Source organism: Elephas maximus, chromosome 5, assembly GCF_024166365.1.
Source record: "Elephas maximus indicus isolate mEleMax1 chromosome 5, mEleMax1 primary haplotype, whole genome shotgun sequence".
NCBI lineage: Eukaryota > Metazoa > Chordata > Mammalia > Proboscidea > Elephantidae > Elephas > Elephas maximus.
The window spans coordinates 104,369,887-104,441,975 of record NC_064823.1 but is presented as its reverse complement, the minus strand read 5'-3'; the positions used below and the strand labels follow the sequence as shown (position 1 = coordinate 104,441,975).

General features: G+C 42.4%; 1 protein-coding gene across 3 annotated transcripts; it reads right to left on the bottom strand.

Annotated features, from left to right (window-relative positions):
- Positions 1-13,436: 13,436 nt before the first annotated feature.
- Positions 13,437-56,284, bottom strand: HOPX (HOP homeobox). Of its 3 annotated transcripts, none has more exons than XM_049886219.1 (3): positions 56,175-56,284; positions 23,809-23,965; positions 13,437-14,067 (listed from the first exon to the last, which is right to left on the bottom strand). In XM_049886219.1, the coding sequence occupies exons 2-3, from the start codon at positions 23,950-23,952 to the stop codon at positions 13,990-13,992; spliced, it is 222 nt and encodes a 73-aa protein (XP_049742176.1). In that variant the 5' UTR covers positions 23,953-23,965; positions 56,175-56,284; the 3' UTR covers positions 13,437-13,989. The 3 variants fall into 3 exon arrangements, with proteins under 3 accessions (XP_049742176.1, XP_049742177.1, XP_049742175.1); XM_049886220.1 differs by lacking the exon at positions 56,175-56,284 and adding an exon at positions 24,520-24,650; XM_049886218.1 differs by lacking the exon at positions 56,175-56,284 and adding an exon at positions 24,199-24,487.
- Between the last annotated feature and the right edge of the window lie 15,805 nt (positions 56,285-72,089).

Here is a 72,089-nt window from a genome sequence, read left to right as displayed (position 1 = left end):
GAACTGTGAGAAAATAAATTTCTGTTCTTTAAAGCCACCCACTTGTGGTATTTCTGTTACAGCAGCACTAGGAAACAAAGGCAAACCGTAATACAAACAAAATAGGGTAGGTAACAGGGTTTCTCACACTTTACTGAGCATCAGAATGTCTTGGAAAGGGTTAAAAATAGAGATTCCCAACCTTTACCTGCAGAGATTCTAATTCAATGGAGCTAAAAGTGAGACCCAGGAATTTGCTTTTTTAAAAGGGACACCTTAGGTCGTTACATTTGGTGTCTCAGAAACCACCCATTAAGAAACATGTTTAGGGTCACATAAACCAGAGACTACATCAGACGGAGGCTGAAAGAGCTAGATGGTGACTGGCTACCACTGATGACTGCCCCGAAAGGGAACACAGCAGTGAACCCCTGATGGAGCAGGAGAACAGTGGTATGCGGATCTCAAATTCTCGTAAAAAGACCAGACTTAATGGTCTGAATGAGATTGGAGGGACCCCGGAGGTCATGGTCCCTGGACCCTCTGTTAGCCCAAGACTGGAACCATTCCTCAAGCCAATTCTTCAGACAGGGATTGAACTGGACTATAAGACAGGAAATGATACTGGTGAGGAGTGAGCTTCTTGGTTCTAGCTGACACATGAGACTATGTGGCCAGCTTCTATCTGGAAGTGAGATGTGAAGGCAGACGGGGACAGGAGCTGGTTGAATGGACACAGGGAATACAGAGTGGAGAGGAGGAGTGTGCTGTCTCATTAGGGGGAGAGCAGCTAGAAGAACATAGTGAGGTGTGTATAAGTTTTTGTATGAGAGACTGACTTGATTTGTAAACTTTCACTTAAAGCACAATAAAAAAGAAAGAAACACATTTAGAGGTTCAGTAATGCTTGCACATAATGTGCTAGAGATAATAAGAAGCTTACTTTTTTCTCACTTGATTTTACATCATAGCACATTGTTGACATAGTCCTTTTTGACCTTTAAATATTTTGTTGAGTGTCCTTTTAAACATACAAAAATTGGGGAAGCTTGCCACTATTCACTCTGTCCCCTGAGGTTCTTCTTCCCACTTATACTGGTTAAAATGTAAGGTGCAGCTTTTTTTTCTTCCTTTCTTGTTGCCAAGAAGGACAGTCATAATAGGCAACCCTCCAGTCCCTTTTTAGGAGATTTATTTTTAGTTGTCAGGTTAAGATATGCCTGTACTAGTTGCCTTCAAGTAGTGACTCATGGCAACCCAATGTGTGTCAGAGTACAACTGTGCTCCATAGGGGTTTTTTTTTCCCTAATAATTTATTTTTTGGTTGTTGTCGAGAATATACACAGCAGAGCATACACCAGTTCAGCAGTTTCTACACATATAAGTCATTGACGTTGATTACATTGTGCAACCATTTCTCACCCTCCTTTCCTGAGTTGTTCCTCCCTATTAACAAAAACTCACAGCACCCCAAGGTTCCTGTCTAATCTTTTGAGTTGCTGTTGTCACTTTCATCCCATATAGGTAGATCTTAAAAGAGCACAGTGCTCAGGCAACATTCTTTACTAGTTAAGCTGAACAGTTGTTTGGCTTTAAGAAGGCATCAGGTGATATTTTTGGTTTAAGGTTTAAAGATTATGTCAGGGCAATAGTTTCAGGGGTTCATCCAGCCTCCACAGCTCCAGAAAGGCTGGATTCCATGAGAATTTTATATTCTGTTCTGCATTTTTCCACTTTTGATCAGGATTCTTCTACAGAATCTTTGATCAAAATTTTTAGTAATGGTAGCCAGGAACCATTCAATTTTTCGGGTCTCATGGCAAAGGAGTCAGTTGTTCTTGGAGGCAATTAATTACACATTCCATTTCCAACTCCTATTCCCGATTCTCCTTCTTCTTCTGTTGCTTCAGTTGAATAGAGACCAATTGTTGTACCTTGGATGACCATTTGCAAGCTTTTAAGACCCAAGCATTTTGCAATGAATTAGGGGTTAGAACAGATGTACTAAATGCATTATTAGGCTAAATAGCTGGGATGTCCCATTCCACAGGGTTTTTAATAGCTGAATTTTGGAAGTAGGTCACCAGACCTTTTTTCCCAGGCACTTTGGAGTGAACTCAAACTTTCAGCCTTTTGGTTAGTAGCCAAGTGTGTTAACCATTCAAAAATAACCAATATGATGTTACAAAGTTAAGGCTATTTTTGCAGATAGTGTTATTTGATACGTGTTGATAGAATTGCATTTACTTCACCCAATAAAAGTGTATTAAGTGCCTAGTATATACTAGGCACTGCGCTAGGGCAAAGGATATCACGGTGAACAAGAAAGAGGGGACTTCTACCTTTAAGGAGCTTTCATTTTAAAGGGGGACTATATTAATCAAGGTGGGCTAACTGCTGTAACAAAAACCCAATTCTCAGAGGTTTAGCACAATAAAAAATAACTCTCCATTCGTTTCATCTCAGCCCAATTCAGGGTGGTGAGAGGACAGGGATTCTGGTGCATTTGGTCATTTACAGGCCCAGGCTCCTTCCACATTCTCCTATGTCTGCAGAGTCTTCTCCATTCAGCCAGCAGATTGGGAAAGAGAGAGCTAGGAGATTGCATGGGTAGTTTTTAAGGCCAGGCCTGGAAGTGGCATACCTCACTTTACCACATCCCATTGACCAGATTCAGTCACATGGCCACACCTAACTGCAAAGGAGCCTGGGAAACGTAACTTGGAGCACAGAAGTAAAAGGAAACAGGGTTTGCTGAACACAGAATAGCTTCTTCAGAGGTGAAGAATTAATAGGCCAGTATAATCTAGCGTGGTAAGTGCTATATAATACAGGGAGATAAAGAGGGCTTGACAATATACAGGGAAGACACCTAATGCAGACTGGGCTTGGGCAAGAAAAATTTCATGAAGGGACTGAAGTTTAAGCTGGGGTAGATAAAAAAAAGTTCATTTCTTTTTAGAATATGGTAACTTGTTTGCTAATGAGATCCCCTCTCAGGAACAATTTGTTTAAATCCAAAACCTTTTTTTTTTAAAGTTACTGTTATGGATTGAATTGTGTCCTTCTAAAATATGTGTTGGAGTCCTGGCTCTTATACCTGTGGATGTAAGCCTATTTGGAAATACAGTTTTCTTTGTTACGTTAATGTCAGGCATGTCCTAAACCTAATCACTTCCAAGTTATAAGGAACAGCATAAAAAACACAGAGACAAGAAGCACAAATGGGGAAGATTGATGCCCAGTGAAAATCGTCAAGCAATCAAGGAGCACCAGGGCTACAGAAGCTGAGGCAAAGATGTTCCCCCAGAGCCAACACAGAGAGAAAGCTTTCCGTACAGCCCATGCCCTGAATTCATACTTCTAGCCTGCTTTAGGAACAGTGAACGTAATGTGGTAGACACTAGTGACTGACTGCCCCTTAGCCATTCCTCCCTCCTTCCTTGGTATTACAAGGCCAGTTTCCCTAAACCACAAAGTAACAACGTATTCTGGACAAGTGCCTTCAATCCCCTGCTTTAGGAAATGGGCTGTCATTGGTCTAAGCCAACTATGATAATCCAGTTGATTCAACAAATAGTAAGTTCCTACTATGTGCCAGTCTGTTCTAAGCGCTATCTCTACCAGTTGTAGATGTGGGGTGGGCATGTGGCCCAGTTCTGGCCAGTATGAGAGGTAAGGGGAAGACCGTTGGAGGACTTCTGGGAAGAGGATTTTCTTCCCTGGTAAGATAAGAATGTAAGAGGCCCGGTGAGATAGCCCGGGGTTTTCCTTTCTGTGTCTGGATGATGCCATGTAGAATGTTGTCTTAGTTACCTAGTACTGCCATAACAAAGGATACCACAAGTGGTTGGCTTTAAAGAGCAGAGATTTATTTTCTGACAGTTCAAGAGGCTAGAAGTCTGAATGCAGGAATTGACTCTAGGAGAAGTTTCTTTCAGCTTCTAGTAGCTGCCTAAAATCCATGGCATTCCTGGGCTTGTAGATGGATCCGTCTCCGTAGTCTGATTTCCCCTGTGTGTACTGTCTGTGTCTCTTCTGCTCTTTTTATAAGACACCACTTAGAAGTGATTACATTTAGGACCCACCCTACTCTGGTATAAACCCATTGCTGTGGAATCGTTTCCGATTCATAGCGACCCTATAGGACAGAGTAGAACTCCTCCACAGAGTTTCCAAGGAGTGCTTGGGAGATTCGAACTGCCAACTTTTTGGTTAGCAGCCATAGCTCTTAACCACTCTGCCACCAGGGTTTCCTACTCATTAAAATAGCAAAAGAAAAGTCCTATTTCTGAACAGGGTCATGTTTACATGTGCAAGGGTTAGAACTTCAACACATATTTTGGGGGGACACAATTCATTTCATAATAGATGTGATGCTTGGATCTGGAGCAGTCTTCTTGAGACAAGAGAAGGGAATCCCAGAGGCAAACACACAGAACTCTGGCCCAGTTAGGCTGTTGAGTTAACCAGACCTGAAATCATTTACCTTGGTTGTATGAATAATAGAAAACTTGACAAGCCACTTTCATTTGCATGTTCAGTCACTTGGAGCCAAAAGCATCCTAATAAATATGTATGATTTTGTTGGCATTGTTTGTTTTGGCTTAGAATGGGTGAATGTTTCAATAAATGGATGAAGAGTCTGATATTTTAAATTCTCTTCCCATCTCTGCTGTTTGAGCATAGAGGAATTTCTATCCCAGACTTCTTTGTGGGCAAAAATCATTTTCCATGAGCTTATTGGCTCCCTTTTTGGTAGCTGCAGATCTGCCTCTGGGAGCTGGCATGTTTAGAAGCATAGAAGCTATGCTCCGAGCAAGGTTATTTGTCCCTCAGTGCCCTAACCTGTGTGCCCCTTGGGGAGCACTCTCAAATGAGGTTTTGTCTTTTTTTTTTTTTTTTAATGTAGGAGAGGAAATCTTCATATAACCCTTTCAATACCCAATTATTTTCTGCTTTGAACTTTTTGTTGACATCATGTGTTTTAATTAATGGAAGCATGCTGAATCATTGACTGTGTCTGAATTTTTGGCTGGTACTATATTTTTTACTACAGATTTTTTTTCTCTCGCCCCTTTCCACAATCCTACCCTCAGAATATAGTGGTACATATGTGTACCCCTAATTTTACCCCAGAGCCCAGAGGTACATATGTGTACCATTTTAAAAAATCTCAAAATCCCTATTTTACCTTAAAAAAAACAACATTGATTTGGCATCATCTCATACAATACCCTGTAAAAACAGTAATTTGTGGCACACGTTAATTTCTTTGGTTTCAAACAGTCATAAAGGCCCCGTCTTGCAGGATCATGCACTGTCAGTGGGAAAGCCACTTCCCAATAAACCCCAGAGGCTGAAAAAGTAAGTGGTTGATACATCAACCATGGTAATGAAAGAGTTAAAGAATCATCTTTTTTTCTGCTTGGTAGGCAGGCTTTTCCCTTCCTTTCATCTTTTCTTCCACCATGGAATAAATTAGTCTGTGAGCTATACTTTTTGAGGCCTTTGAGATTTTTGGAGATGTCCTTGAACCTTGTTCAAACATACACTTGGCAAAATCCACGCTGTAATTCAGAGCTTCCTGGCTGAACTCAGTGGAACTCTAGCAAAAGAATTAAGCTGGTAAACCAGTGATATTTGAAATGAGTGATGGAGATATTTGGGAATAAGCTTTAATTTTGGAATAAGTAGGTCAAATAGCTTTTTACTGCAATTATTTGTCCTAGAGTCACATATATTCCAGATGCCACTTGGCTTTTCCCAGTGACAGTGATGCCAGTAAAAGGGGCCTACCTTTCCCAAGCACTGTGAAATTTGAGTGCCAATCCATGTTTGGTCTGATTCGTTATAGTATTGATCTAAAAGATCATTCTTCTGGAATTTACATGTCTGCCCATTTCTTATGTCATTGGTTGTTTTGACTAACAGCTGTAATTTGAAGGAGAAGAATTGGCCAAGGTACTGGCAGGAAATAGATGACAGAGGTAATTAAAGAACATTTAATGAAGGGACTTTACAAAGGTGTGAAGAGTATTAAAGGAAACCAACACAGGATAGTGAAGCACTGGGGATAACAACAGTTACCACTCCTAGGCTTAGAGAGGGTCAGTGGAAGGGAGAGGTTACTAGAGGCTGGTAAGACTTGTAGCTGAGAAGAGGGCCTCCTGACAGGAAGTATAGCCTGAGGTAGAAAAAATATAGCCACTGACAAATTACAATTCTAGACAGACAGACACAGGGAATAAATACTCTAACATTTCTCTCCTCTTATCTTTTGATCTCCTGCTAGAGCCCCTCACTGGCTAAACTCAACCAGAAGTCAGAAAACAAGGGTGCCTCGTTGATGTGATGTATAAATATGACCCTCCCTGGCCACGAATGGGGTACAAAAGGATGGAGAGTGGATCTGGAAGGGCAGATAGAGACTACCTCTTTGTGTGCCTTTGATTCTCTTTGTCAATGACTTTAGAACTGATTAGTAGATAGGCAGGTCCTAGCTCCATTCTTCAATAGCTATATGTAAGCCTTTATTGCTTAGGATACGAGCCAAGCTCTATAATAGGAAACTCCCAAACCCTGCAACTTAACCATGATAGAAGTTTATTTTTCTATCAGGTAACTGCCTGGGTAGAAGCCCAGGGTTGGTGAGATAACTTGATGGCATTGAATACTTTGATAGATATCAATTTTGCTGAAAAAATATTTCTGGTGTTCCTTCCTCTGGTAGTAAGGAAGGATTGTACTTCTCTGTCCCCTTGAGGTTAGATATGATCATATAACTTACTTTGGCCAACAATATGTGAGTGAATGTGATGTGTGTCACAGAAGTATTTAGTTGTCAATGCAGGACTCTCTTGTGCTCTCCTTTCCTCTCACTGAGATTAATGGAAGCACTGTTGATATGGATGTATACTGAACATTCTATGAAGGATAAATATCCTGAAAAATTACCCAGAACTGCAGTAGATTTGTGGGAGTGAGAAATAAACCATTGCTTTTAAGCCACTGAGATTGGAGGTTGTTTGTTGGTACAGCTAAACCTCGTATTTCCTGACTAATACAGAGACTCAGGCTCCTTCTGTATTTTTGCTCTCCAAACCCTGAAGTGTTTCTGTCATCCAAATGATCTTAAAATGGCTCATTCCCATGGTTGCATTCTAGCTCGTGGCAAGTGGGAAGGAGGAAAAAAGAAGACGTGCTTACTTCTTTTGGGGGTATGACTTGGAAATGGCACATGCCACTTCCTCTCACATCCTATTGGCCAGAACTTATGTGGCCACATTGTATGTTTAGTTATCTATTGTTGCATAAAAAATTACCCCAAAGCTTTTAAACTTAAATAAGTTAAAAAAAAAATTTTTTTTCTCTCACAGGTTCAGGAGCAGCTTACTTAGCTGGGTGGTTCTGGCTCAGAGGATGTAATAATCTGAAGACTCAGTAGAGGCTGGGGAACGCGCTTCCAAGCTCACTCACATGGTTGTTGGCAGAGCTCAGTTCCTTGCCGCATAAAACTCTCCACAGGGCTGCTTGGTATGGAACTGCTTCCCCCAGAAATAGATGGGGGGGTGGGGGGGTGGGAGCAGAGGGAGCATGCCCAACCAAGGTGGAAGCTGCAATGCCTTTTAGAATCCAGCCTCAGATATAACACACCATCATTTCTGCTGTATTTTATTGGCAACACAGACCAACCCTGGTAAAATGTGGGAGGGGACTAGGTAAAGGTGTGAACACTAGGAGGCAGGGATTGTTGGAGGCATCTTGGAGGTTGGCTAATAAATCTAGGTATAAGAGAGATGAGAAAGTTTCGTCTTTAGGTGGGCAGACATCTCCCCAGTTAAAACTTGGGAGGTTCCATTACTACAGGAAGAAGGGGAGAATGGCTAAAAAGACACCCAAAATTCTCTACCCTAACTCCCCTTCTGGTTACGTCAATATCTGCGGGAACTCTCCTTCCCATACATGAACACACTTTCTTTATCTTGCAAAGATTCTCTGCTTCTGGATTATAGTTCCTATGACCCTGAGAATTCTTATCTTTAGGGGTCACTATCTCCAGAAACTTGCCTTCTTCATTCCCACAGAATGTCAAATTCCCATACAAGAGGCATTCTGAAAAAGGAACGGGGAGAGGGACCTTTCTTTGGCTTCCATCTGGGAGAAAGAGAAAGAAAATCCTTCTGCATTGCTAATCTGGATCTCGAAGAATGGTTCACATGAACTATGAGTCAGTTTGTCATTGCCTTAAAGTAGTTGGATGAATCATATAGGTTAAGATTCCATTCCAATGTTTCTTATGTCTTTCTCAGCTTAGGTGTTTAACTCATAAAATCTATATTGAAATTTATGTTTAGTGCAGCATTTAACTATTTGTAATAGAACAACTGGGATGGTGAAGGTGAAGGGAGAGGGTCTCTAGGAACCTTCACTTCTTCATTCCTATAATTGTTTATGTAGAATACACCACCACGGTATCAAGCTTCATAAAACCAAAAAATCTTATTCTCCTGCCTTGCCAATATAAGCAGTGGCTGATGTCCCAGACCCTTGCCTGACTGTGTCCACTTCACTACCTCTTAGTCCTTCCATCATGAGAAAAGAATGCGAAGCTTCAAGTTATTTGAATTATTACCATTATTATCGCTAGCCACTTTGGCATTGAGTTTGGGCAGGGATACATTTGAAATAGTTGTTATGAGGTTTTTTAATGACCTGGTAATGGACAGTGGAATACGTGGATTAAGATTCATACCTAAAGAGGGCAAGGGTTGGAAGAGAGTAGCAAAATGTCCCCAAGAAGGTAACGAAATCATATCTACCATACATTTGTATTTATTTAAACAAAAATGTAATCCTGACATCCATAAATTATTTGTCAGTGGTCACTTTTTCCTTTAATATGCAAAATGTACATTTTTTCAAGTCCCCGTTGACAGAGCATTGACTGAGAAAGTCAGGTACATGCCCAATATTTCCAAGGTTTCTTGGACTATATACTCCTGGTTACCTCTTGCTCTGAATTCCTGCTTCTCCTGGATTCTTAATTACCCTGGTGTCTGACTTTTCTTCTGCCATGCACTTTTCCTTTCTTCACACTGCCAATAGTCAAGGCTCTTTTGTTGCATATGACAGATAGATATCAAAAAAGGAATTCGCCAGTTCACAGAGCCAGGAAGGCTGGGGTAGCTTAAGAGAAATGAGGGGACCAGGCTTTCAGAACCTGGAACCGGGATTCAAGGCTCTCAAGAATCTCTAGTTCTATCTCCCACCTCTGCCTGGCTTTATTCTCTCCCATCACAGAGGGGCTGGGTGGATGATTGCCTATAACCCCAGGCCACTGTCCTCATAACTCTCAAGTAAGAGGATGAAAAGAGAACTATACACCCCCATGTCCAATTGAGGGAATTCTGGCAAAGGACCCAGCTGAAGTCAAGAGCCCATATGCTGGTTCAGTCCCTGTGAGCAAAGGGATGTGGTATTGTGATTGGCTAGCCTAGGCCATATATCTAACTCTGTGGTTGTTACCGTCAGCTGTCATTGGGTCAGCCCCTGACTCACAGCAACTCCGTGCATAATGGAATGGCCCAGCACCATTCCCATGATTGGTTACGCATGAATGTTGTAATCTATAGGGTTTCCATTAGCTGATTTTTGGAAGTAAATCACTAGGCTTTTCTTCCTAGTCTGTCTTAGTCTGGAGGCTCCATCAAAACCTGCTCAGTTTCATAGCAGCACATAAGCCTCCACTGATAGAAGGTGTTGACTGTACATGAGGTATATTGGCCGGGAATTGAACCTGGGTCTCCCACATGGAAGGTGACAATTTCTACCACTGAACCACTATTGGGGTGGAGAATATGGAGCACTGTGATGAACTGTTCTCCAAGGCCTCATGAAGTGGGAGTTCCCCAAATGTAAAAGATGCTGCTACCAGAAGAGGGCAGACAAAAGCAAGCCCTCCCTCAGTCCACTGCCTGCCACAAGCAAGGCTCAAGCCACTCCTTCTCCATTCCCCGAAGCATCACCAGAACAAGGCTATGTTGAGTTACAGAACTTTCCCGAAGTTTGGAGGGTAACAAAGGGCAATTACAGCGTAACAAAAAAACCCAGTATTGTATAAATATTAATTCAAAAAAGAATATTTGATACTTGAAAGTTCCTAAGCCAACCCCACCAGCCTTGCTGACTCTCTTCTAGATCAGCTGACACGTTGCGGGGCCTGCTTCCCCCACCAGATCATTCTGCTCCATTCTTCCCCTTCTCTAAGGGCCCAAGGATCCCAAATGTCATCCTACCTGAGTTTCCCTGGGACAGAGTCCTAAATTCCAGCTACTTTACTGTGCACAGCCACCGAGTTATTTCTTTCTCCTTCTAGTCCTACTTCCCACAACCCCCTTCCCCCCCCCAAAAAAAACAAAAGCAAAATTCATCAAGGTGTTTTCCTAAACAAAAGAGCAAATTTTCTACTTAGGAGAAATCCTTCCATCCTTTTAGAACAATGATTCAAACTGCAGCTAGCTTCTAAAATGGTAAGTTTCTTCTTGTGGTCCATATGTATATATGCACACAGAAAACATGCCCCTCCTCCAATATGGTAGGCCAGAATATTAAGATTAAGAAGGGGTTACCTCTGGGTGGTGGAATCGTGGGTGATTTTTACGGGTTTTGTTGGTTTTATTGTATCTTTTTGTTGTTTATTTCTATAATTAACAGGTGAAACTGGTTCAAGGCAAGAAAGGAGGAAGGGACAGGGCCTGTGGCATCTGTACCTTTTATCAAGAACTACAAAAACCTTCCCAGGAGCCTCCCTCCCATATCTAGTCTTCGACCTAAGTCTCATTGGCCAGACTATGTCACATGACCACCATCACTTCAAGGGAGGATGGAAAAGGGGGTATTTAGTTTTCTCAGTCTGTGCAGCCTCTATAGCGAAAGAAGGCAACAGAGAAGGGCACTGGGGATGATTATTGGTCCAGTCAACCCACAATGTTTACAACAACAGAAATAGGACACAAGGTGAAGGGGGGAAAGGGGTTGTGCAGAGTTTTCCTCAGTCTGGGGTGGGTATTATTGCTTTGTGGTGTGATCCAGGGCATCCAGACTAGACTCTTGAAAATAAAACTTAGAGCTCTGGGTCTTCATTAAGACTTCACCCTGGCATCAAAATGAACCTTGCTCTGTCCTCTTCAGTACTTTGTAGCAACAGTAATCGTTATTGCTATTTACAAAGTGCTTTCTTTTAGTATTGTTACCCTTGTTTTACAATTGAAAAAAAAAGTAAACTCAAGATTAGTATTTGTAACAAATTTGCCTTTAAAAGGACATTGAGTCCTCCTTCTCTCCCAGCACCTACCATTCAAGGACTCTAGACTCCTGGGCTCAGATAGGCATAGGAAATGATCCTTCTGCCATAAATGGTGCTTCTGGCCCCAAGCTGAAGGTACACTGGTTAACTCTTCTGGTCCTGGGTTATTCTTGGGTCATGTCTTTAGAGGAGGTAGTGTGCTGGAAAGACCTCTGACCCGAATCTTAGACCTGGCTAAGCATCTCTCACATTGCCTGATATGAATCGAATCATGTCCCCCAAAATATGTATTGGAATTCTAACCCCTATACCTGTAATCCAATTTGGGAATAAGGTTCTCTTTGTTATGTTAATGAGGCCATATCAATATAGGGTGTGTTCTAAACCAAATCACTTCTGAGTTATGAAAGGGGCGAATTGGACACAGAAACAAGCACAGACAGGGAGAAGGTAGATGCCACATGAAGACTGCCAAGGACTCAAGCACCACCAGGGCTATGGAAGCTGAGACAAGGATCTTCCCCTGAGCCAACAGAGGAAGAGAATTCCCCTAAAGCTGGTGTCCTGAATTTGGACTTCTAGACTCCTGAATTGTGAGAAAGTAAATTTCTATTCTTTAAAGCCACCTACTTGTGGTATTTCTGTTACAGCAGCACTAGGTTACTAAGACACCTGACGTGGGAAAATCACTGTGTTCCGTCTGTGTCTGCTTTGTCCACAGCACTTGCTTCTCCCTACCTATTAGCCAGTATCTCCCAGTGGCACAGTGGTTAAGTGCTATGGCTGTTAACCAAGAGGTCGGCAGTTCAAATCCACCAGGCGCTCCTTGGAAACTCTATGGGGCAGTTCTACTCTGTCCTATGGACTCGCTATGAGTCAGACTCGACGGCAGTGGGTTTGATTTGGTTTTTTTATGAAAGGACTCTGAATAGTTAAAAAAAAAAAAAAAAGCTCTCTATATGCCAGCTATTTATTATATGTTCATATTTCTTGTCCCACACTCACCCTTTTTTTTCTCCAGAAAGTGCAGGGAAATATGCCAGACTTGAGTCTGTCACACCCTAGTTCGCTGTGTATTTGTGGACAGAAGAAATGCTTTAAGGTAGAGGAAGAGGAAGCTTGCCAAGGTTGTTTAATAAGATCATGTAAACATTTGTATTCAGAATAACTGTTAGTCTTTCTTTTTTTAGGTTCTGTACTTTAAATAACTAAAAAGATTGCACCTACATTGTAAGCACAACTTCAGAAGCCTATACTAAATGATTCCAAGCTGGGTTGGCAGACACTTGCCATTTCAATGGTTGGTGGCCATTGCAAAACTGGTTTTTAAGTCCTTAACAACATTAGGAAGGCACCCTTGACAGCCCTGGACTACTATCTTCTAAAGTTTTATGCAAAAACAATCCATCAATGGATCAATCAAACAAACAATGAAGCCTATTTGGTTATTCCACTGTAATCTGGCTTCTGTTTCATGCAGTCAAACACGAGCTTGACTGATAGACTATGTATTAAGACTTTTAATGTCCTGTGATAGAGTTATTTGGTGCCATCAAGCTGGTTCCAACTCATAGTGACCCCATGTACTACAGAACAAAACACTGCCTGGTCCTGGACTGTCCTCACAATCGTTGCTATACTTGAGCCCATTGTTACAGCCACTGTGTCAATCCATCTTGTCGAAGGTCTTACTCTTTGTTGATGACCCTCTACTTTACCCAGCATGATGTTTTTCCCCAGGGACTGGTTTCTTCTGACAACATGTCCAAAATATGTGAGACAAACTCTCACCATCCTCACTTTAAGGAGTGTTCTGGCTATACTTCTTCCAGATTTGTTTGTTCTTCTGGCAGTATATTCAATATTCTTCACCAACACCATACTTCAAAGGCATTTATTTCTTTTAGATACATGCATATATATATACACACATACACTCACCACAATAAAAAAAAAAAAAAAACTGCAGAAAACTCAACACATTTTCAACAAAAAGTTAAGGTTTTATTAAGGATATCATTTCCGGAGACAAAAAGCAGTTCATTTTATTTAGCAAAATAAATTTAATAAATGCATTTAAATAAGGTAAATTCAGGACTGTTTGTGGATTTTCTTTCTTAGTTACTTGCTTTTCTGCCAGTTGTTGGAGTTCCTGTCTTCTAGCCTATCTGATTTCTTTCCAAGCAAATGCAGCTATAATCCAAGAAACTGCTCTATGAAAATTGAATGACTCAAAGGCTTCTCTGAATTCTCACTCAATCATCGATGTATTTAAACGAAACATAAGGAAAACAACTTAGGGAAGCGGATTCAGAAGAAAATATTTCCCCCTCTCAGTTATGCTATCTTTTCAACAGAGTTCTTGCTTGCTTGATGTGGATGGGACAGTAAAATCCTACTGGGAGGTGAAGGTCAAAAGCAAACTGAAATGGCTTTCACCCGTCTGTCATCATGACTGGAAGGGAGCTGCAAACCACACCACTGTCCCAGCCATTGCTTTACGTGGAAGTTGTAATGTTCGCCTCCCAATGTTATTTTCTTTTCTATTTATGTACATTAAAAAATATAACATTGTGTTAAATAGCAGGACAGTTAATAGTGGAACACACAACACTACACTGAAAAACCAAAACAGTTTGGTTAAGCAGAGGAGAGAAACAGCACATGGTCTTCATGGAGGGAAGGTGCCAATGCCCACTGCCTTAGTCCGTAACGGATCTGCACTCTGAGGGCAGGCCTTCTGATTGCCGCCACTGGGCCAGGCGTTGCTTGAACCATTTCTGAAGAAGAAAAATGTGCAAAATTACCTGTCTCATGCTGAAAAACTGAAATACATATTCCCTTTCCAAAAGGTAGCTTTTGTGGCCCAACTGGAAAGGAGAGGAGCAAGGGATTTGTCTGTGAGGATGGTGACACCTACTTTTCCTGCTTCAGGACCTTTGCACATGCTGTCTCCTTTGCCTAGGAAGTTCTACCTTTATTTTTAATCTAATGATCTCCCTCTTATCCCGAAGTCTCAGTTTAAATGTAAATTTTCTCAACAAAGTTTCCCCTGAACACGCTATCTAAAATGGGTTCCCCACCATTTCCTTATTCTCTGTTAAAGTAACTTATTATTCTCAGAAGAATAGTCAGTATTTGTAGCTACTTTATTTACTTGTGTACTCACTTGTTTTTAGTCTACCTTCCTTTCTAGACTGTAAGATCTGTGTAAGCAAAGGCCACATTCATCTTATCACCATTGTACCAAGGGTTTAATAATTAGGAATTCATCTTTGTTAACTGAATGAATAAAAGAAACTGAAGCATTTCCTTGATGCCCCAGATAGATCTCTATGGCTGCTATATCTCGTCTATGTGTGCTGATCTCACCAAGGGCTCATCAGAAGCACTCAGTAAGTGTTTGCTGAATAAAACAGATGGTTAGCTGAGCACTGGACAATCTCAGAGCACTCCTTGGGAATACATGGAGTAGGCCAGCCCAGTCTCTCCTGCTCCAGGGCCACTGAGCAGTGGAAGAAGACAGAGCGGGTCCACCAAGTTTTGTCAGAATCTTCCAGCTCTGTGTGATCTAAATATTCACACCTCACAAAAGTGAACATGTAGTTAAGGAGGGTCCCAGATGGGAGCTTCTGCACATGGTGTGATGTGAGGGCCAAAACATGTTTATGTTGTAAGGCAATGTGGTATATTCTTGATAAGTCAGTGGCTGCTGTTATTATGCTCTTAAGGGAGTGGGGACTCCTAAAAGAGGGGGTGAGGAGACCCATGCTGGGGAAGAGGGCTTGGGTATGGACTAGGCTGGTCAAGGGGTGTTATGGATTGAATTGTGTCCCCCCAAATTGTGTGTCAATTTGGCTAGCCCACTTGTGTGATTGTCCACCATTTTGTCATCTGATGTGATTATCCTATGTGTTGTAAACCCTACCTCTATGATGTTAATGAGGCAGGATTAGAGACAGTTATGTTAATGAGGCAGTACTCAATCTACAAGATTAGGTTCTGTCTTAAGTCAATCTCTTTTGAAATATAAAAGAGAGAGGCAAGTAGAGAGACATGGGGACCTCATACCACCAAGAAACAAGAGCCAGGAGAATAGCATGTCCTTTGGACCTGGGATCCCTGTGCTGAGCAGCTCCTAGTCCAGGGGAAGATTGATGACAAGGACCTCCCCCACAACTGACACAGAGAGAAAGGCTTCCCCAGGAGCTGACGCCTTGAATCTGGACTTCTAGTCTCCTAAACTGTGAGAGAATAAACTTGTTTGTGGAAGCCATCCACCTGCGGTATTTCTGTTATAGCAGCACTAGATAACTAAGACAAATGGGAACTGGGATTTTTAAAAAACAGCTTTGAGGAAGGATTAAAGAGGAAGTAGAAGCAGCAAGCACTGATTCACAATGGAGAGACTGGGTTAGAAAGTTCGACAGGAAGTCATGACCCCCAAGCTCTATTCCCTTTTTGTGCACCCCAATCTTTAACACATCACAATGTACATAGAGAATGATGATATTTGCATGTCACATTGCTGTAAACAGGCAAGCTGCTTGGGTAGGTGACCATCAGGGGCTCTGTGGTCCAGGTCCTGACAATGGGAAGGCCTACTTTAACCAACAAAGAGGTAAGCTTAGACAGTCTAGTTGTCCCTCCCAGGTTTTCTAAAATTCACCTATTCCAGGCACAAGGACATGAGGAGGTGGAAAGGAAGCAAAAAGCACATAGCTATGACAGGCCAGACCTGGGATGTGCTAATAGAGACAGTTTGGTGCGAGGTGTCTACAGAGCTCCTGACTTAGCACAGGCCAATCCCCATCTGGAGTTGCAGGGTAGTGCAAATGGTTAATATGCTCACCTGATAACCAAAAGCTTAGAGGTTTGAGACCACTTTGAAGTGTCTCAAAAGAAAGTCCCTGGCAATCTACTTCCAAAAAATCAGCCATTGAAAACCCTATGGGGCAGAGTTCTCCTCTGACACACATGGGGTCACCAGGAGTTGGAATGGACTTGATGGCAGCTGTTATTGCCTATCCAGATGTCAGTTTCAACCTAAGGTCAAATGGGGTGAGCTCTAGGGCCATGCTGGAAAACTCTCATCTCTTCAGAGATCCAGGGAGCTAAAGAGAAGTTCGGCATAAGCCCAAGGTCAGAAAAAGGGTAAGAACTACAGAGAGAGAAATGCTCTAAGGATCCAGGCCTGCAGAGCTAGAAACGGAGTGAGAATTCACAGGGTTGGTTAGGTCTTTGCATCAGCGCTGAGCTGACTGATGGCATGGGACCATGCCTACAACTCTCCCCCTAAGTTTACGACAGAGCTTATGTGCTGAGATTACTTACACAGTTGTCGTATTCACCTTTTTACTGTGGGATGACGGCAAAGAAAAGTAACCTAAAGCAAGTGGCGGCAGGCCGCTAGTAGGGCAGCCTTCTCTTTGGGGTTTGCTCTCCAGGTGCCATATTTTACTCCTCCCAGAGTCTCTAGGTGGCACAGTCAAGCACTCGACTACTAACCAAAAGTTTGGTGGTTCAAACCCACCCAGAGGCAGCTCAGAAGGCCTGGCCATCTGCTTCCAAAAGGTCACAGCCATGAAAATCCTATGGAATGCAGTTTTACTCTAACACACATGCGGTCACCATGAGTCAGAATCAAGTCAACAGCAACTAGTTTTGTGGGGCGGTGGCGGAGAGGGGGGGTCACTAACCTCCAGAAAAAGGAAGGGGTCACATAACTTTGGTGTCTAACCAACATTCTCCTGCCTGAGGTGGGCACATGTTCTTCTGGAATTCGGTTGTGTGTTTAGTTAACTTCAAGTTCTGGGGTAAGAGCGGCACAGCTCCGGTTTCATTTATGAAGTAGTTCTGTGGGGGTTTCAAGGCTCCAAGCTCTGATTAAATTGGATTTCCAGTTACTAGAGCTGAATAAATGTGAGAGTTTTAAGGGCTGACTAATTAAAACCTGGAAGAGGAAAACCTCATTTTCTATCAGGATTCATTGAAGACAAAATGGTTGAGCTGGCCTCATTCAGAAAAGCCACCCACACAGACACTGACCCTACAGAGTGGAGCAGAATATTAATGTACAATTACCAAGAAAAGACCTCATTTTTCAATCTGTGAGTTGGCATCCAAATGGTTAAAAATCAAGCCCTAACATGGGGGGAAGGAAGGAGGTTCAAGAAAAGCTCAACTGTTTTCTGAAGATAAAAAAAAAAAAAAAATCAAGAATATGATAATTTAGCAAGCCAATTTCTTTTTCCCCCTCTAGAGCTGAAACCTATCACATCTCACATCAACACTAATCTTCCACCTGCCTTTATCCTGCTCTTTGTTTCAGTCATCCCCCAGGAAAGACATTCATTCCTTGCCTGCTTATAAATGACTGTCCTCATTACCCTTACCGTTGATGGAGATTTATTTGCTCAGAGGAGACAGATGATAATTAGACACCGTCACGGGGAGAGACTGGGATAAAATAACATTGTTCTTGCCCTTTTCTCTAGAAACTAAATGTTATGGACTGAATTGTGTCCCCCCAAAATACATGCTGTAAATCCTAGCCCCTATATCTGTGGTTATAACCCCATTTGGAAATGGGTTTTCTTTGTTACAGTAAAGAAACAGGATTAATGTAGGGTGTGTCTGAAGTCAATCTCTTTTGAAATATAAAAGATTAAATGAGCATGAGAGAAGCAGAGATGCAGGAAGACACATGCCAAGCAAGCCACATGAAGATTGCCCAGGAGCAGAAGCTCAAAGAGACAAGCAAGGACCTTCCTCCGGAGCCAACAGAGAGGAAAGCCTTCTCCTACAGCCCTCATCCTGAATTTAGACATCTAACCTCCTAAACTGTGAGAAAATAAATTTCCGTTTGTTAAAGCCACCCACTTGTGCTATTCCTGTTACGGCAGCACTGAATAACTAAGACACTAATATTTCAGCCTTTTCAGATGGAGACCTTTAGAAGTCTTTATTCTACTGATAAAATGTCCAAACAACTAAAACCACTGGCCTCTGGGAAAAGGCCCAGGACACCAAGAGGAGATAAAAATACTGGAAACCTCTCAAGAACCAATGCCAGCTAGACTGGTCTGAATTAGTGATAAAACAAAACGCCAGATCATCCCAGCCTCCCAGGGGGCTCATGGAAGAGCCTTTGCCAGTGCCTTCTAACACTGCCTTCAAAATAATAAAAGACACAGGGGCTGTTATTCTGCAAGGTTTCACTTAATTTAAATGTAGGAGATGGTGAGATTACTGCCCTGAAAAAAACTCATTCTAGGCTCCCACCAAATGCAACTTAAAAAGTTATTTCAATTAGAACACCCTACCCTTCACTCCGGGAAGCGGAGAATTGTGTCCCACGGTAGAGCGGTTATGAAGAGGCCAGCAGAGGACCCTAGTTATCCTCAGATCCCCTCTTGACCCCGCTGAAGTACCAGCAGTGTGAATCAGCTCTACTTCAGCATCTCATGAGAGTATCTCATGCTTATTTTTCTTCTATTCAAGTTTTGTTTGTTCTAGGAAAATAAAGAATGTGGTTGCTTTCCTGGAGGTGGGTGGTATTGGAGTGGGGGAAGAAATCAGGCATATGAGATAAATATTATTTTGGCTTTGGTGACCCTTCATTGTGGAAATGAGCAACACTAATAAGAATAAAAACAGGGGTGGTGCTGATACCAGACATTGTTTATATGTAGGCAAAGCAGATCATGGCCTCCGTGGCGTTATTTAAAGGGTCCCCATTTGGGCCTGCTAGGAGTCCCTGGAGCCCTGCCGGCACAGTGGTAGAGAGCTCAGGCTGCCAATCTACAGGTCATCAGTTCAAATCCACAGCTGCTCCTTGGAAACCCTGTGGGGCAGTTCTACTCTGTCCTATATGGTCAGCTCGATAGCAGTGGGTTTGGTTTTGGTTCTGAGTGGAGCTCAGCTACTGACTTAAAGGTTGGCAGTTCGAATCCACCAAGAAGTGCCTCAGAAGAAAGGCCTGGTGATCTGCTTCTGAAGGGTCACTGCCAGTGAAAGCAGCATGGAGTACAGTTCTACTCTGACACACATGAGGTTGCCGTGAGTCAGCAATGACTGCACAGCAACTTTTTTTTAATGAGGCCTGCTAAAAATAAAAATTCATTATGTAAGAACAATAAAAATAATTTTAGTAATGCCTGAAAAATCAATCTTGGGCTTTATAGCTCCAGAAGACACATTTTTTTTTTTCTTTTAAAGGATACATTTTAAAATGCAAACGTTGCTTGAGAAGATTAAAGAAGAAACCATTCTCACCCACCAGTGCATATTGGGGTAGAAGCAATGGGAAGCTGGGGCATCCCGCATGGGCTGACCAACAGTAGGCAGCCTGGGCTACTTAGGAAGCCTCTTCCCTGAAACTGCTAAATGTCACCCTTCTCTCAGCTCTGATGTCTCAGGTGCTTCCCTGAAGGTCTAGGTGGGAGGAGAGACAGGCACGCAGAGCTGTGCATCTGAAGGGAGGAGAAAGGTGAGATTATTCTGGGTGTTGGCCTCTAAGACAGGAAGAGGAAGCCTGGGGCCCTGCTCTGAGGCTGACTCACACCCACATTGAATGGGCTAGACCCCTTGTTGGTACTGTGCCCACAATAAAGCGATTGACTTGTTTTTAAAAGAGAAGTTACTGCCTCTGTGATCACTCTTCTTTTCTATATATAGCAGGGGATGTAAACGATGAAACTTCATTTTGGGGCTGGGTCCACCATTTGTTCATTTGAACATGGCAGAAGGGGGAAATAGGAGAATGGCTGCCTGGGTGGGGCAGGTGAACCTGCTGTGCAGAGGTCTGAAGTGCTGATGTCAAGCACAGAAATAAGCAGGTACCCTCCACTCTTCCTGCTCCTATAAGAGCAAACAAACAAAAACCAGTTGCTGTTTAGTCAATTCCAACTCACGACAACCCTGTGTGTGCAGAGTAGGACTGCTCCATAGAGTTTTCAAGAGTGTGACCTTTCAGGGGCAGTTGCCAAGACTTTCTTCCAAGAAGCCTCTAGGTGCGTTCAAACCACCAGCCTTTCAGTTGGTAGTCAAGCACTTAAGTGATTTGGCCACTCAGGGACTCTTGTAAGGGCAAATACAAATTAAAAGTAAGGAAGAGACTCCCACTGACCCCCTTTTCTTTCAGTATTTACCTTGGAACGCTTGAAAGCTCTTTCTCATCTCTGAAAAGTATATAAATCAAGAAAGTTTCCTCAAGGACCTGGGAGTCATCTCTTTTGAAATGTAACCATGACGGAAGATCACCCCCCTATCTTCCAGTATCCAGGCAGGAGATTAGCATAATCTCAGGTGGGCTCTAGGCCACAAAAATTATAGAAAATTAGCGATTTTATCTTGAAAATATGACTCTAATGGGTTGTCTCCATTTAGCTATACAGAAGAGTAAGATTTCTTTTGTTTTTGGAATCTCTTTAGCCGACTGCCTATGATACAACACATTCTGGGTTAATGCTTATTCAGCAATAAAACTTTTCTTTCTCTTTTCGTGGAGGTTTTCTGGATTGCAAGTAGATTTTGTTCTTAATTATATTTCCTCAACACCCCTAACTGGATTTCATTTCAATTCTCTAAATCAGATCAATCTTGAGGAAAGTTAGAAAATAGCCCAGGGGACTATCTATCACTCAATCCACAGATGTTTTCAGGGGGAACTATGACATAAATTAAATTTTCAGTCCTTCCCTCTCACACTTGCCCAGTTGTTTCATTCTCTCTGTTTAGAGAAGCATAGCTCAGTGGTTAAGAGCCTGGATTCTGCAGTTAGACTGTCCACTGCCATCAAGTCGAGTCTGAGTCACAGAGACCCTATAGAACAGAGTAGAACTGCCCCACATGGTTTCCGAGGCTGTAAATCTTTAGAGAAGCAGACTGCCACATCTTTCTCCCTTGGAGCCGCTGGTGAGTTCCAACTGTGGACCTTTCAGTTAGCAGCCAGGTGCTTAACCACTGCACCACCAGGGCTCTTTGGAGTCAGACTATCTGGGGTCAAATCCCAGCTTTGTTACTCCCTAGGTGTGTGGTTTTGGGCAGGTTCAAGTTATTTGACCTTCCCGTGCCTCAGTTCCCTTATTTGTTGTTGCTTGCTGCCCCAGGCTCACTATGACCCCATGCACGAGGGAATCAAATGCTGCCTGGCCCTGCGCCATCCCCATGATTGGTGGTGGATTGGACTGTTGTGATCCATGGGGTTTTCACTGGCTGATTTTCAGAAGTAGGTTACCAGGCCTTTCCTCCTAATCTGTCTTAGTCTAGAAGTTCCAATGAAACCTGTTCAGCATCGTAGCAACAGCAAGCTTCCAACGACAGATAGGCAGTGTCTGTGCACGAGGTGCATTGTCCAGGAATCAAACCTGGGTCTTCTACCACTGAAAATTCTACCCTTATCTGTACAACTGGGCTAATAGTACCTACCCTTGTTGCGAGGAGTAAATGAGTTAATGCTTGGACCGTGCCTGGGACAGTGCCTTGGCAAGTATTATCCCTTAGAAAGGTCAACATAACTATTCTGCTTTACAGGTACAGGAGAATCAGAGGCTGCAAAGAGCCCAAAACTTTTGCTGGCACTATGCCCACAATAAACCCACAGCCTTGTTTTTAGAAGACAAGTTATTATCTCTGTGATCACTTCTGTTTTCTAAGGTACAGCAGGGGATTTTTAAATGATAAAACTTGAACAGGCTGCTCCCTCAGGGGGTTCAAAAACACATGAGCTGTTAGACTAGAGTTACAGTAAATCACTTTCCATTAAGTTCTGGTTCTGGTTAACCAGGCAGCTGTCCATCTGCTCAAAATAGATATGTTTGCCTTTCTATCTGACCCATAAACGACAAGATTAGCTATGGGCAAGTTCTCCAAAGTGTGTCTGGTTTAATTAGCAAAAATCACTTTGGACTTAGCCTTGGGGGTGTTGGTTCTAGGTCCACTGTGGTTGTTACGTGCTGTCCAGTCCATTCCGACTCATAGCGACTCCATGTGACAGAATAGAACTGCCCCATAGGGTTTTCTAGGCTGTAATTTTTAGGAGAGCAGATCTCCAGGTCTTTCTCCTGCAGAGCTGCTGGGTGCGTTCCAACTGCCAGCCAGACTTTTGGTTAGCAGCACGTAACTGTTGCGCCACCAGGGTTCCTTCTAGGTCCACTAGGGCACCCGCTACTACAAGCTTTAAAGCCTCTACTGAGCATGGTTTACGGTGAGGAGAGGACAGGGTGCCTGGTACTTTGGTCTATAAAATGGGAAGAAAAAGAGTGTCTTTGTTTTAGAGCTGAGACTAGAGGTGCAAAGTGCTTTGGGCTTCCACGGAAGAGATGTTAGATCAGCCCCAAGTAGTATTATCATGCATAACTGTCTTTCCAGGACCAAAGGGAGAATAGAAGTCAGTGTATAGATAGAGTTAAAAAAAAAAAAAAAATCCACGAAAGGAGCCAATCCTGCACCTGGAACGTTAGCAATCACGGGCCCTGTTGCATTCCCTACCCTAAACAATTTTCAGCATAACACAGGATCTGAAAAAAATAGTTAAATAAACCACCGCTGCCGGGACTGCGCTGGCTGCCCTTCCCGGATTCGCCCTTCCTTCCCGGGACGCGCCTTAAAGGGTCCTGCAGCTGAGGTCCCCGGGATTTGTACAGCAACTTTCCGCGGGACCTTGGGCTGAGATGGCGGGGTCGTGAGATCTGCTTCCACATCAGCGGTAATATCAGCTGTGTACCTTTTTAGAAATTTCCAGAAAAAGTCTCCAAACCTTAGTGCTGGGAAATTTTTATAAAAATCTGAACTGAATCTCCCTGGCTACCTACAATCGTAGCTCTGTGGCTAAGAAGTAGCTGCAGGGTGATGTGGTGGAAAGAGCAGGCATGGAGTTGGGACTGCAGACCCAGGCTGCAGCTAACGACCCATGCCATGCCGGCTACTCACTTCCTCCCTCCTCCACTCCCTCGGGGCCTCAGTTTCCTCGTTTGCCAAATCTGAAGGCTGATCTTATAGATGATCTCTTCCAGCTCTACCATTCCCGCCGAGAAGAGATGAATGGCGCTGGGCGCAGAGAGCGCAAAGGGCCCCTCTCCGAATGGCTCGCTCACACCCAGAGTAGATGCTGAGCCGGGGAAAGCGAACAGGAGCGGGCAGAGACGCTGCTCGCAACCCGAAGGGAGGAGATAGCGTTCGTCTCGGGTTATAAGGGGAAGGTGGAAAGCAAGGTGAAAGAAGGGTGCACCTGAGGTTTCTAAGCTCCTGGGAGAACTACGAGGGGCTGGGGTGGAGGAGCATTGGGATGGGAGCAGGGAAGCTGGCATGCGGCGGTGGGAGGGATGCTGGGTCTGGGCTCCTGGGAGGGAGAGGAGAGGACAGAGCGGGGAGAAACGATGCAAGATCAGGGTAAAAGGCGGCGGGGTGGGGCAGGGGTGGGGGCGAGAACGAGTGGACCCCTGTAGCAGTGGGGCGGGCGGAGGTGACGGCCGCACCAGGAGGGCAGGATTGGGGCTGGGGGTGCACGCGGTACTCACCAGGGTCTCCTCCTCGGACAGGCCGGCCTCGGCCGCGATGAGGCACAGCGTGGTGGGGTCCGGGTGCTTGTTGACCCTGTTAAAGTTGTACTCCAGAATCTCCACCTGGTCCTCGGTGGGGCCGTTCGCTGTCTCCGCCGACATGGTCCCGGCGCGGCTGCGGGGAAGGAAGAAGCGGCGGCGGTGAGCGAGGCGGCGGGCGGGGCGCACCGAGCGACCGAGATCCTGGCCGCGCCCGACACCCACAGCCGGGGCGCACCCTCGGCCCACGGGCTGCCCCGCCTCGCGCAGGTCCTTGGCCACGCGAGGACCAGCGGCTGCGGCGGGGGCTGCGCTGGCTGCCCTGCCCGGTGTCGCCCTTCCCGGGACAAGCCTTCTGTGGTCCTGCACCTGAGCTCCGGGAATTTGTGCAGCAACTTTCCTCGGGTCTTTGGGCCGGGCCTGAGATGGTGGGGAGAAAGATGACGTAGCGCGCCCTCCAGGCTCTAAGGAAGGAGACTGATTTTGAAAAACCGCCTTACAAGCTTCCTCCGGGGAGGGAGACGCCCCTGGGGGCTGACTCGACAGATGGCGAGGGTGGGGTACCTCCGAGGCCGAGGCGGGGACGCCTCACCGGCACAAGTCGTTCTTCCTTTTAAAGTGGTTTAGCACTTTGGGGCCCTCGCTAGGCAGGACTGTACACCCCACACTTCCTCCAAAGACACTACCCACCGGGCAAATGTTATTTCTTAAAGTTGAGAAATGCGGGTGGAGCTACTCAAGTCTCTCGGTTTTACAGAGATGGAGACAGGTCCGCAGAGAAGTGATTGACTCCAGGAGTTCCTAAGGCGGAGGAGGAGAGCTTGTGTGGGCCGCTCTGTAATCGGCAACTTGCTACACAACTGCTGGGTCCCAAACTCCACCTCCCCACCCTCCCACCAGCGCTCACACACACTTGTTCTTAAGGAAGCTGTGAGTCCAGACCTCCAGTCAACCGGCAGCCGTTCGCCCATAGCAGGGCCAGGCCACTGTTCCACAGTGTACCGCAGGAGGCCACTTCACTAGGTGCTGCCTAGGTGAGGACTTCCAAGATAGAGGATCAGTGTCAACCGTCTTTTAATCTCGGACTTCCCATGTGGTTGAACTACAATTTACTATCAAGTCAGGAGAATGGGTCCAACACAAGCTTCAAGCTCTCTTGTATCCCCTTACTTCAGAGCCAAACATTGCTTTAGCGGGCATTTGGGCAAGATGACTTCCTGCTGCCTTGTCTTAGATATCTAAGTAATTAGTGAAAGGGGCAAAGAAACCCCCCCTCCCCCTCGCCCCAATTTCAGATGCATGGTTAATAGAAATTTAGAGCCTTTGAGATCTTCTTGACTGTGGATTAGGTACAGGCAGGTTAGGACTCGCTGCTGACAGTAAAAGACAGCTTTTAAGTGTGGGAATCAGGTTGGTTTGTTGTTTTAACAAACAATTAGAAAATCATCCAGCACAATACTGAGTAGTTTTGATGTGTTTTGTGTCTGGGAATGAGCAACACTCCAACTGATCTGCCAAAAATTGTACCTGATGCTGTTACAACATTTTTTCCTGTGACCTGCATCTTCTGCTCGATAAATGTCGTTTCCTCTCCTCTAGGCCACTTAAAGGAAACTCTGGTGGCATAATGGTTAAGAGCTTTGGTCAGCAGTGCGAATCCACCAGGCGCTCCTTGGAAGCCCTATGGGGGAATTCTGCTCTGTCCTATAGGGTTGCTATGAGTAGGAATCAACTCGATGGCAATGGCTTTGGTTTTTTTTGGTTAGGCCACTTAAAAGGAGCCCTGGTAGCAAGCACAGTGGTTAAGCACTTAGCTGCTAACCTAAAGGTCAGTGGTTTGAGCCCCCCAGCTGCTCCTTGGGAGAAAAGACCTGATGATCTGCTCCCGTAAAGACTGTAACCTAGGAAACTGTGGGGCAGTTCTACTCTGTCCTGTAGGGTTGCTACAACTCCATAGCACATGACAACAACAGGCCACTTAAAGAAATCTCTGGGCGGTGCAAAGAGTTAACACACTCACCAAAAAGTTGGTGGTTCGGGTCCACCCAGAGGAGTCTCAGAAGAAAGGCCTGGTGATCTGCTTCTGAAAGATCACAGCCACTGGAAACCCTGGGAGCACAGCTCTGCTCTGACACACGTGGGGCTGCCACGAGTCCGAACCAACTCAACACTCACTGGTCAGTGATAAGACTAAAGAAGATTTCAGTCAGAACAAGTAGTCGTCCACTGTTAGAGAGTCTCGGGCTCAAGCCATTTATCAAATGAACCACTGTAAATCTCCCTGTTTTTAGGGGGGGGCCTGTGCTCCCCTGGGAGCTCTGGTGGCACCGTGGTTAAAGATCTCAGCTGCTAACCAAAAGGTCGACAGTCCCAGCTGCTGCTTGGAAACTCTGTGGGGTGTTTCTACTCTGTCCCATAGGGTTCCTATGAGTGGAAATCGACTCGACAGCAATGGTTTTTGGTGCTTCCCTATCTAAAAATCTACATCAGTGAGTTCTGCCCTGTGCTGAGGAGGAGGGGGCTCAAGCCAGACCAGAAACACTTCCTCTCCTGTTGATTCCCACCCCCACCTTTGTTGGACACAGAACTTCAGAACTGGAAAGAGCCTTGGAGACTACCTCCTCCAGGGCTCTCTTGCACCAGCCCAGGAGGATGAAGCACAGGAAGACTCACTTTCCCAAGGTCACCCAGCTAGCAGCCAGCACCCTAGGATGGAAAGCCTTAGCTTCTGTTTCAGCCCCATGCTCTGCAAGAACTTTCTCAGCAGGAAAAGTCTGTCTCTCAGTTGGTATAAAAATCAGGAGGGCAACAGTTTAAATGCAGGCAAAGGCTCATTGTAATTGTGAACGGGCATGGGCATGGGCCATCCTCTTAGAACACTAATTCTGGTTGAAGCTGCTCACTGAAACGATCCACGATTGCTCATTCTGCCTAAAGGAACACAGGAGAGGGGAAGCTGCTGCTCTTGATTTTTTTTAACTGTGGTAAAAATATCTATAACAAAACGTTTACCAATTCAACAATCTTTACGTACACAATTCAGTGACATTGATTATAGTCTTCATCTCGTGTAACCATTACCTCTAACCTTTTCCAAGTCATTCTACCACCATTAACAGTAACTCAGGACCACCTAAGTAATACTTTCCCCTCTTCCCCCCCTTCTCACCCCAGGTAACCAGTGATAAACTTTGATCTCTATGCAGAGATTACATGTAAATGGGATCAAGCAACATTTGTCCTTTTGTGCTTGACTTATTTTCACCCAGTTTTCAAGGTTCATCCATGTTGTAGCAGGACTTCATTTCTTTTTGTGGCTGAGTAATTTCCCATTGGAAACCCTGGTGGCGTAGTGGTAAAGTGCTACAGCTGCTAACCAAAGGGTTGGAAGTTTGAATCCGCCAGGCGCTCCTTGGAAACTCTATGGGGGCAGTTCTACTCTGTCCTATAGGATCGCTATGAGTCAGTATCAACTCAATGGCATTGGGTTGGATTGGGTAACATCCCAATGTATGTGTGTACCACATTTTGTTTATCCGTTCATCTGTTGATGGGCATTTAGGTTGTTTCCACCTTTTGGCTATTGTGAATAGTGCTGCAATGAACATTGGTATACTGCCTCTGATTTTATTTCTTGCCCTAGAAAGTTTCCATCTGATTCCATTTCCAAGTTATGCTGTATCTTCCATGAACATTTCTCTTCTTTGTAGAATCCCTTGTCCTTCAGAAATATTAATCAAATGTACAGATTTCTAATCTGGACCCTGATTCAAGGATTGTTAGACATGTCTTTTTTTTGAGGTAGGTGGCCATCATTTGAGTGCTGTTTTATAACTCAGGTGCTACTACTATCCTTTCATCTAATCAGCTGCATTGTGTTTATCAGATTTCTGTGGCACCTCTTACAGACCTTTGTATGACGTTTCATGGAGGAGGTCTTGGTTTACTTTAAAGAACTTGTTGGATTAGTTAATTGGACGAGAGCCATTGGGCTTGGTTGGCTGCTAAGGAGACTTGCGGAAGGACTATGTGAAAGTGTCTGCTTCTCCAAGATGTACCAAACAAACTGATTTCTAGAAATAAGGGTCAAAGATCTAAGCTTTACAGTCACATCTACCTGTTATTCCTCTCCAAAGCTCAGTCTCTGTTATTTCAGCCCTCTTTGCTTGACACAGGACCCCTTTGTTTCTTCTCTCTCTCCTTTTTAAAGGAAATGTATAAACAGACTCTCCCTGGTAACCTTGGCCTTATAAAGTTTGTCAACTGTTTCTACTTGAGAAGTTTCTCTGAAGGTAATCGAAACAATTTCAGATAAAAAGAACTTAAAAAAAAAAAAAGCTACTTAAACTTTAATCTTAGTATAAGTTCTATTGTTGTTCTGGTTATTAATATCTTATGAAACTTGCAAAGGATAATTTGTTCTGTGGTTGTGTTTTTCTTTTGTGGTTGGAGGAAGACAATGAATCGACATTTCAAGAGGTTAACTTAAAGCTGCTTGCTTTTTACTGAATTGATTCCGATTCCTGGGTAGACAGTTAAATCAATCTGATAGTTTTATCTTTGTCCCTTAATCTTACAGATACTTTGTTTCTAAAGTATGTACCTATGAACTAGTTCACAGGTAGTGCTACAATCCAGTTACCTGCAAAAATTGCTTTGGGCTGACATTTACAATCTTTTCCTCCTCCCAGCCATCCTGACCTTTTTGTAGTGCTGCTAATATCAAACAAGAGAAAAAGGTTATCAGCTGCAGGTACTCTCAGATATTCTCCTTAAACACGAAGTCCCCTGGTGAGCCGGCCAAAAGGGAGAAAAAGCAAATGAATAGTTCTTTAGGGCCTCCTCCCAGTTTTCTTTAGTCTGTATTTCATTTATGTTCAACTGTGAACTTTCTGAAGCATCTCATATTTTCCTAAGTGAGAAAAATCATGCCCTGCCACTTCTCTGAGAGAAGCAGTGGACTGAATTACTCTGGAGCAGGCTCTGGGGTGTGGTGTGGATCACCCAAGCTGTCAGTGTCTCTTGCAAATTAAAAAGCCAAAACCAAACCAGTTGCCATGGAGTCGATTCCAACTCATGGTGACTCAATGTGTAAGAGTAGAACTGACCTTCATGGGATTTTCAATGGCTGTGCTCTTTTGGAAATAGATTGATTGCCAGGCCTTTCTTCCAAAGCACCTCTGGCTGGATTTGAACCACCAGCCTTTCAGTTAGTGGCTGAATGCTTAACCATTTGTACCATTCAGGAGCTCACTGGCAAATTAGGAGTGGAATATTTATCTGCCTCTTCTGGGTTAGCACTAACTATAAATGTTTAGAACTCCTTATGCTTTATGCCTGTAAAGATGCATTCTAAATATCTTCTAACTCCGATACTGTGTATCATCTCAACCCTTGAGTAGATGGTAAATTGAGGGAGTTTTAAAGGAATAAACTTTCAAAAATATACATTGAAATAAAAAATTGAAACTATGTCATTAACCTTTTGTATATATTGTCAGGAATGGGGAAATGCCTATAAAATTATGAATGAACAAGAGAAAAGAGACATTTTCCATGTCTAAAAAAATTCAGAAATAATCTAAAACCCTTTAAAAAATCTTTCAGAAAAATGTATGCCTTTTTTTTTTTTTATTGTGCTTTAGGTGAAAGTTTACAGCTCAATTTCTCATTTGAAAATTTATGCACATATTGTTTTGTGACATTAGTTGCAGTCCCCACAATGTGACAGCACACTCCCCCTTTCCACCCCAGGTTGCCAAGGTCCGTTCGACCAGTTCCTGTCCCTTCCTTCCTTCCATCCTGCTTTTGGACAGGAGCTGCCCATTTCATCTTGTGTATCTGGTTGAACTAAGAAGTACATTCCTCACATGTGTGATTTTTCTTTTTTGTTTTATAGTCCTGTCTAATCTTCGTCTGAAGAGTGGACTTCGGGAACGGTTTCGGTTCTGGGTTAACAGAGCATCTGGGGGCCATTGTTTCGGGGGTTCTTCCAGTCTCTGTCAGAACATTAACTCTGTTTTTTTTTTTTTTTTTAATGTGAATTTGAGTTCTGTTCTACACTTTTTCTCCTGCTCTGTCCAGGACTCTGTTGCGTTCCCTGTCAGGGCAGTCATTGGTGGTAGCCGGGCACAATCTAGTTCTGGTCTCAGGCTGGTGGAATCTCTGGTTCATTTGGTCCTTTAGTCCTTTGGCCTAGTATTTACTTTTTTTTTTAACTGAACTTTAGATGGTTTACAGAACAAATTAGTTTCTCATGAAACAGTTAGTACACACATTGTTGTATGACATTGGTTAACCACCCCATATAAACACTCTCCCTTCTCAACCCTGGGTTCCCTATTTATTATCAGCTTTCCTGTTCCCTCCTACCTTCCAGTCCCTGCCCCAGGGCTGGTGCGTCCCTTTAGTCTTGTTTTTTCCCATGGGCCTGTTCAGTCTTTGGCTGAAAGGTAAACCTCAAGAGTGGCCTCATTACTGAGCCAAAAGGGTGTTTGTGGGCCATACTCTCAGGGTTTCTCCAGTCTCTGTCAGGCCGGCAAGCCTGGTCTTTCCTTTTTGAGTTAGAATTTTGTTCTACATTTTTCCCCAGCTCTATCCAGGATCCTCTATTGTGGATCCCTGTCAGAGCAGTCAGTGATGGTAGCCAGGCACCATCTTGTTGTACTGACTCAGTCTGGTGGAGGCCGTGGTAGATGTGGTCCAGTGGTCCTTTGGACTAATCTTTCCCTTGTGTCTTTAGTTTTCTTCATTCTTCCTTGCTCTTGAAGGGGTGAGACCAAGGAGTATCCTAGATGGCTGCTCACAGGCTTTTAAGACCCCAGATGCTACTGACCAGAGTAGAATGTAGAACCTTGTCTTTATAAACTGTTATGCCAATTGAGCTAGATGTTCCCTGAGACCATGGTCCCCACAGCCCTCAGCCCAGAATTCGGTCCCTCAGGGAGTTTGGATGTGTCTATGGAGCTACCATGGCCTTGCCTTGTACAGGTTTTGCTGGCTTCCCCAGTATTGTGTACTATCTTACTGTTCACCAAAGTTACCACTTGTCTATTAAGTGTTTTTCCATCCCCATCCCTCCACTCCCTCGTAACCATCAAATATTGTTTCGTTTTGTAAGTAAACCTTTTCAGGAGTTTTTACAGTAGTGATCTCATACAATATTTGTCCTTCTGTGGTTGTCTTATTTCACTCAGCATAATGTCCTCCAGATTCATCCATGTTATGAGATGCTTCATGATTCATCATTGTTCTTTAGCGTTGTGTCATGCTCCATTGTATGTATGCACCACAGTTTGTTTATCCATTCATCTGTTGATGGGCATCTAGGTTGTTTCCATCTTTTTGCCATTGCGCTTACTCTCCTGTGCTGAGTTCCTTTTGTTTGTGGATTTCTGTTTCATTTCTTTTTTTGTAGATTTTGTTTTTATTGAGACTTTATGTTTTTCTTCCTTATTTCAATGAGTAGGTTTGTTAACTTTCTTTGTGGTTACATTGAAATTTACCCGTATCTTCCTAGGTTTAAACCAGTCTATTATTACTTGGCATTGCCTTGCCTTCCTATATAACTATACCATTTATTCCCTCTTTTATTGTTCTGACATTGTTGTCATTTACAGACTAACCTCTCTGGTTCCCTGTTGTAACTGTTTTGTTTTTGGATAGTCCTTGAGAGTTCATTTCCTAGGTAGGTATCTGCCCAGTACAATCTTGCGTCCTAGATTCAGGCTGTGGTTTAATGTTATTTGTCTTCAAATAGAAGGGCTCCCTTTAATAATTCTTGTAAGTTTGGTTTGGTTTTTACATATTCCTTTAATTTCTGTTTATCTGGAAATGTCCTAATTTCACCATCATATTTGAACAAGAGTTTTGCAGGATATATTATTCTTGGTTGGCAATTTTTTTCTTTCAAGGTTTTATTCATGTCGTCTCATTGCCTTCTTGCCTGCATGGTTTCTGCCAGATAATCAGAGCTTAGTCTTATTGTTTCTCCTCTGTATGTGACTTTTTGTTTTTCTTGAGCTGCTCACAGGATTTTTTCTTTGTCTTTGGTTTAACAAGTATGATTTTGACATGCCTTGGCGTTTTTCTTTTGGGCTGTAACCTATATGGGGTTTTTTGAGCTTCTTGGATGGTCAGTTTTTCATCATTCATGATATCAGGGAAGTTTTCTGTCAGCAATTCTTCAATGATCCTCTCTGTGTTTTCCGTTTTCACTCCCTGTTCTGGAACTCCAATCACTCATAGATTTTTGCTTTTGACTGTATCCCACGTAATTCTCAGGTTTTCTTCATTTTTCTTCACTCTTTTTCCTGATTTTTCCTCAAGAAGAGTTGTATCTAAGTGTTCGCATTGAACTTTGCTGATTCTGTCTTCCATCATTCCAAACCTGCTCCTCAGCCCTTCTATGACACTGTCCATTTTTGAAATCTTGTTGTTTATCTTTTGGATTTCTAATTGTTGTTTTTGTATGATTTCTAGTTGTGAATTTATTTTGGCATTTTGTTCCTGTATTACTTTCCTGAATTGTTCCTTTTTTTGTCTATATTTTCCATGAATTTGTCTGCCTTTTTCATAAATTTGTCCATTGTTTCCTCATTTTTGTCTGCATTTTGCTTCAACTCTTGGATTGTTCTGAACATTAGAGATTTGAATTCCCAGTCATGTAGTTCTAGTTCCTTTTCTTCTACTGGAAAGTCATCTGGTGTTTTATTTTGGATGTCTACTGGAACCATCCTGTCCTGTTTTTTAATTAAAAAAACCCATAATATGTTTTGATATTGTCTTCTGTCTTTGGAACAGTCAGTTGTTATTTTCTTCATTTCTTGATTGTAGATTTGTTTGTTTCATCCTGCTTTTTTGTTTTACTTGGTGTCATCTGAGCAGGCAGGCTGTGCGTTCCTTGTTGTTTGCTTGTCTGTAGTCACTATACTTTTCACCTCCTTGTCCAATGGGCAGGGCCAGTCATTCAGCTATGGTGCAGCAGGGCAGGTACAGGTGAAGGGGAAGTGCTGGGATGGATTGTTTGTGGCACGTACTAGGGCTGACAAGGCAGGCCAGGAATCAGTGCTGGGCAGGTTCCAGTAGGCTGTGCCTGTGCTGCTCAGGGGTGTGATGTTCAGTGCACTGTGCAGGTAGGCAGGAAAAAGGGGGGAGGTTGTGAGGTGTGGAGCTAATAGGGGTATGGGAAAGAGGAGAGAGGGGAGAGAAACAGGAGCTAAAAACAAACAAGCAAAGAAAGAAAAAGAGTGCTAAGGGAGCTTGCCATTGGACTGGAGAGATGAGAAACCAAGAAATGGAGAAAAGCAAAAAGAAAAAAAAGGGAGAAAGGAAAAAAATAACTAGATAAAAATTTGGAAAAGAAAAGCACCCAGGAGTCCCAGAGTCCCACAAGTGGGGCTGCTAAGACCGTGGAAGTGGCTTCTAGGCTGCAGAGTATAGCCTTGCTAGAGGGGGTATAAACGTTACACAGCACCAGGTATTCGGGAGACAGAAAAAGAAGATAAATGTAGAGAGACAAGAACCAAGGAATGAAGAAAGACAGAAAGGGAAGAAGAGAGAGAAAAGAAAAAAAAAAAAGAAATGCTCCTAGGGATCCCACCTATGAGGCTGTGCAGATTGGAGGAGTGGCTCCTAAGCCCTGGAGTGCAGCCTGGCTAGAAGGGGCTCCCAAGCTTTGGAAAGAAAAAGAAAACAAACAAACAGAACAAACCAAAACAAGGAAAAAAAAAAAGCCTCAGGGATCCCACCAGTGTGATGTCACAGGCTGGGGGAGTGGTTCCTCAGTTGAGCATGGCTTCACAGCCTTTCAAGAAGAAGCAAAGATGGCACATGGAGCCAGGTGTTCCAGAGAAAAGAGAGGGAGGTGGTAGGGGGCACAGAAGAAACCAAAAGAGATGAGAAGAACCAACACCAGCTCAGGGGCCCAGCCAGTGTAGCCAGGGCGAATCCAGGCAGCCTGAAGCCAAAGCAGTTTCCTCCTGGCCAAGAGACTGTGTGGCTGGCCGAAGAAGAGGATGCCAAATGGGGGGGGGGGAGGGGACATTAGGAAAGTGTATACTGCTCCTTACTGGGTGCTCTGTCTCCTGCTGGGACTTCCATGAAGCTGCTTTCCCATACTCCCTGTCTGCTGATCTGTGCTGTGGATGAGGCGAGTCCAAGCAGCATAGATGTTGCGCTTCCCGGTGGCTGAGCCACCGCAGCCAGCCAGGAAGCTCGGAGGTAGAGCCACAGGGAGAGAATGGGGGGTGGGAAAGCATGTATCACGGGTTACCAGGTGCTCTGTCTCCTGCTGGGAGTTCTGCGAAGCTGCTTTCCTGTGCTCCTTGTCTGCCAATCCCCGACAGGAGTCCAAGGTAGCGGATCTGTGCTGCATTAGCTGATAGGCCGCCCGCACGTATCTCTCCTTGCTCCCTATCCTGTCAGTTTCTTATTCCATTTGGTGCTTGGTTGAGTTCTTCATCTCTTCATTTGACACTTCAGGTTCCAGGAATGACGTTTGTCTCTGTTTTACTTAGTTTTTCGCGTCTTTGGTGCAGAGGAATGGCGTAGTGTTTCTGTCTATGGTGCGATGTTGGCCAGAAGTCTTCTGGCCTAGTATTTTCCTTGTGTCTGTGGTGTTCTCCATTCCCCTTTTCTCCAAGTGGGATGGGACCTATTGTTGTATCTTAGATGGTCACTCGCAAACTTTTAAGACCCCTGGTGCCATAACCAAAGTGGCATGTGGAACATTATGCCAGTTGACCTAGATGTCCCCCAAAACTATGGTAGAAAAGTGTATCCTTAAAACAACCTGAGATTGGGACATAGGACAGCATCAGCCAGATACAACTCAATAAAGAATTCTCAAAAATAAAACACCTAAAAGACTGAAAACAAGGAACCAGAGATGTCAATCTATAAATGACAACAATTTCCAAACAAAAAAGGGAATAAACAGTGTCGTTATAGAACTTCCATATGGAGAGGAAGTCAAGGTGATGTCAAGAAATAAAAGACTGGTTTAAACTTAGGAAGATAAAGATAAATTTCCAGGTAACCACAAAGAAAGTTAACAAACCTACTCATCAAAATAAAAAAGAAGAAAAATGTAAAGGTTCAGTAAACACAAAATCAACAACAGCAAAAGAAATATAAAGAAAATCCACAAACAAAAAGAACTCAGCACAGAAAATGAAACAAAGAAACCACCAACAGCACAAAAAAATAGAACAAAATGACAGCAATAAACTCATACCTATAATCACATTAAATGTAAATGGCTTAAATGCACCAGTAAAGAGACAGAAAGTGGCAGAATGGGTTAAAAAACATGACCCATAAATATGCTGTCTATAAGAGACACAACTTAGACACAAACTAAAACTCAAAGGTTGCAAAAAATATATGTCAAACAACAACCAAAAAAAGGGCAGAAGTGGCAATATTAATCTCTGTTAAAGTAGACTTTAAGGCAAAATCCACCATAAAAGATAAAGAATAGCATTATATAATGATTAAAGGGTCAATTCACCAGAAAAACATAAGTATAATAAATATATATGCATCCAAATGACAGGGCTCTTAAATACATAAAACAACTCTAACAGCATTGAAAAGAGAAATAGACAGGTCGACAATAATAGTTGATTTCACCATATCCCATTTGGTGAAGGACAGAACATCCTGAAAGAAACTCAACAAAGATATAGAAGATCTAAATGCCATAATCAATGAATTTGACCTCATAGACATATACAGAACACTCCACCAAACCGCAGCAGAGTATACATTATTTTCCAACACACATGGAGCATTCTCCAGAATAGACCCATTTTTAGGCCACAAAGCAAGCCTTAACAAAATCCGAAACACTGAAGTAACACAAAGCATTTTCTCTGATCACAATGCCATAAAAGTAGAAATCAATAACAGGAATAGCAAGCAGGAAAAAAAAATCAAATACATGGAAACTTAACAACACCTGCTTAAAACACCACTGAATAATAGAAGAAATCAAAGATGGAATTAAAAAATTCCTAGAATCAAATGAGAATGAAAACACATCTTACCAAAGTCTTTGAGACACAGCAAAAGCAGTGCTCAAAGGTCAACTTACAGAAATAAATGCACACATCAAAAAAGAAGAAAGGGTTAAATCAAAACATTAACCCTACAACTTGAACAAACAGAAAGAGAGCAGTAAAAGGAGCCTAGTCATAAGAAGAAAGGAAATAATAAACACTAGAGTGGAAATAAATGAAATAGAGAACAAAAAAGCAATAGAAAGAAATCAACAAGACCTGAAGTTGGTTCTTTGAAAGAATCAACAAAATCCACAAGTGAATGGCCAGACTGACAAAAAATAAGCAGGAGAAGAGATGAAGCAAATAACTTGAACAGGAAATGAGAAGAGTGACATTACAACAGAACTAACTGAAATAAAAAGGATCAGAACAGAATACTATGAAAAATTATACTCCAACAAATTTGAAAGCCCAGAGGAAATGGACAAATTTCTAGAAACATACTACCTACCTAAACTAACAAAAAAGAGGTAGAAAAACTGAACAGACCCGTAACAAAGAGGAGATTGAAGAGGTACTAAAAAATATTCCCTTCAAAAAATAAAAACCCTGGCCCAGATGGCTTCACTGGAGAATTCTACCAAACATTCAGAGAATAGCTCACACCAGTACTACTCAAACTATTTTAGAATTTAGAAAAGGAACGAATACTCCTGAATTCATTTTATGAAGCCAACTAGAATGGATTGAATTGTGTCCCCCCAAAATATGTGTCAGCTTGGTTAGGCCATGTGTGGTTGTCCTCCATTTTGTGATTTTTGTATGTGTTATAAATCATAATCTCTGCCTATGGTTAAAGAGGATTAGGGTGGGATGTAACACTCTTGCTCAGGCCACATCCCTGATCTAATGTAAAGGAAGCTTCCCTAGGGTGTGGCCTGCACTACCTTTTATCTTACAAGAGATAAAAGGAAAGCGAAGCAAGCAGAGAGTGGGGACCTCATTCCACTAAGAAGGCAGCACTGGGAGCAGAGCGCATTCTTTGGACCTGAGGTTACTGCGCTGAGATGCTCCCAGACCAAGGGAAGACTCATGCGTCACAAGGACCTTCCTCCAGAGCCAACAGAGAGAGAAAGCCTTCCGCTGCTGGAGCTGATGACCTGAATTTGGGCTTGTAGCCTACTAGACAGTGAAAGAATGAATTTCTCTTTGTTAAAGCCATTCACCTGTGGTATTTCTGTTATAGCAGCACTAGATGACTAAGTCACCAATATAACTCTGATACCAAAGTTAGGCAAAGACACCACAAAAAAGAAAATTATAGACCAATATCCCTCATGAATACAGACTAAAAATTCTCACCAAAATTCTAGCCAATAGAATAAAACAGCACATCAAAAAAATAATGCACCATGACCACGTGGGATTCATACCAGGTATGCCAGGATGGTTCAACATTAGAAAATCAATCAATGTAACCCACTGCATAAATAAAACAAAAGGATCATACGATCATCTCGATTAATGCTGAAAAGGTAGTTGATAAAGTCTAACATCAATTCCTGATAAAAGCTCTCAGCAAAATTCCTCAACACAATATAGGGCATTTATACAAAACTAACAGCAAATATTATTATCAATGGGGAGAGATTGAAAACATTCCCCTTGAGAACAGGAACTAGACAAGGATGCCCTTATCACCACTCTTATTCAACATTGTGCTGGAATTCCTAGAGCAATAAGGCAAGAAAAAGAAATAAAAGGCATCCAAATTGGTAAGGAAGAAGTAAAACTATCCCTATTCACAGATGATATGATCCTATATATAGAAAATTCCAAAGATTCTGCAAGAAAACTACTGGAACTAATAGATTCAGCAGAGTAGCAGGATACAAGATCAACATACAAAAAATCAGTTGGATTCCTCTACATAAACAAAGAGAACTTAGAAAAGGAAATAAGGAAAATAGTACCACTTACAATAGTCCCTCAAAAGATAAAATACTTAGGAATAAATGTAACCAGATACTAAAAGACCTATGCATAGAAAACTACAAAATACTACTGCAAGAAACAAAAAGAGACCTACATAAATGGAAAAACATACCACGCTTGTGGATAGGAAGACTCAATATTGTGAAAATGTCAATACTGCCCAAAGTGATCTACAGCTATAAGGCAATCCTGATCCAAATTCCAGTAGCATTCTTCAATAAGATGAAAAAGCTAATCACCAACTTCATATGGGAAGGACAGAGGCCCTGGATAAGTAAAGCACTATTGAAGAAGAAGAACAAAGTAAGAGGCTTCACACTATCTGATCTCAGAACTGACTATACGGTCATGGTAATCAGTACAGCCTGGTACTGTACAGTGGCAGACACACAGACCAATGGAACAGAATTGAGAACCCAGATGTAAATCCACCCACCTACGGGCAGCTGATCTTTGACAAAGGCCCAGGTTCCATTAAATGGGGAAAAGACAGTCTCTTTAACAAATGGTGCTGGCAAAACAGGATATCCAATTGTGAAAAAATGACAGGACCTTACCTCACACCATACACAAAAACTAACTCAAAATGAATCAAAGGCCTAAATATAAAACCTAAAACAATAAAGATTATGGAAGAAAAAATAAGGACAATGCTAGGGGACATAATATATGGCATAAACAGAATACTAAACATAGCTATAAACATACAAACAGCAAAAGATGAACTAGATAGTGGAACCTCCTAAAAATTAAACACTTATGCTTATCAAAAGACTTCTCCAAAAGAGTAAAAAGACAACCTACAGATTGGAAAAAATTTTGAGCTAAATATATGTTTTTTAAAGCCACCCACTTGTGGCATTTCTGTTACGACAGCACTAGGTATACATGACGGTAGCAAGTAACATTTTCAGGAAGAGTCTAGGAGTTGTTTTCCATCGAGTCGGCCTAGGAGATTAGGGAAGTAAATTAAACATTTTTCATTTTCTATTCAAAGGTCATTAAGTATCAAAAGAATATATGTAATGTACATGTAAGCTATGAAGCAGAAATTAAATAAACACTAGTGAACTCCACCTAATTTAAGAATTAAACTTACCTGTATTTCCTCCCCAATCCCTTTGCTGACCGGCCCCCGGAGAAATCTATGATTCTGAATTTTGTATTTATCATTCCTTTGCTTTTTAAATTATTTCTATCACATGCGTACCCTTTGCTGTCCAGTTGATTTCAACTTACAGTGACCCGAGGTGTGTTAGAGTATAACTGTGCTCCATAGGGTTTTTCAAGACTGTGACCTTTCATAAACAGATCACTGGGCCTTTCTTCCAAGGCACCTCTGGGTGAGTTCAAACTACTTGCCTTTTGGTTAATGGTTAACCACTTGACAATCCAGTGTTCCTATCACATTTATAATGCCCCTAAAAGATCACATAATTTTCAGTTTTGCTGGCTTTTGAGTTTTATAAAAATGGTATCTTACTATATATATAATTCTTCTGAGAATTACTTTTCTCACTCAACATTGTTTCAAAGATCCACCCATATTTCTGCGTGTAGAGGAGTTCATTCATTTTCTAATAAAATTCCATTTTATGAATGTACTGCAATTCGTTAATCTCTTTTCCTATTGATGGATATTTGGGTTGTTTCCAGCTTTTGCTATTATGGACATTGCCTGTCTGAACTTTCTTGTATATATTTCCTGAAGCGCACCTACCAGGGTATCTCTAGGGTATATACTAGGAGTGGAGCTGCTGGGTCATGAGGTAGGTGTGGGTTTAGCTTTACAACATAACATCGAATTGTTTCCAAAGTTGTTGAACAAAATTACATTGCTACCAAGTATACAGCATTTTCTTTGTTCCACATCCTCAACACTTGTATTGTCGACTCTAATTTTTGCCAAAGCTGTTATGTATAATTTGTATCCATGAACAATCTACAAACCTCCCTGAAGTTATTTATATTTTCAGTCTATGTATCTTCTTGGGGATAAAAGTTTCCATATGTTTACTATTTGCTGTGTAAAAGTATTTTTTATTCTAGCCCAGAAGGGAATTTGAGGTATTTTTGAGAGTTTTGACTTTGTGTCCAGACTAGCTTGGTTCTTTCCATTGGTCAACAAGAACAATAACAAATGTATGGAAAACTAATCATAGCAGCTGCTTTGGCTGTATTATGCTAAAAGGGTTACACTTTTCCCTTCTGCTGACCTCCTGGGTATCAGGACTTCGTTCTGCACTTAAAAAAATGTGTTAAAGGGGAATATAGGGTGGAGAGAAGGAGTGTGCTGTTTCATTAGGGAGACAGCAACTAGGAGTATATGGCAAGGTGTATATAAATTTTTGTATGAGAGACTGACTTGATTTGTAAACTTTCACTTAAAGCGCAATTTAAAAAAATGTGTTAAGCATATCAATTATGGGCCAAAAAAATTTTTTTTTAAGTAAATATAAAAATCTCCAAATGAAAACCACAGAGATGAATGGATAGTAACTGGGTAAAGAAGAAGAGAAGATGCAGGGATGATAGGAAAAGTGGGAAAGAAGGCAACTATTAGGCTGTGGGTTTAAACAAATAATGTGATCAAGTGTTTGGACTGTGATAACGCAGTGTGCTGAGCTTCAGTTCAAAAGCAGATTGATATAAGTTATTTTAATTTCTCCTACTACCCTCTATTGGAAATCAGCATGGAATTAGTCCTGTTTTGCAGGACTTGTCTACAGCATCAGGGAAGACTCAGAATTCTACCTTTTATTCTGGCTGTAGCAGGAAAGGTAGTTCATATGATTTCATGAGCATGAAGAGTGACTTATGCCTCCAGATATATTCTCCTTAGTTACTAATGATGTCAGCAACTCTAACATATCACTGAACTACCTATGTGGATTTCTGAGGTCTAATTTCACTGTCTGCCTCTTTAGTGAAGCATTGGGGCTGGGCCACCAGCCTTTCCCAGTGTGGGCTAGGCCATTGCTGACCTTCTGTAGTCTCTCCACCTCATTCCCTTAGCTGCTGCTGTAGCCTTCTTGCGAACCTCCATCATTCCTTTGGAAAGCCCTAGCATCTGCTTGAAACCAGGGCAATAGCGGTAATGGAATCTTCCCTTTTGAGTTTTGCTCTGATTTCATTTTACAGATGAGAAAATTGAAACATAGCTAATTTGGGAAGATTTGTTCAAGTTTGTTCAGTAAGGACAGGGGTCTTTAATGTTGGATCCAGTGTAATAGTTACAGGTACATGCAGAACAACTTGCCAATTCACAGTGATAAGCACATTGTTCTCCCAGAACACGCTGTACTTGACTTGAGATGCCAACCAGTATCTGAGTTCATGCCATTCCAGCTGGTCATCAGTGACTACATCAACCAATGCACCTCTTATTCCCACATGCTTTGTCAGGCAAAGGTGTCATCAGGTTTGCTTTCCACATTTCAGCCCTGCTCTAGAACTGCAGGGCTGGTAACCTGAGGTTTAAAAATACGAAGTGTTGCTGACTTTTTAGTTCTGCATGTGTGGTATGTGCTTCATATATGCTCTGTGTAATTGTTAACTCAGTGTATTACTTTCCAGGTTCTTCTCTTTGGGTTAACTGTCCTCTAAACTTAGAAACCTCTGTGTTCCAGGGAACCCAGCAGAGTGAAGAACAAAATGAAATTTAAGGCAATGTAGTTAACAGGTCAAATAATTAGAAGTCCTGACCACTCATCATTTGAAATATTACTTAGCTTTGCTGGGTCTCCATTTCTCTGATGTGAAGGAAGGAAATACCAATAATACATGCCTTTGCCCAGCTCACAGATTTGTTGTAAAGTTCATATGATATTATTATAGGGAAAGTATTTATAATCTGTAAATTGTTGCACTTACAGAAGGTACTGTTCTTTAAATGGTTGTGAGCTGGGTTTTCAATAGAAAATTTCTTGGGTGGCAAGCTGTTAAGAACAGTTTATAGATTTCATTCTTTCTGAGTTAAAAATCTCTTTTTATCTTTTTGGAATGACAAACCACACTGGTTGGAATCAGATTTTTTTTTTTTTTTAATCAAATGCCATATGTACTGTTTTATCATAGGATATATCCTTGGATGGACCATCTCAAAGTGGAGGGGGGGATGTCTGTCTTAAGCACGTTTTCTTATTAAGCACGTCTACCATGTGAATTGGTTTGACCTTAGTCATTGGTATTTTCACTAAAATAATGGTTTCTCTGTTCATTTTTCAACATCACTCTTCAATTTCTCCTTTCCTGTCTTCTATTAATGAGGAGGCATTAATAGGACAGTAGATAAATCATGAGAAAATTGATAATAAGCAGAAACAAATATTCTATGAATCAATGGATAGATTTTTCAAAGCTATCTTGCTCTATGAGAATAATGACCAAATTGAAATGGTTTTGAACTGTATTGTTCATGAGCCTTTCTTCCTCCCTAAACTATCTGCTGTCCTGCGGTGGAGGGCGTGGGGAGGTGTGCCATCTCTCTTACATTTATATCTCCCCAGCATTTATTAGCAGTGTCTGCTTCTTAACAGGTGCTCATTAGATGCCTGTTGAAACCAGTGGCGTTTGGCATGACTTGATTTCGGACATAACTTAGGAAGAGGCTATTCTGTGTTTTCAATAGCTAGAGTTTTAGCCATATTCAGGACCAGAATATAAAACTGGAAAAAATAATTTTCCACCCTTCTGATATCCTTGGTCCTCACTGTTCCAAACCACGCAGTTGATTTCTGTTGTTGAATCACATGCAGGAATCTCAATAGATAACTGATTTATTGAGTTATTACTTTGGGCCAGCACTGTTCTCAGTGCTTTAGATGAGTTAACTCATTTGATCAACTATGTAGTAGGTACTTTTATTGTCTTGATTTTATACATGTGGCAATAGATGGAGATCTGCACACCTTTCCCAAGGTGATTTATACAGCTTTTCTAAGATCACAGTTCTAGTTAAGTGACAAAATAAAGATTTACACCTAGGAAGTCTGGTGTCTTTGTCCATGTTCCTAGCCACTAGACAATATTTCCTCTTAGCTATGCAGACAGAAGAGCCCTGGTGAGCGGTCATGGAAAAAGAGGCAGTAAAGCTGGGTGGTGCATCACCTGGGATAGGGATGAGGTGGTGCCCAGTGCCTGGCCTGGGTGCCCTGTGGGGTGGGGCTAGTCTGGGAGCAGTGTCTCCATCCCTGTGGCATGTTTCTCAACCCTGGTGACCAGAGACATCTGTGACCCAGCTAAATGGACTAGCCAGTGATTCCAGTTAGTACCACCAGCCAGGCTGCCCTTCCTTTCCCCCATGCTCTTCTTTAATTGGTGCAGATATAATTGAAAGATGACATTATGTGAATAATATAGTTACAAATAAGAAAATTGTACAGCATTCAACAGAATGGAAAGGTTGGCTTCAACCAGAGCAGTTGGTTCTTAGTGACTACTGTTGCTACTTAATCTGTACACGTACAGAGTTTTGTTGAATTGATTAAGGAAACTCCTGAAGCTGTTGTTGGAACAAGTCCTTCAGTGGTCCAGGCTTTTTACAGCTACTTATAGAAAATATTAAGATGTGATTCAAAGCTATTGGAGAGGAGAGCGTCTGTGAATGACTTCTAGCAATGAATTATTTACTCATTTACCTGACTTAAAATTCTTTGTATACACACTGAATTCTTCTCAATGATAGCCTAACTCACGTCACGTTCGAATCCAAAGCCTTGTATGTGGAAACATACAGAAATAGTGGAAGACAGTAGTAAAACCTTAGTCTTCTTTGTTGAGTGTGCTGTGAAGTAAGTACGGTATTAAGTCTACAGTCTTAGAAATAAATGAGTGAACGAAAGGAGGCAATCTCATTTCCATATCCTCCGTAGAGATCTCCATTGTGTAAATTGGTTGCTTTTCCAAAGGTCTTTTCTATGCTGATTATTATGAATTCAGAAAAGCTTTCTTTAGAAACAACATTAGAAGTTGCAGATAGGCTCCCAGGCTAACCCACAAAAGAGGGTGTAACTGAAATGCTACGTATTTGTGGTGGAAAAAGAAAATAATACTGTTGAAATATCCTAGTAAAATTTAATAAGAAATTATTTCTTTATTTCAAAAGCAGATGCTTCAAAGGAAGACGAGGAATGTTGATGCGAGAAGTAGATTTTCTGAGATATGATTAACGACGTGAATAGTAAACCATAGAGAAAAAGCTAGAGATTACTTTGAATGGTTTCCTCCCGTGCCCCCATCCTTCCATACAAGGGACAAGAAGGGTTGTTGTTAGCTGCTAACGAGTTCTGAGTCATGGTGGCTCCGTGTGTTACAGAGTAGAACTGCTCCATAGGGCTTTCTTGGCTGTAATCTTAACAAAAGCAGGTTGGCAGGCCTTTTGTTTCGTGGTACTGCTGGATAAGTTAGAACCACCAACCTTTAGGTTAGCATTCATACTGCCTAGGGAGGGGATGGGAAAGATTTTGTTACTCACATTCCCTGACCCAGTCACCAAGTGGCACTGTCAGACTGGAACAGCACAGATGCTGACCAGTTAAGAAAAGAGAAAAGTAGAAGTAAGGTGTGGAGCCCTGGTGGTGCAGTGGTTTAGCGTTTGGCTGCTAACCCCAAGGACAGTAGTTTGAATCCACCAGCCACTCCTCGAGAACCCTGTGGGGCTGTTCTACTCTGTCCTATACAGTCGCTATAGGGTCACTATGAGTCAGAATCAACTCAAAGGCAATGGGTTTTGGTTTGACCTGTTAAATTAGGGTGACCATATAGTTTGTCATGGAGCCTGGAACACTTAAGAGTAAAAGGGGCATTATTAATAATTATCCCAGGACAATAGGGATAAATCACAAGTGTCCCAGGCAAATCTAGACATCTGATCCCTTCATTACATGCAAAATGCTAAATTTCTCACTTAGGCCCCACCAACCTATTGCCATCGTGTCAATTCCGACTCATAGTGACCCTATAGGATGGAGTAGAACTGCCCCATAGGGTTGCCAAGGCTGTAAATCTTCATGAAAACAGACTGCCACATCTTTCTCCCGATTCAATTAACAGTTGAGCACTTAACCACTGTGCCACCAGGGCTCTTTCTCACTTAGGTAGTGTCTTAGTCATCTAGTGCTGCTGTAACAAATTCCACAAGTAGATGGCTTTAACAAAGAGAAATTAATTTTTTCACAGTCTAGGCTAGCGGAAACCCTGGTGGCATAATGGTGAAGTGCTACGGCTGCTAACCAAAGGGTCGGCAGTTCGAATCTGCCAGGCGCTCCTTGGAAACTCTATGGGGCAGTTCTACTCTGTCCTATAGGGTTGCTATGACTCAACAGCGCTGGGTTTGGGGTTTTTTTGTTTTGTTTTAGTAGGCTACCAGTCCAAATTCAGGGTGTCAGCTCCAGGGGAAGGCTTTCTGTCTCTGTAGGCTCTGGGGGACGATCTTATCATCAGTCTTCCCCTGGACTAGGAGCTTCTCCGTGCAGTAACCCCAGGTCCAAAGGACATGCTCTGCTTCTTTCTTGGTGGTATGAGGTCCCCACTCTCTGCTTGCTTCCCTTTCCTTTTATCTCTTGTAAGATAAAAGGTGGTGCAGGCCATGTTCCACGGAAACTCTCTTTACATTGGATCAGGGATATTACCTTAGTAAAGGTGTTACAATCCTACCCTAATCCTCTTTAAAATTACAATCGCAAAATGAAGGACAACCACACAATTCTGGGAATCATGGCCTAACCAAGTTGACACATATTTTGGGGGGACATAATTTAATCCATGACAGGTAGGGAATAGTAAAAATGCTCCTGTTGAACTTACTGCTACTATTGATCAGCCAGGTGCAGGTCTGTTAGGATCTTCGAGGAGAGAACCACAAGCAGCTAAGGACAATAGTGAAGGGGAGGCTGTTTTTCACTCAAAAGAAAGCAGATTGCTGCAGGTCTGTGGTGAAAGGGAAGAGGATACACTATAGAGCTTCAAATTTCCTGACCTTTCATTTTTATTGCCATTTGAATATGTAGGATAGAAATTTATCTGGCAGAATGAGTAATGCTTGGGTGTCTGCCTGGTTTGGGTGTTGTTAGTACGGTTGTACTGATGCTTACAAACGTACTGACAATAATATGTATGTATTACAAGAGAAAGTATGAATATCCATTTCTGTACATCTCAGAGTTCAGTCCCATGATGAAATACAAACAGAAGAACAAAAACGGCCTGCTTTAGAGATTTCCAGCGGGCAGAGCCATGTGCTTAGGGCTTTTCAAACCAGATAATGCCAAAGGGGGTGGTGAGGCTTGTGAAATAAATCAAATTATCAAATATCTGCTTTGACCTGATGCCCTATTTTGCCAACACACACATACACATATATAAGGCGCCATCGAGTCGATTCCAACTCATGTGTCAGAGCAGAACTGTGCTCCAAAGGGTTTTCAATGGCTGATTTTTCAGAAGTAGCTCACCAGGCCTTTCTTCCCAGGCACCTCTGGGTAGACTTGAACTTGCAACATTTCAGGTAGCAGCTGAGCCAATTAACTGTTCGCACAATCCAAGGATGACACTAACATGCCAAGAAATTAGACAAATAGATTTCTACGGTGGGGGAGAATAATCTCAATATTTTCTAAAGAGAATCATTAAACCTAAAGAGAAATTTGCACTACTAAGCTTAGAAGCAAGTTAACTAAAAGATCAACTTTCTCAACCAGCTCATGGAAAGGATAAATGACATGCATAATTCAAAATGGCAGCTAATGAATATTCTCTTTATGTTTTAGAATATGTTATTAATTTTTGGTTGCCTGTTTAACCTCCTAACTGTTTTGTTTAGGTGAGCATTAATTAGATTAATAGACTACAAAGTAGAGAGATGTATGTGTTTGTTGTACAGAGGAGGAAAGGTGCTCAAAAGCTTAGATGCAGATGATGGAAGTCCATCTGGTATGTAAAAGTCTGATAAGGATGTGCCACACACAGGTAATTCAGAATCAAGTAGATAGAATTGTCATATTGCTCTGTAGCCACCCATTCACTTTAGAATGTTACAAACTTAGAATTTCTTTCTGACTCTGAAAAGGGCTGTTCATCTGTAATTCTGGGGACATGGCATTATGGTTTATTTTATGGAAAATGTATGCTGGGTGTTACAAGATTTTTGCCAAGCCCAAATTACATAGGTAAGGGACAGTGGTTAAGGACCTGTGTGGTGTTACACATGCATGTTAGGCTGCCCGTTCTCACGGATTCCCATTATGACCTGCCTACTGCAAGCAGGCATGACAACCTCAGGTTGTTTTTGCTTTGCGAAAAGACCAGAAAAGATTCTTTGAGAGAATGGAATGATCTCTTTGCACAAACATACTTTGATCAATTATTATGTTTTATGCTCCAACGGCCATTCTTATTTTATGACTGCGGTAACTAATGGATGGAATAACGCACACCTGCTACCCTGCAGAGCTCCAAATTATGTCAAAGTCCAACAATGCCTGCTGCTTGTTGCCATGCTACTCAGTTATATATGGGCCTTATGTTTTCCCTAATTGAGTTCTTTTTATGAACAGGTGTTCAGTTAATGGGAGAAACAGAGTTTGTGCAGCTTCCGCCCACTCATTCACATCACAAAATAATTGAGTAGGACAGATACACTAGAAAGTCCACCTAAGGGATAAAGTCCACCGAGGAGATAGCTCTGGCTCCGTGGTAGATCACTTCTCTGAGCAGCAGGCATCATAATGTTGCAGAAAGAGACTGTCTGGAGCTTCAGAAGATCGGCACTCTCCTTCTAGCTCTATCACTTATTCTCCAAGTGACTTAGGGCAACTCAGTCTCTTTGGACCTCCATTTCTTCATCTACAATTGAAGCTATAACCCTATCCAACTTTCTCACAGGCTGGTTGTAAGTATTCAATGAGATAGAGTATGTTTATGAATGTACTGTAAATTATAAAACACTATATAAATAAAAGGTACCACTGTTAAGGTTCTAATCCAGCTTTCCAATGACTCAGGATATAATGTTGGGCACCTGAATGGCAGCAGGTTTTGTAATCGTGAAGATGGCGAAACACTTTAGAAACTTCACTCAACCTCATAACTCACTAGATCTCATAGAACACATCATTTACCTCTTCCAGGCAATCAATGACCAATACGAAGAAACGAAATGCTCCTAGAATTGACTAGCCTGAGTGTCAGAAAATGACATTGAGAAGGGGAAATCACTGAGATCACCCTCTTTAAGTTCCAGAAAATTATTCCTGTCACTTGATCTCTTGTAAAAGAACTTGGAGAAGCTTCTAAATGTTTGAAATACTATATCAGAACTTTTGATATCATATGTCTCCATTTAGACAACTCAGTATTCCATGTTGCTTAAAGAAAATGTTGGCCATCCAGCCTGCCCTTTTTCCTTCCCTTGTCTCCCACCAACAAGAGCTACTGTCTACTAGAGCATATATATGAGGGTATTCACTGCAGCACCATTTGTGAGAACTGAAGGCAACAGAAATGTCTAACACTGAAGAATTAGATGAGTAAAAAGCACATATATATAATGGGCTATTAATAAGAAGTTAGGAATAATGCGTAAGAGCTATGATCAACAACATAGGTAGATCTCAAAAATATAGTGTTGAGTTGAGAGAGAGAGAGAGAAAGAAAACAATAAAGGAAAAAAAAACCCTAAAAAATTAAAAGAATAATGGACCGCCCTATCTTTTAGTGCTTGTCTTATATAATTCTTTCCATCGTATTTTTTGCACTATGAGGAAATACTTCGTGACTCACTTAAAGTCCTTCATGTTGCAGCCTCCACCAATCTCTGGCCTTGATTTTTTTCCTTCAAAGGACAAGGTGAATTTCCCTCAAAGGACAAGAATGTCATTGATGTCGATGACTAACCCCCATGCTTTTGAATGTCATCATTAAATAGCTTTTTGACCTTCTCTTGTCCAAGTTAAATAACATCAAGTCTTTTTGCTGCTCCTTGTAGATCTGATTTTACTGTTGTAAACTTGTATTGGGGAGTCTCTGGGTGGTGCAAATAGTTAATGAACTCCACAGCTAACCAAAAGGTTGGAGAGTTGAGTCCACCCTGAGGCACCTTGGAAGAAAGGTCTGGTAATCTACTTCTGAAAAATTAGCCATCGAGAATCCTATGGAGCACAGTTCTACTCTGACACACATGGGGTTACCATGAATCCGAGACAATGATGCCAACTGGTGGTTTTTACTTGTTTTGGGGACTATCTTTGAGCTAGTTCCAAGGACTTTTAAATTGTGGAGCCCTGAACCAGATACAATGTGCTAACGAAAGGGGGCAGGAGGGTTCAGGGGGGTGACCTCATGCTTTCTTCACTCCTGCTTCATAAATCTTAGCCTTAGCCATCTCCAAAGGATGTTATTCTACTTCCCAGTAAGAGTGTGAAGAATGAATAATAAAATGATAGACACTTTCCAGGCATAAGTTAATGAATTTAAGTTTTTCTATAAAACAGATTTTACTCCTGGACACCAGTAGGCTAGAAGTTTTAGAAAGGGCTAAGGGGACATAAGAACTAGGGAAGATGGTTTGTGTAAATTTCCTTAGTGGGAAACCATGCAGGAAGGAAATGAAAGCACATCAACAAAGACTAGACTATCTAGGCAGATCTGTCACAACCTTAAGAGTTCCCGGAAACTCCTGTTATGATCCGTCTGCTACAGTGACTGCCGTTGATTTCCTGCCTATGAACATTGAGAGATTAGAAGTGATCAATGTCTATCTTGGGTTTTGCTTTGTTTTGATTTTTTAACAGGGTGGCTCACTCTGTTCATGAGAGTAGTTCATACAAATCTGGCAAGTTTTCATGTTGGGTCACATTTTATCAAAACCACTAGAGACAAATTACAAAAAATTATATAAACCAGTTGCCATGGAGCCAACTTCTACTCACGGTGACCCCATGTGTGTCAGAGCAGAACTGTACTCCATAGGACTTTCAATGGCTGATTTTTCAGAAGTAGATTGCCAGGCTTTTCTTCCTAGACATCTCTGGGTAGACTTGAACCTCCAACCTTTTGGTTAGCAGCAGAGTGCATTACCCATTTGAACCACCCAGGGACTCCGTTAATTACATGGAGATGAGTGAAAACTAACTTTCCTACTTTTAAGAGAATTCCTATCACTGCCCAAACATGGCCACAAGCTAACAAGAGCCCAAGACAGATATCAGAGTAACTTGACTTTGTGATTAATAATTCCTTGAACTCTCAGCATTCACACTAAACTTTTTGGTAAGCCAAGATAAACAAGCCAGTTGTTAGCGTGGGCAGCATGATGCGATGTTTCCCACAGGGAACCTGAATCACAGGGGGAGTCAGTGCTTTGGCGCAATGGCCAGAACGAGGGTGAGGAAACGAGTTCCAGAGCCAGCTCAGCCATCAACTAACCCTGAGATTCCAGGCTTGTCACTTTACTCTCTTATACCCTTATCTATTGTGTTTACATTGTTGCCGTTGGGTGCTGTAGAGTGGATTCTGACTCATAGCAACTCCATTTGTGACCCAGTAGAGCTGCTCCATAGGGATCTCTTGGGTGTAATCTTTACGGAAGCAGATCATCTAGGTCTTTCTCTGGCTTTGAACCGACAACCTATTGGTTAGAGGTGGAGCAATTAACCACTGTGCCACCAAGGCTCCATTGTATTCATAGGGTGACCATGTGACTTATTACTCAGACCAGGTATTTTTGAGAGTGAGAGGAGGTACTACTAACCATCCTACCGAGGCCACAAATTTTTAGGTTCCTTCCTATTATAAAATTCTATCACAGCTGAGTTAGAGCTGAAAATGCAACCCAGGTTCTTGACTGCCAGACCTGTACTCTGCTTCCTTGGCTGGGCTGTCTTCTGCCAAGACTTGCCTACACTGGAAAGTTCTGTGGTAGAGTACTGGCATCTTGCTAAAAGACAGGTGCAGCCGCTTTTCCTGCCTATGAAAAGGACAGCCTGACTTGCACCTGTTAGGTCACGTACACACATACCACAAATTCCATGGTTGTTCAGAGCCAACAGCATTGGAACCCCAAATTCATATCCGAGTCCCTGAAAGCAGGGATGGCCAGGAAGACAGTATATGAATATACCCCCTCGTTCAAGAGAATCCATTCTATTCACAGTCTCGGGCTTGTGTGCATCTCTGTCAAGCCTGTTCCCCACCCTCACACCCAGGTGAGTAGGCGGAATAGATGTGGTCCAGGACAGAGGGTTCGGAGCCGCCCCCGGAGCCTCCGGTGTTGGATGTCAAATGGACAAGGAAAAAAAAAATTCCTCTGGGCCATAGGCCACCCTTCTGCCAGCAATTTCATCTTTGCATAGCCTTTTCAATCCTCCCTATTTACTTGGCTTTTTAAGAGTCGGAGGAAGCCAAACAATAACAGCAAAAAAAAATTAATCCAAGTTAGAGCATGACACGGCCTTAAAAAAAATGTCCAAGTGACACTTTGATCCAAGCCATTCCACACTGAGAATTTGGAAACAAAGGTGAGGGGGGAAACGTTCAAAGAAAAGTCATTCAAGGGAGGAAGAAATGCTGTCACATTTATACAAACCTATTTTATTAGCAGTGTAAATCTCTTCAAAAACTGCCTGAGAAACTCTGACTGGCAGGGAGAAGACACACGTGGCTTCCAAACAGTGGCATTCAAGCAGCCTTGGCGGCCCGATGACAACTGCATTTTACCCTTTCCCAGAGCTTGAGTCCCCTGGTGCTCACCTTCACCCGTGAGACCTGGCCTCCCCTCCTCACTGTTGCTCTCAGCAGTGAAGGTACTGCCAGCCACTGTGCCAGCCTGCTGCCCAGTTGCCCTGGGCTCTGCCTGTAGGCTGTGCTCCTGGAGAAGCGAGGTTAATTATACACCCAGCATGCCCTACTTCAGAGGCAGAACATACCACATGCAGCTGCAATTTGCTGACTAGAGCTGCAGAGATCTTGGCTTTTCGAATGGGACAGAAGTGCTGTCGTGAGCCTAGGGTCACAGGGACTGAGGGGCTCCAGCACCCCACGGTACAGGACTAGGTCCCCAAGGGAGGGGGCCCCCGACACTAAGGCTGGCAGGCTGCTCTGCCGGTGTCAACCTTCTTCTGCTCCTGAGAAGGAACCAGGAAATATTTACAAAGCTGGGTAAGCAGAATTTCCTGATATTCTGTCTCCACTGAAGGAGCCCTCGTGGTGCAACCGATAAACACTGGGCCCCTAACTGAAAGGTTGACGGTTCAAACTCACCCAGCAGCTCCACAGAAGAAAGACCTGGCAATTTGCTTCTGTTAAGATTACTGACAAAAAAATTAAAAAAAAGAAACAATCTTGTTGGGCAGTTCTACTCTGCCACACAGGGTAGCTGTGAGTTGAAAATCGATGACACCCAACAACTATCTCTACCGTAGTCATGTTAAGGCGGCTTCTTTTCTCAGAATGGTAAATGAAAGGAGCCAAAGAATCAACTAATTCAGAAAAAGAAATCTACCAGAGCCCACAGTTGCCTACAGGATGAGAATCAAGAAGTTCTGCTGAAAACCCCCAATCTTGGTCTATTTTCTCCAGCAAGTTGCTTGCAATTCCCACCAGAAGGGATGCTACATTTTGCTTCAAACTTTGATTGTCCTGATTGCCCGGTTTTAAAGTTCAAATGGTAACTGTATATGCATAACATTTCAAAGAATTCCCACATCCATTATCTTGCTGGAACCTATTTAATATCCCAGGGATGGGCACAACTCATTAAACTAATATTGTGTACTAACTTCATAATTTTAGTCTTTCAGAGATTGATAAGCAAAGCCCTGAGGGAATGAGATCCCGGAAATGGCACGTTTGGATTGAAGGGGAGGTGGGAAAACAACCAAAGCAAGGCCAGCTGTCCAAAAGCTGATGAAGCACTGTTGTCCCGCACCCACTTCTACACCCACACCAGTACTCAGGAGAAGGTGAAGGACAGACAGGAAGGGTGGAAGTCACAAAGACAAACTTCACCCACTCAAGATTTTGCCTGGGGCTGGCCTGGAAATCATAAAGAAAAGGCCCTGTGGTGTCAAATTGACCCATCCCAGTGCTGAGAAGTCACCATATTTCCTGAAAAAACAACTTGGCTGTTCCCCAGAGCAGGGTGCTTGGTGTATCTGCTGTGATTCTTTTCAGTACTTATAATCCTCTTGCTTATACCAAATATTATGCGGGGAACAAAAAGGAGCTTCAGTTTTGAAACATCCCTTCTCACCATGGCTTCTCCCGAGTTAGCGTATTCCTCAAATAATGCAACTTTGAGCTCTCTGAGTAATTCCACCACCTTCCACCCTGGAGCATGTCTGTGTTCCAAGAACTCCCTTGAGATACCACAGATAACCTACTCTAACTAGAGTTGGAAGGTTGGTTTTGAGGACCCAGAAATGACAGTCTCAGGGTCCTTCTTCCTCCAAGCTCCTGTTGCATGTGCTCCCTGGGCTTTCCTGAGAGTTCGTGCCCACGGGGCGAGGGGCAGACTGCATCCTCTCTCTGGGCCTTGGTGTGCTCGTCTGTCAAATGAGGGCTTTAGGTTTCACTGGTTCTCAACCCTCGCTGCACACTAGAATCACCTAAAAAAAGCCAAACCCGTTGCCAATGAGCTGATTCCGACTCACAGTGACTCTGTAATACAAAATAGAACTGCCTCATAGGGTTTCCAAGGCTGTAATCTTTACGGAAGCGGACTGCCACATCTTTTTCCCAGAGAGTGGCTGGTGGGTTCAAACTGCCTACCCTTTGGGTTAGTAGCCCAGCACTTAGCCACTCCATCACCAGGGTTCCTCTAGAATATCACTTGGAGAGCCTTAAAAAAGCCAAAACCAGGGTGGCACACCCAGAGATTCTGATTTAACTTGTCTGGAGTGGGGCCCTGTGACTTTTTTTTTTTCCAAAGGTCTCCAGGTTTGACAACCACCAGGTTAGAGGCTCTCTGGGGACCCTTCCAGCTCAATAAATTCTGGTCCCTGCTCTTTATTTATTTAAATTTCCCCAGAAAGTAGTCATTTTTTTATTTTCAGCATGTTGCATAAGCTTATTTTTAGAAGTGCTTTTAATTATTAAAACAATGTATTATTAAAGTGCTGTTTGTTGGGATACAGTTGGCATATTATAAACTGCACATTTAAAATGTATAATTTGATAAGTTTTGACATATGAGAAGTTGTCACCACAGTCAAGGTAGTGAACATGTCCTGCACCCTCAAAAGTCTCCTGTGTTGCTTGGCGATCTCTCCTTCAGGCCCCTAACCTCCCCCCCCACCCTCATATCCCTACCTAGACAACCACTGATCTCTTTTCTGTTGCTAGAGATTTATTTGCATCTTCTATATTTTTATAGAGATGGGATCATACAGTGTGTGGCTTCTTAACAAAACCAAACCAGTTACTGCAGAGTCCGTTCTGACTCATGGCGACCCCACGTGTGACAAAGTAGAACTGCGCATTCCATGGAGTTTTCAGTGGCTGGTTTTTCGGAAGTAGATGGCCACACTTTTCTTGTGAGGCACCTCTGGGTGGTCTCAAACTGCCAACCTTTCTTACTCTGCTTCATTTGTGTCTGTACTTTAAATTTTGAGCTCTTTAAGAACAGGAGCCACCTTTTATTTCTTTTCTCTTCCTCCCCACTCTTCCAATTTATCTTTGCTCCGAAAACCAAACCAAACCCACTGCCGTCGAGTCGATTCCAGCCCATAGCGACCCTATAGGACAGAGCAGACACGCCGTGTACAGTTTCCAAGGAGCACCTGGTGGATTTGAACTGCCGACCTTTTGGTTAGCAGCCATAGCTCTTAGCCACTACACCACCAGGGTTTCCTCTTTGCTCAGAGAAGGTCTTTAATCATAATTTGCTTGATTGAAATAATACCTTTCTGACCTTATGGTTGAGTTTTAGTTTGGTGGCCAAAAAATGGCTGCAGTGTTGAGTTTTAATCCCCCACTATTTTTTCTGTAGGTTCCTCACTTAGCAGCCTCTGCTCAGTTACAAAAAAAAAAAAAAAGAAAGAAAAAGCTTTAGCTTAAACCAGAGGTCTTAATTTAGGGTTTTTGGACTCCTAGCGGTCCAGCAGATGAACTTCGAGGTGTGTATAAACATGTGGGGAAGGTGTTACCTGGGAAAAGGCCCTTGGCTGCTTTCTCCAGATTCTTTTCTTAAAAGGCTCCTTGACCCAAAAGGATGAACTGAATTAATGTAATGCTCTGTTCCTTACTGTAATCCTACATGCTTTTTATATATACAAAAAAAAAAAAAAAAAAAAGCCAAACTTGTTGCCATGGAGTCAATTCCAACTCCTAGGGACCCTATAGGACAGAGTAGAACCACCCCATAAAGTACCCAAGGAGTACCTGGTGGATTTGAACCACCAACTTTTGGTTAGCAGCTGAACTCTTAACCACTACACCACCAGGGTTATGGATGTGATATTTAATTACAAAGTCTCTACCATCTACCGCCCACCCTCTCCTCATTCCCTTCCCAGTCTCTCCCTCCTCCCCAGTACCTTCATTTGTTCTTAGCCTGCCCTTGGTCACACTTGACCCTACTTAGCTAAATCAGTGAGGGTCCTCTCTAGGGGCAGTGCTACTTGAGGGGGAACTTTTTGCATTCCTCCTCTCTTAAGACCTTCTCATCTAAGCTATGTGGTATATTGTGGCTTTTAAGTCAATGACTCTTATGCCACTTTGCTTAACAGTTTACCCTGGACGCTGTTGTGCTCAAATATCACAAACCTTCATTTCCTCAAAGCCCCAGGGCGCAGGAACTCCCTTTCATCTTAAACAAAATCAATGTTTTCATTGTTATAAATGGTAAGTATTAAGAGAACCAGAAATAATAAAAACATTGCAAATTCACAATTAAGTTTTTTTTTGGTCAGGTCAGAGAGGCCTCCCTTCCTCCCCCGCATGGCACACAACATACATTTTTAAGTGATATTGCATCTGATTTTAGATAAGAGAGGACGATACAGAACAGCATTAGTCAGCTTCTAAATGATAAAATCATATGCATCGGGCAGAGTCACTCAAGTGCTGGTTGCAAACAGTCCTTCAGAAATAGGAGAGAGCAAGAAAAACATCTCACCTCTTGCTCCAAATTCTACCTCAATCCCATGCAAGTCTGCAAGAGCTTGAGCCCTCACACCCAGCAGCGTTCCCTGGTCACTGCTGTGGAGACCAGCTTTTAGTTTTTTACTCCCCCTTTCACCTCTGCTGTTTTCCACCAGAGAGCAAATATGGTAATTTATAGCATCTTGATCTCATTCCTACACAAATTCATTCCTCAGCACGTACGGTAAACTTTTGAAAGTTACTTACCTAGAAGTGTCAAAAGCAAGCCTGGGTTTGGAAGCCACGCTCACAGATGCCAGCCTGTTTAAATAGCTGGGTTGGCTGACGCAGGCTGTTGATAGCGTGGTTATTTACGCTCGGGAGTGCACGCTCAAGCAAGGACCTGAAAAACCTGCAGCGTGGGCAGGACCAACACAACCGAAAGTATGCAGAGGTTACATCTCTCCTGGTTATTCAGGTTTGATATGGAGGCGGTGACTTCTATGAGTCGCCTGCAACTTTCTTATTACTATTTTCTCATCCCTGCCTTCTTTCTTAACCAAGTAAGACTCTTCTTCACTGAGATTGGATGAGAGAGATGCAGCTGAGAGAAGGGAAAGAAAAAGAGCACCCTGGACCCTTACACCGGCTTCCTTATTTTGAGCGGGTTTCCAGTTAGATGTTGCCTCATTTCAAAGCTTAAGCCTGGTGTGGTTGGTTTCACAGCTCTGTGGGCGAGATGCCAAGCTAAAAGCCTGGACCATTGCCCCATTAATGAAAAATTGTTTTCTTTCAGGCACAGAATGTACAAATAAAGAACAGTTAAAGGGAAGATTTGGGCTAGGATGATACAATTTTAGGTTTCCTTTTTTTTTTTTTTTTTCAAAAACTCGTTTAATTTCTTGCCCCTATATCTGCACTTTCCTCCTGCCCTCTTCTTCCTTTGTGAGAAAATTCCTATATGAGTTGAAAGATTCCCCATGGGTGCGCAAATAAAAAGCCAAGGTGAGTGAGGCTGTGGGAAGATGCCCTCCAAGTGGGAGAGCGGGATCAGTGACTCCGTGTGACCATCAGTGGAAATGAGAATATGCGTGTGGGTGTGGGGACCTGCTGAGCTGATGTTTATCTTTATTTTGTTAGATATAGCAGTTCATGGTCAATGGCAATAGTTAAACACATTAAGTGGGTATGATTTTGAGGGGATGAGGGAAGGGAGACAGGGTTTGATGAGATCATTTATGGGAGTATCTGCGTGTATTTGCTGGCATATAGTGCAAACTGGTAAGTGCCACCCAGATACACACACTCTGTAATTTTTCACTTCACTGGAGAAAGAAAAGGCCCCTTTGATTCTCTTGGGAACAGGGGTTGTATGTGAAAGAAGAGCACAATCGTTTAGAATATTTCTTTCGCTCTCAGAAAAGGGAGTAATGTTATAAAACATCTGTGGAAGAAAAGTAGACAGGGGGCCTAGCCTACCCCAACCTTGGTTACCAGAGGAATTCTTTTGTTTCCTGCCTAATTCATGGACTAGCTTCTGACTGTTCTATGGGAATATCTGGGTTCTTGCCTCCTGAGTTTCTTAAATGTAGGGTCTATGTTTTGTTCACCTTTTGCTACCCACAGTGCTTGGCACATATTATCATAACAATGACGATGATCTATGATCTTAGACAGACTATGTACCAGGCTCTGTGTAAAGCACTTTGCAGAGAGTTTGCTTGCTTATCTAATCCTCACAATAGCCCTATGAGTTAGATTTTTGTTATCTTCATTTTACAGGTGAGGAAACTAATACTCTGAAAGATTAAATAACTTTGCCAAGGTCACAATAATTGGTGGAGATGGAATTTAAATCCAGAGCTATCAGATTCCAGAGTTTGGGTTTACATTCAAGACTGGTTTGAACCAATATTTAGAAAGTTGCCTAAGAATGTTTCTACTTATCCTTATTCATTTATTCGTTTATCATCTTTATTCCAGAATATGATTTCCATGATGACAATGATGTTGTCTGCTTTCTTCATTCTTCTAATTCCAGTGCCCAGCACACTGCTTGGTGCATACTAAATGCTCAATAAATATGTGCTATTTGCTTAGTCTATAAATTCTTTCCAAGGCCATGCAACCCAATAGTCAGAGGGTCTGGCATGAGCAGAGTCTTGTCTCAATCGAGACACATGTCTTTTGCTCTTGGATAATGTGCTGGTGTCAAGCTATTTCATTTTATTTGGTGTATCATGGAGATATGAAGCCCTGGTGGTGCAACGGCTAAGCACTCAGCTGCTAACCAAAAGGTTGGCAGTTCTAACCTACCAGTGGCTCCATGAGAGAAAATATCTGGCAATCTGTTCCCATAAAAATTACAGCCTAGGAGACCCTATTGGACAGTTCCACTCTGGCCTATAGGGTTACTATGAATCAAAGTTGACTCAATAGCACACAACAACAAAATCATGGAGCTAAAACTAAAAGTGACTGAAACCATAAGAGCAGTTATCACTTAAGAACTCTGCAAGTAGGTAGTTTCAGGTTGTTCCCTGGTGCAATTATGGCACCAGGCACCTAGGTTTTTTCTATCTTCCATTTTATAGCCCTCAATGTGACAAAGTTACCTCCCCTTATGGTGGCAAGGTGGCTGCAGTAGATCCATGCATCATATCTTTAAACAAAAACATCAAGTCAGGTAGGAAGGGACATGGGCTTTCTCCTTAGTATCTCTCTTTTTTTAATTAGAAAGGTAAATCTTTCCAGAAGTAACTAATACACATCAGAGAAGCTGGCCTATCTGAAGAACACGGTATCAGGATTAGAGGAAGACTTATTAACAACCTGTGGTATGCAGATGACACAACCTTGCTTGCTGAAAATGAAGATTACTTGAAGCACTTACTGATGAAGGACAAAGACCACACCCTTCAGTATGCATTATGCCTGAACACGAAGGAAGCAAAAATCCTCACAACTGGATCAAGAAACACCACCATGATAAATGAAGAAATTGAAGTTGTCAATGATTTCATTCTACTTGGATCAACAGTCAACGTCCAACGAAGCAGGAGTCAGGAAATCAAAGGACATGTTGGATTGGGCAAATCTGCTGCAAAAGATCTGTTTAAAGTTTTAAAAAGCAACGATGTCACTTTAATGAATAAGATGCGCCTGACCCAAGCCATGGTGTTTTCAGTGGCCTCGTATGCATTCGAAAGCTGAGCAATGAAAAAGGAAGACAGAAGAAGAATTGATGCACTCGAATTGTGGCGTTGGCGAAGAATATTGAATGTGCTGTGAACTGCCAGAACAATGAACAAATCAATCTTAGAAGAAATATACAGAATGCTCCTTAGAAGTGAGTGTGGCGAGACTTTGGCTCACTTTCTTTGAACACATCATCAGGAAGGATCAATTGTTAGAAAGGGACATCATGGTTGGTAAAGTAGAGGGTCAGCAAAAACAAGGGAAACTCTCAATGAGATAAACTGACACCATAGCCAAAACAAAGGGCTCAAACATGCCTACGATCATGAAGATGGGGCAAGACCAGGCAACATTTCATTCTATTATAGATAAGGTCTCGATGAGTTGGAACCAATCCGATGGCACCTAACAACAACAACAACAACCGCTAACGATTATAAGAAGAAGCCAGATTTTCCTACCTTTAGTCATCTTTGTGGCATTTATATGTGATGAGCAAAAAATAGTTAAACTCAAAACCCTAAGGTGTTGCAGCAAACAGGGGGGGTTTGTTAGTGCTACGTATAGAAGGCAATGATATGTGAACAGTGGTGGAAACTACTCTCTTGCCAAAAGCTAGTGATCCCTCATCAGTGAGGTGCAGAGAGCAGATGGACAAATAGGAAGCGTGTGGGGTCAAACGATGGTACAGAGAGAGAGAAGTCATTCCTTGGGGGACGGAAAACTACCAAAGGTATTTTACAACGTTCACAGTGAAGGGTATCAGTCTTCTACTGGACAAAATCTGACCTGTACAAATACAAAATTAGCAACAGGATAGCCAGCATATAGAAACATACTTGCTGAAAGTTCTGCCCCCAAGGAATGAACTTGCAGAGAGACGGAGAATTATCTCTGCAGCCAGTGTGGAAGTTCTGACTCCCAGAGTGCCCTTCCTGACCCAACCTGGCTGGAATGTAGAACACTGTGGGAGGCAGAAGAGGAATAGCAGGTGACAAAGAACGCAGACAAAGAAGATGATGCCAACTGGCCAAGGATGGAGATGTTTCCCTCAGCCTTTCCTGGCCAAGGGTTTCACAAGTGCTCTGATGATGAGGGATTGGAAGTTAAAAAATAATCTCACCATGTTTTCTTTGTGGTTTGCTGTATACATAATACCATTAAGTCATCCTCTCGGTGGACTGTGTCTATTTCATTCTAAGCCTAGATTCTATCATGTTACATAATCCATTTGTTTTCCCTGTGGAGTCCTAAGCTAGTTGAGGATTGAGAGTTAAGATGCTGTGGCACCATTACAGGAAGGTTTCTGGGTAAGGCTGTTCCACCTGGGTGTGGACCATATTGCGTTTGCTCGTCTTCATTAGAACCAGAGTTTGTTCTCATTCCATTTAGTTTAGTCCAGGGTCTAGTGAACCACAGGGAGGTCATAAGCATTGTTTTCCTTCATGATCCCACCCATTTTATTGGTCATAGGAATTAGGGCCCTTAGTAATGGGTGGCATTACCCTAACTGTGGAACAAGGGAGGGATGAGGCACCTTTCTTCGCCCACGAGGGCCTTACTTTTCTCCCTCTGCATTAAGGTTCTGTTGCTGCTAGCAAGTGCTGCCCGAGAAGCAGCATGGTGACATTCTCCAGAGGGGTGGGGGTGGCGCCTCTCCCATGATGCTGCAGGTCAGAGCCACCCTGGCCTGACTGTAATCCCCTAACATACACGGTGAGGACAAAGAGTCTCCACACCCCTTTCAGGTGGCCCTGAAATTTCAGGGATGGGCCCTGTGCTTTTAGAAAGCACGGGGTAGGGAGCTGGGGAAAACGAACAAAATTCCTTTGGAAAAAACTTACTTGACTGAGAGTCACACCCAGGCTATCTGGTTCTACAGTCGTCCATGCTCCTAGCCACTGCACAGCACGGCCTCTGCAGCCACTTCTAGCAGTGTCTCATGAAGCCCCAGGAGGAAAAGCGGGGGTGGGGGGGCCTCTGGGCCCCAGCTCCCACCCCGCAAGATGCCCATGCCATGGGTTTTAGCTTGACACTTGACTTCTGTGAATGATTTCACTTGGGTGAAGAAAGAAAGAGGAAAGGAGCTCTAAGCTAACAAAAATATAAAGTGTGAAGATAAAGCACTCCCCCCCAAAAACTGTGTGCTTGACATAGTGGAGAAGGAAAAAATCAACTGTCCTCCAGTTGATTCCAACTCGTGGCAATCCCACATGTGTCAGAGCAGAACTGTGCTCCGTCAGGCTTTCAGTGGCTGGTATTTTAGAAGTAGATCACCAGACCTTTCTTCTGTTGTGCCCCTGGGTAGACTTGAACCTCCAGCTTTTTGGTTAGCAGCGAAGAATGTTTACAACTTGCACCATGCAGGGACTCTGGAGAAAAAAATGGTTGAAAATAATTTAGGCTAAAATTGTGGATTAGCTGAAAGGAGAGAAGGAGTTTTGATTAGAAGCTATGTACCTTTTTCTTCCTCTCTCCTCTTCTGCACCCCAGAGGCACCAAGGTGAACTCACAATGTGACCATGGGAAGCTCACATCTCCTCTCCGTGCCTCAGTCCCCCCTGTTCTGTATAAGGTGTAAGTCCAACTGGATGGTCTCTCTAAGGTCCTTTCTGTTTTAATTAATTGACCTCCAAGTGGAGGGAGTCAGAAGCAGGTGGATGGGGGGAGGGCCAGATCAGTCTCAGGCGGAAGATGGCTACCTCCACTTAGGGCTGAGAGTGAGTCCGAATGCATAGGTACAACTTTACCAGCTGTTATAACATTGAAGCACTCTACTTCCATAACCACTGGTAAATAGCCACTCCCCAAGCCTCCCAGGTCCTCTCCCACCACAACCTAGCCCTCCCCAGGGACTCCCCAGTTCTCCCAGGATCCAGCAACTAGAGGGATAACACTGGCACAGTGGTGGGGGGGGGGGCGGGGGGTGGTACCAGGACTCTGCTGCAGCTACAACTCTTCATCCATAATGTCTGGTCAGTGACTCTGCCTTCCGCTGTAGTGCAGGGAGACATCCTGGAAGAGAAAGCCCTAATGGAGAGATGAAGGACGGAAAGATGGGAGGGAGGGATAGAGGGAGGGATGAAGGAAGGAGGAGGGGAGGAATGGAGGAAGGAAGGAAGAAGCAATTATAGGTCATCTTTGAAAAGGTTCTGATTTCTGCTTTTGGCAAAAATATGCTGTGGTCAGAATTGTTAACTAATCCAGTGAAGTTCTGCTTTGTGCATTTCAGCAAAACCCTGCCTCCTCTCTGAAGGTTTCTGTGACCAGGCCTTGACGGTGCAGTGGGAAATGATTTAAGGTCTCTTGTAAAATGCCTTCTGAAGTGGCATATTACATAGATGGTGATGCACGCTCTTGCATCGGGCTTTCACCTCCCTGGAAAGCTCGCTCCCAAACCTGTCTCTCCAGTGGGTTCTGAGGCATCCCTAAAAGGACGGGTGTTCTGGGTTGATCTTGCAAAACTGTTGTCCCTGACTTTGTTCTCTGACTCAGAGGAAAATGGACTCTGTGTCCTTCACCGTGCTGGCCAGTGAATGCCCCATCTGCCTTGGGTCAGATCTCAGGCTGGGACAATTCACAGTGGCTATAAAATTCAGAGAAAAGATTTTGGAGACAGTCTCTACCTGGTTCAGTGCTGAGGTGACCAACCATCCTGGCTTACCAGGAACTGTCCTGGTTTTGGAGTCCCTGGGTACACAAATGGTTAAGTGAATCCACACAGAGATGCTTCAGAAAAAAAGGCCTAGACATCCACTTCTGAAATGTCACAGCCATTGAGCAGCCTGTGGAGCACAGCTCTATTCTGAAGCCTGTGGGGTCACCATGAGTAGGAATCAAGTTGACAAGAACTAGTTTTTTGGTCCTGGTATCAACAGTATCCTAGCTTTCTCAATTCACTTAACCAGTAATTTAACCACTTCAAGCCTTGGTTTCCTATCTGTGAAATGAGGATAATGACAGCATCCCCATACGATACTTTGAGGACTAAAGGAGGGTTGCCATTAGGGTTGCTAAGCATCCAGTGACTGGTAGCTCTTATACTGTCAGCCTCCCACTGAAAACGCACCCAAAATTGTTCAGGAAGAAGAGAGGACCATGTGGCAAAAATCATGTCTTTCTGCTTCTGTTCCAAGGAGTCAAAGATGGCTCCTCTCCACTTCCCCCACCCCCGCTGCCGTGTGTTTTGACTTTTTTAAGTGTAGATGTGGGACAGCACTTGAGGGTTCTGGAACACTCTTCAGAAAGCTTTGCGGGCCCTGGCTAATGCCGAAGGGTGGGTTAAGGGCTCTTCCAGTCCTGTGATTATGTGATTACGTGTAAATGGCAGAAGCAGCTGCCTGCTTGCAGAAGTCGCTTTTACCAACTACCACTTAAAAAAAAAAAAAACCACTTGGGAGTCACAAATAAGGGATTATGAAGCCTTTTCTTTTCAGCTTCTTTGTTGCCCCTCAGCTGTTGTCTGTACAGATTCTTAACTAATAGCCACGTTCTGAATGACCGTTTCCCAGTAACTACTGTTCCGTGGCTGAAAAAGGACAAAAAGTCAATGTTTTCAAAGGAATCTCTGGCAAGGCATTTGCAGTATAAGGGTGGTTTCACAGACATCTTAATCCCTGGCAGTGAAGCCTGAAGGCTGTCTTGGAGACTAGAGGCAGCAGGCAAGAACTCGATAACAAAAGATTGGGGTGGGGGGGATTATTTATTCAAATGCCCTGATAAAAGGAGGCCTTAATCAAAGACACTATAGAAAACAAACCACAGGCAGATAGGGAATATTTGGAACACGAGGGTTTCAAAGGGAGCCAGGCTTTTTCTGAACGGAAGAAATTGACTGGGGGAAATGATCCTTCATAATTGAGCAGAGCTATGTCAACACGAACGACAGAAGGGGGCTCTCATTAGGAAGATGTCGAGGGTTGGGGTTTGTTCAGCAAGGCCAACTCCAAGAGCAAACACTGTCACCATCGGGCCCTCCCACCCCCCACCACAAGTGAAGTAAGAATCATTAGAATCAGTGCTAGATTCCGAGGGAAAGTAGAAGTCTTCAAACATTGGAAAATTGACAATGCAAGGCTCTGGCATCAGGTCTAACTAACTTGTTTGTGTGTCCATGGCAACTGATGACACAACTTTGCAGAATTAGAACACTTTTCTGTATGGAGAGAAAAAAAGGACTCTCCCGTCTGGAATTTACTGATTTACATAAACATTAGTGTGATCAGTGGTTTCAACCCAGAAGGTCTGTCCTTCACATTTACATTCTAATTTAAGGATGGGGCAGAATGTTCACACTGACAAATTTTAGTGGCACTCAGAAATGCCCACCAGACTCTGGGGAAATCTGCAAAGTAGGTGTTTCTAGCTTACCAAACTCATCGTTTTTTTTCCTGTGACTTCCACCTTTTTTTTTTTTTTTTTCATTTTGCGTAGTTCATTTTTTTTTTTTTTTTTTTATAATAACTTTTATTAAGCTTCAAGTGAACGTTTACAAATCCAATCAGTGTGTCACATATAAGTTTACATACATCTCACTCCCTACTCCCACTTACTCTCCCCGTCTTGAGTCAGCCCTTTCAGTCTCTCCTTTCTTGACAATTTTGCCGGCTTCCCTCTCTCTCTATCCTCCTATCCCCCCTCCAGACAAGAGTTGCCAACACAATCTCAAGTGTACACCTGATATAATTAGCTCACTCTTCATCAGCGTCTCTCTCCCACCCGCTGACCAGTCCCTTTCATGTCTGATGAGTTGTCTTCAGGGATGGTTCCTGTCCTGTGTCAACAGAAGGTCTGGAGAGCATGGCCGCCGGGATTCCTCCAGTCTCAGTCAGACCATTAAGTTTGGTCTTCTTATGAGAATTTGGGGTCTGCATCCCACTGCTCTCCTGCTCCCTCAGGGGTCCTCTGCTGAGCTCCCTGTCAGGGCAGTCATCGATTGTGGCCGGGCACCAACTAGTTCTTCTGGTCTCAGGATGATGTAGGTCTCTTGTTCATGTGGCCCTTTCTGTCTCTTGGGCTCTTAGTTGTCATGTGGGCTTGGTGTTCTTCATTTTCCTTTGCTCCAGGTGGGTTGAGACCAATTGCTGCATCTTAGATGGCTGCTTGTTAGCATTTAAGACCCCAGACGCCACATTTCAAAGTGGGATGCAGAATGATTTCATAATAGAATTATTTTGCCAATTGACTTAGAAGTCCCCGCAAACCATGTTCCCCAGACCCCCGCGCTTGCTCCGCTGAGCTTTGAAGCATTCATTTTATCCCGGAAACTTCTTTGCTTTTGGTCCAGTCCAATTGAGCTGACCTTCCATGTATTGAGTGTTGTCTTTCCCTTCACCTAAAGCAGTTCTTATCTACTGATTAATCAATAAAAAAACCCTCTCCCACCCTCCCTCCCTCCCCCCCTCGTAACCACAAAAGTATGTGTTCTTCTCAGGTTTACTATTTCTCGAGATCTTATAATAGTGGTCTTATACAGTATTTGTCCTTTTGCCTCTGACTCATTTTGCTCAGCATAATGCCTTCCAGGTTCCTCCATGTTATGAAATGTTTCAGAGATTCGTCACTGTTCTTTATCGATACGTAGTATTCCATTGTGTGAATATACCACAATTTATTTACCCATTCATCCGTTGATGGACACCTTGGTTGCTTCCAACTTTTTGCTATTGTAAACAGAGCTGCAATAAACATGGGTGTGCATATATCTGTTTGTATGAAGGCTCTTGTATCTCTAGGGTATATTCCGAGGAGTGGGATTTCTGGGTTGTATGGTAGTTCTATTTCTAACTGTTTAAGATAACGCCAGATAGATTTCCAAAGTGGTTGTACCATTTTACATTCCCACCAGCAGTGTATGAGAGTTCCAATCTCTCCGCAGCCTCTCCAACATTTATTATTTTGTGTTTTTTGGATTAATGCCAGCCTTGCTGGTGTGAGATGGAATCTCATCGTAGTTTTAATTTGCATTTCTCTAATGGCTAATGATCGAGAGCATTTTCTCATGTATCTCTTGGCTGCCTGAATATCTTCTTTAGAGAAATGTGTGTTCATATCCTTTGCCCACTTCTTGATTGGGTTGTTTGTCTTTTTGTGGTTGAGTTTTGACAGAATCATGTAGATTTTAGAGATCAGGCGCTGGTCGGAGATGTCATAGCTGAAAATTCTTTCCCAATCTGTAGGTGGTCTTTTTACTCTTTTGGTGAAGTCTTTAGATGAGCATAGGTGTTTGATTTTTAGGAGCTCCCAGTTATCGGGTTTCTCTTCATCATTTTTGGTAATGTTTTGTATTCTGTTTATACCTTGTATTAGGGCTCCTAGGGTTGTCCCAATTTTTTCTTCCATGATCTTTATCGTTTTAGTCTTTATGTTTAGGTCTTTGATCCACTTGGAGTTAGTTTTTGTGCATGGTGTGAGGTATGGGTCCTGTTTCATTTTTTTGCAAATGGATATCCAGTTATGCCAGCACCATTTGTTAAAAAGGCTGTCTTTTCCCCAGTTAATTGACACTGGTCCTTTGTCAAATATCAGCTGCTCATACGTGGATGGATCTATGTCTGGGTTCTCAATTCTGTTCCATTGGTCTATGTGTCTGTTGTTGTACCAATACCAGGCTGTTTTGACTACTGTGGCTGTATAATAGGTTCTGAAGTCAGGTAAGGTGAGGCCTCCCACTTTCTTCTTCTTTTTCAGTAGTGCTTTGCTTATCCGGGGCTTCTTTCCCTTCCATATGAAATTGGTGATTTGTTTCTCTATCCCCTTAAAATATGACATTGGAATTTGGATCGGAAGTGCGTTAAATGTATAGATGGCTTTTGGTAGAATAGACATTTTTACTATGTTAAGTCTTCCTATCCATGAGCAAGGTATGTTTTTCCACTTAAGTATGTCCTTTTGAATTTCTTGTAGTAGAGCTTTGTAGTTTTCTTTGTATAGGTCTTTTACATCCTTGGTAAGATTTATTCCTAAGTATCTTATCTTCTTGGGGGCTACCGTGAATGGTATTGATTTGGTTATTTCCTCTTCGGTGTTCTTTTTGTTGATGTAGAGGAATCCAAGTGATTTTTGTATGTTTATTTTATAACCTGAGACTCTGCCAAACTCTTCTATTAGTTTCAGTAGTTTTCTGGAGGATTCCTTAGGGTTTTCTGTGTATATAATCATGTCATCTGCAAATAGTGATAACTTTACTTCTTCCTTGCCAATCCGGATACCTTTTATTTCTTTGTCTAGCCTGATTGCCCTGGCTAAGACTTCCAACACGATGTTGAATAAGAGCGGTGATAAAGGGCATCCTTGTCTGGTTCCCGTTCTCAAGGGAAATGCTTTCAGGTTCTCTCCATTTAGAGTGATATTGGCTGTTGGCTTTGCATAGATGCCCTTTATTATGTTGAGGAATTTTCCTTCAATTCCTATTTTGGTAAGAGTTTTTATCATAAATGGGTGTTGGACTTTGTCAAATGCCTTTTCTGCATCAATTGATAAGATCATGTGGTTTTTGTCTTTTGTTTTATTTATGTGATGGATTACATTAATGGTTTTTCTGATATTAAACCAGCCTTGCATACCTGGTATAAATCCCACTTGATCAGGGTGAATTATTTTTTTGATGTGTTGTTGGATTCTATTGGCTAGAATTTTGTTGAGGATTTTTGCATCAATGTTCATGAGGGATATAGGTCTATAATTTTCTTTTTTTGTAACGTCTTTACCTGGTTTTGGTATCAGGGAGATGGTGGCTTCATAGAATGAGTTGGGTAGTATTCCGTCATTTTCTATGCTTTGGAATACCTTTAGTAGTAGTGGTGTTAACTCTTCTCTGAAAATTTGGTAGAACTCTGCAGTGAAGCCGTCCGGGCCAGGACTTTTTTTTGTTGGGAGTTTTTTGATTACCGTTTCAATCTCTTTTTTTGTTATGGGTCTATTTAGTTGTTCTGCTTCTGAATGTGTTAGTTTAGGTAGGTAGTGTTTTTCAAGGAATTCATCCATTTCTTCTAGGTTTTCAAATTTGTTAGAGTACAATTTTTCATAATAATCTGAAATGATTCTTTTAATTTCATTTGGTTCTGTTGTGATGTGGTCCTTCTCATTTCTTATTCGGGTTATTTGTTTCCTTTCCTGTATTTCTTTAGTCAGTCTAGCCAATGGTTTATCAATTTTGTTAATTTTTTCAAAGAACCAGCTTTTGGCTTTGTTAATTCTTTCAATTGTTTTTCTGTTCTCTAATTCATTTAGTTCAGCTCTAATTTTTATTATTTGTTTTCTTCTGGTGCCTGATGGATTCTTTTGTTGCTCACTTTCTATTTGTTCAAGTTGTAGGGACAGTTCTCTGATTTTGGCTCTTTCTTCTTTTTGTATGTGTGCATTTATTGATATAAATTGGCCTCTGAGCACTGCTTTTGCTGTGTCCCAGAGGTTTTGATAGGAAGTATTTTCATTCTCGTTGCTTTCTATGAATTTCCTTATTCCCTCCTTGATGTCTTCTATAACCCAGTCTTTTTTCAGGAGGGTATTGTTCATTTTCCAAGTATTTGATTTCTTTTCCCTCGTTCTTCTGTTATTGATCTCTAGTTTTATTGCCTTGTGGTCTGAGAAGATGCTTTGTAATATTTCGATGTTTTGGACTCTGCAAAGGTTTGTTTTATGACCTAATATGTGGTCTATTCTAGAGAATGTTCCATGTGCGCTAGAAAAAAAAGTATATTTTGCAGCAGTTGGGTGGAGAGTTCTGTATAAGTCAATGAGGTCAAGTTGGTTGATTGTTGTAATTAGATCTTCCGTGTCTCTGTTGAGCTTCTTACTGGATGTCCTGTCCTTCTCCGAAAGGGGTGTGTTGAAGTCTCCTACTATAATTGTGGAGGTATCTATCTCGCTTTTCAGTTCTGTTAAAATTTGATTTATATATCTTGCAGCCCTGTCATTGGGTGCGTAAATATTTAATATGGTTATGTCTTCCTGATCAATTGTCCCTTTTATCATTATATAGTGTCCTTCTTTATCCTTTGTGGTGGATTTAAGTCTAAAGTCTATTTTGTCAGAAATTAATATTGCTACTCCTCTTCTTTTTTGCTTATTGTTTGCTTGATATACTTTTTTCCATCCTTTGAGTTTTAGTTTGTTTGTGTCTCTAAGTCTAAGGTGTGTCTCTTGTAGGCAGCATATAGATGGATCGTGTTTCTTTATCCAGTCTGTGACTCTCTGTCTCTTTATTGGTGCATTTAGTCCATTTACATTCAGGGTAATTATAGATAAATAAGTTTTTAGTGCTGTCATTTTGATGCCTTTTTATGTGTGTTGTTGACAATTTCATTTTTCCACATACTTTTTTGTGCTGAGGCGTTTTTCTTAGTAAATTGTGAGATCCTCACTTTCATAGTGTTTGACTTTATGTTAGTTGAGTCGTTACGTTTTTCTTGGTTTTTGTCTTGAGTTATAGAGTTGTTATACCTTTTTGTGGTTACCTCATTATATACCCCTATTTTTCTAAGTAAAAACCTAACTTGTATTGTTCTATATCGCCTTGTATCACTCTCCATATGGCAGTTCAATGCCTCCTGTATTTAGTCCCTCTTTTTGATTATTGTGATCTTTTACCTATTGACTTCCATGATTCCCTGTTATGTGTATTTTTTTTTTAATTAATCTTAATTTGTTTGTTTTTGTGATTTCCCTATTTGAGTTGATATCAGGACGTTCTGTTTTGTGACCTTGTGTTGTGCTGATATCTGATATTATTGGTTCTCTGACCAAACAATATCCTTTAGTATTTCTTGTAGCTTTGGTTTGGTTTTTGCAAATTCTCTAAACTTGTGTTTGTGCCTTCCACCTTTTCCTGGAAAGATTAAATTCTGGAACAGTTAATTTAAAAAATAAATTTGATTATCAGGGTTAAGCAGTTTGCATTAGGGTATGTTCTTATTGCTGCATAATAATTCACCTTAAAACTTAGTGGCTTAAATCAACAGCCATTATTTTTGTGCCTCTCCTGGTTTCCGTGGGTCAGGAATTCAAGGAGAGCTTGGTGGGGAAATTCTGCTTTGGGGTCCCTCATGCAGTTGCAATCAGACAGTGGCTGGAAATCAAGCAGCAAAGGGGCTGGAACAGCTGAGGTCGTGCCGGACATCTCTCTCTCTTCCTGTAGTCAGGTCCTCTCTATGGCGTCTCTCCACCTGGATTAGTTTGGGCTTCCTCACAGTATGGCGACCTTAGGATAGCTAAGGGCTCTAGTTCAAGTATTTCAGTTTCCAAGGCAGCATCTGCATCAACTTTGATGATTTGGCCTCAGAAGTCACATAGCTTCACTTCCACTGCTTTCTGTTGGTTACAAGTGAGTCACAAGCCCACCGAGATTCAAAAAGAAGGGAATTAGAAGGTTCTAGAAGAGCAATGGAGCAATGAGCGATGGGAGCATATTATTGTGGCCACCTTTGGAAAATACAACACCCCATAGGTATAAATTTCTGAAGATCGTAGCCTTTTAAGAAAATATTTGTGTCTTAAGAAAATAATATGTTAACCCAAGTGAATTTCTAAGTTAGTAGAATGAGTATTGAAGAACCTTGTGTTAACTACTTCAATCCCTTCTTCTCCACATTGCCTCTGGTTCTTTCAGGTAGAACAATTGCATGTAATTTTTCCCATTTTCTAAAAGAAAGTTTTTTTGTTTTTTTTTTTTTAATGGTTTCTGAGAGTAAGAATGGAGGAGCAGGGCTCAATCACAGGTAAAAATTTCACATTTCATATTTGCTTTCTCCTCTTTGTGACCCTTGCCACCTCCTGAACACCTTCTTTAAATTTTAAGTATGAGGTTTTAATTAAGGTTATTAATTCCATTCATGTATTTTAGGATTGTTGTTGTTGTTGCTGTCGAGTTAGATTCTGACTCATGGTGACCCCATATGTGCAGAGTAGAACTGCTCCGTAGAGTTTTCAAGGCTGTGACTTTTCAGAAGCAGATCTGAGTGGGTTTGAACTGCCAACATTCTGGCTAGTAGCCAAGAGCTTAACCATTTTCACCACCCAGACACCATTTTAGGATTAAATATCCTTTTATTAAAATGTAATTATGGGCCTCACCCTTTCCTAAATTTTCTATAGTCCTAACGCCCCAGCTACATAATTTCAAGTTGCGTAGGGTTTTTCAAGACTTTATCCTCCTTTTAAACTAGGGCTCACCTACGCAGCAACCTAGGTTGTGCAGGAGACTTAAAGAGCAATTTATCGACTTTGAGGTTTCGAGATTGTTCTCTCTCAACAGTATGCTGATGCTTTAAAATTTATATCCTTTGAATATGTAAAGTGAAGAGAAAAAAAGAAGGCCCATCTGGCTGCCTCATTAGGGAAGCCACAAGTCTTTGGCTTTCCTGCCTTAGCACTTATCTTGCACTTGTTTTTTTCAAAATATTGTTCAATCATTAAATAGCCAGTTCCCATTATATCTTTGGGAGATGTGAGAATTCTTGCCATTTTTAGCAAAGGAAATTAAAGTTGAAAGAACAAGACCAAGGGGACTGTTAGTTCAGGAACTAAAGCTTTGTCTCATGCGAGCCAATGGACAGGCTCTTGTGGCCATATCCCTTGCTCCTTTTGTCAGGAGCCAAATGCTCACTTTCTCCTTTACTGTGAAGTTATTGGAGAAGCGGGGTGAATCTCTACAAAGGTAGGCGTTAGCAGGTGCCCAGCAAACAAGGACAGTGCTAGGCAGATCCCACCAGGAGCAGGCTTGTTATTGCTGCTGTTGTTGTCATCTAGTCAGCCCCCAACTCATGGTGACGCCATGCACATGGAACAAAACGCTGCCCAGTCCTGAGCCATCCTCCGGATCAGCTGCAGATTAGGCTGTTATGATTCATATGGTTTTCATTGACTGATTTGCAGAGCAGATTACCAGGGCTTTCTTCCTAGTCTGTCTTGATCTAGAAGCTCTGCCGAAACCTGTTGGGTGCCATAGCAACATGCAAGCCTCCACTGACAGACGGGTGGTGGTTG

Excerpts from the sequence above, each read along its gene's own strand:
- HOPX (XM_049886219.1), bottom strand. The coding sequence starts at position 23,952 with ATGTCGGCGGAGACAGCGAACGGCCCCACCGAGGACCAGGTGGAGATT. Across the intron at positions 14,068-23,808 it reads TGTCCGAGGAGGAGACCCTG|AAATGGTTCAAGCAACGCCT; the intron begins GTGAGTACCGCG and ends TTTCTTCTTCAG.